This window comes from Polypterus senegalus, chromosome 7, assembly GCF_016835505.1.
Source record: "Polypterus senegalus isolate Bchr_013 chromosome 7, ASM1683550v1, whole genome shotgun sequence".
Taxonomy (NCBI): Eukaryota; Metazoa; Chordata; class Cladistia; order Polypteriformes; family Polypteridae; genus Polypterus; species Polypterus senegalus.
In genome coordinates this window covers 75,357,679-75,429,767 of record NC_053160.1, presented here as the reverse complement: position 1 = coordinate 75,429,767, position 72,089 = coordinate 75,357,679, and the positions used below count along the sequence as shown (strand labels likewise).

Here is a 72,089-nt window from a genome sequence, read left to right as displayed (position 1 = left end):
CCTTCCTCATTCCCTTGCCAACTTGTTCAAGTTAGTCTACGTTTCACCATGTGTTGCAGTGCACCTTGAATCCGCTTAGCTAGCGATGCCTGTTTGTTCAACAGACATTATCATCTACAGATTGTTAAGGAGTAACGTTTGACGTTTTTGAGAGAGAGATCAGAGCTAATAGTGTTTTACAGGGTAGCTGCTGATTGCCAGAGATATCACGAGCATGTTCTTTTCTCCCCACGTGGGGAACACTTTCCCATCAGAGCTGAACACAATCAGATACAGTGCCAACGTCTATTGATTTTTTAAGTTTGTCCTGTTTCATTAAGTCAATGTGTGTGTGTGTATATGTATGAATGTTCCATCAACACTTCCAACGGTTGGAGCGATTTTCATGACACTTGGTACACCTGTTTCTCATTGATTGACTTAAAATACTGTAGGGTGAAATCAACCCTAACCCACCCCCTTCTGGGTAGGGTGGGAGGTAATCTTGTGGTTATGTATGCATGTTATCCAGTTGACACTCAGAATGACCACCAGAGGGCGAACTGGAGGTGACTGCCAGCGTTCTTTATGTTTAAGCACCACCGCACCCCTGTTGCTTTTGAAATTAAATAGAGTTGGCTGGTTCTGTGTGTCAACTAAATGATAACATACATATAAGAATGCAAAACAAACACATTAGTGAGTCTTCATTGTTAATTTATTTTGATTTTTAAAGTTGTGTTTTTTTTTAAATTACATTTTTCTCAAACAATTACAAAAAAAAACAAAACTTTATTTTCCTCCTGGGCGCCAGATATTTCAGCTAGTATAATACATATTAGGCAAAAATGTAAACATCAAAAAATCTGTGCTAAATAAGACTTACATCTTGTGTCATATTCCTGTCCAACCACATTCTGAAGTAGAAAGTCAACTTCATCCTTCCCTTGAAACAGTGGATCCGAGATGGGACAATAGGTTTCATTGTCAGCACACTCAGTTTTTGTTACCTGATTACTTGCTGAATTTTCTACTGAAGGTGTGTCATCATTTTCTTTTCTGTCACTTTCCAAAATAATCTTCTCCAGCTCTTCAGTATTTTCACTAATTTGCTCTTCTTCATTGTTTTTATTGCAAGCACTCACAACAATTTTCTGCTGGATTTCTTGAAGATCGTGGTTCTCATTCTTCTTCCCAGTGAAAGTGCAAGTGTCATGAGAAGGAGGGGCTGCATTGAAGGATTCTTCTTCTTGACTTGGCTCTTCTGTTTCAACTACATTTAATATCGATGACAATGGATGTGCGTCATAAATTCTTGTAAAGCTGTCATTTTGAAATAATATTCTCTGCTCTAAGTCTCCAACAATAACTGTTACCACAGAGCTTCTTCTATTTGGTATGCATGGATCAGGGGTGGTGGTCTCATGGACATGTATGTGAGCATTTTGTTCAGATTGCTCATGTCCGTTTAGCTGTTCAGATAATGAAGAACTGCTATGGACTTTCTCATCAAAATGATTATGGAAAGCTGACGAAGGTGAAATCTGACCATGCCAATCTGTGTTTGTGATGCTCCTTTCCAAGGATATCTCATTGGCATCTTCATCATTTAGGATGTGCTCATCAAACCCACTCTCCATAAACTCAAGATGTTGCAAACACTCAAGTTGATGGCTTTCTGGACAAGAAGATTCATTAACTACTGTCACATCTCCATCATTCTGTGAGCTTAATGTTATGTTAAATGATTCATTTGCTTTACAGGCTTCATCACATTGTGCATTGTTGGTGTTGTCCACTGATTGTGAAGTGCAGAAGGCATGATTGCTTTCAACCAGAGTGTTTGCAAAGGGATCATGCTCAGTGCAATTCTCTAAAGCATTACACATACACTCACACTGCTCCTCATTATAGTCTTCCTTTGGATCACTTGAAGGGATCTTTAAAAAAAAAGAAGGAACAGTGTCAGATGAAAAAGATTCTCTATAAGGTAGGAGTTCCCTGCTAATTTTTGAAGGAATGTCTGCGGAGTTAGGAAATGTTTGTCTTCTTTGACTTCTTTTCTCTAAATATAAGGCGGGATTAGATATGGTTTCCATCGTTACTATACTGTTATTGCGTAGTCGGGTCCTGCCATTGTGCTTGCTTATAAAATCTTTTGTGAAATTTTTTCTGCTAACTGGAACTTTATGGTCCATAAGTATTGGATCATAAAAATCACATTCTGATGAATATTCAGTGATGCTCATTGCGGTACTATTAATTTCACTTTGCAAAGATGAATACCGTCTAGTTTCAGTAAAGTGCATCCTGCTGTCAGAAAGCGCTGGTTCGTACACATTTTCAGTACTCTTGTCATCTTTAATTTGACACATGCTTATCTCACGAGTGACATTTTGTACACATTTATCAGCAAAATCATCTGGAGGTGGAATGTCACCCAAATCAATATGCATTGTGCTTTCCCGTAACACATTGGTCACCTGCATATTGGACTGTGATAATGAGGAGAAACTATCAGACACATCAGTGACAGGGTAATCGACATCGCTGTAGCGTCGCCTTAGTCTTTGGTTACAAACATTGCATGCTTCATCTTTTGTTAAGTCTTCACAGCAGCTTTTGTAACAGTCTTTGTCCTCTTCAAACTTACTCAACATTTCACAATGTTCTTTGCATTTTTCATGAATGTTATTACCACCTGACTGGAAGAAATGTCTCTTCTGTCCTTTATGTCTCTGGTTTAAGTCGGCAGATTGCCTATTTATGTTTAACAAGTTATGATTTTCTGGGTTTTCATTGTCAGGGAAGGATGGTTGATCCCATTTTTTGTATAAGGGATAAAAAGTCTCTTTTCTTACACCTTCCTGGGTTTTGAATGTAAATGTAGCTTGGATAGTTGGGTCACTCACATTCTGTAGCCCCTTGATTTCTACTTTCATGCCAGAAACCGAACATTTGACTATAGGTGCATTAACTGAAATTGTCATCTCTACTGGTTCATTATCTGTGTGCTGCTGATAGTGCCTGACTATTATTTTTCCTAGAGCTGACATTTCTTGATCATTTATATTCATGGTTGCGGTGATGTTCATTCCTTTGTCACTTCTGTCGGCAGGCGGTGGGTTTTTATCTTTGTTCCTGGTCCGGCATTCGGATTCAATTGTGTCTTGACTGCTTCTTTTACTTCCATTATGAAAGGGATGCTCATTCTTTCCAATTTCATTAGACTTTAGAGGGTCTTCTCTGTGTGATATGTCTGCAGTGCCTTTTTCAGATGAATTGGTGTCATTTTCATATTCAGAGGTTTTATTAATGGCATCGTTATTGTGGCATTGAAACGCAAACGTAGAGTGGCTCCCTGAAAGAAACAGAAGGATATCAAATGAAGCCTCCAAATCATTTACTAAAACCACCAAAGTAATTATTTTCAACAGAATAGGCACATTAATTAGAAAATGTGGTTGTGCCTTCCCTTTTAGGCTTTTAACCTAGTCTTAATGTGAAGCTAAACTTTTGTCATTATACTACTGAATTTTAAAATTGCTAATCTTAACATACAAGCTTTTATCCTTTTCTTTTTGATGTATTGTTTCTTGCAGTTTTTTTCTCTTTGCTGCAAATCAATGATGTATCAAGTTTATTATCACTGTACATGTTATTCATTGTTAATCCTGCTTTACAATTTTGATCATCAAGGCCATCATTATTAAAGGTATAACCTGAAATAAAGACCGACATACTGGTTAAAGTGAAGCAAAATTCAGTTAAATTTATTCCTGAATGGTACTTTTTCATTTACAAGCACAATGCCCTATATGCAGTTACATTTAAAATACAAAATACAAGTGTAATTTTAAAAAACACTCCATTGTGTTGGAAAACAATTTTTAAAAACATAAAAATTCCTCCAGAAATTCTAATTACCAACACATCCGATATAAAGTTAACCACAGAGTTTATCATTACCTTAGAAAACTGACCTTTAAGTATTTTGACACTCTTGATATCTTTCTGCTGTGAAACATTCTGACCTGTCATTGTTTACACATGTCTTAAACAACTATTATCATACACTGATAATTTCTGTATTATCTATATCTATTATTTATTTATTATATTACATATCTATTGACTATATTTATGTAATTAGATTGCAAATACCATACATTGCATCAATGTTCATATTGCTTACTACACGTCAATATTGCTGCTACTTCTTTGTCTTGTCTTTGCACAATGTCTTGTCTTATTTGTGTTTTACTTTAAAATTTTAATTTTTATTCTATTTTTAATTTATTATTTGCACTTCATGTTGTTACACTGTGGACCCTGAGCTTCGCAATTTCGTCTATCTCTATACTTGTATATGGTTGAGATGACAATAAAGTTTGCTTTGATATCTTTGATTGATGGGTTTAGCGCCTGTTCCACTCAGTCACCAGTGTTCCCTTAATGCACCGGGCACTTCACTTCACACATTCTGGGAATGTCTAACTGTTGCTGTTCTTTGGGCTTGAGTTGCTTTTGCACTCTCCTCCATTATATCTGTCTCTATTCCTTGCTTTCCTATTACACTACTCCTTTTAGATTTCTTTACTCTTTCTCTCTCTGTTCATAACTAGTGCATTGTTTCAATAGTTACAGTGGCAGCTACTGTTCTTATAGCTTCCCAATGGCAGAACCCTGACCTTGTTACTTTGTCTGTCTAGGGGATCCTCTGTTTACAACCTTGTTCTGTTCGAACTGTCAGCCACATGGATCAATGATGTACCAGCTCAAACTATCAGCAAGTGGAAAGGCAATATTTCCATGATTATGTCATAGATAACAATGACCCCATAATTCAACCTGATTTGAAAAATTTTGAATATTTCTTGCTCAGCCGGATTTTTAGGTCTCTGGGACTTCAGTGACCAGTGTGTTATACTAATTTAAATTTTACTCTGTTCTCTTTTGTATTGCTCCAAGGTGGAGTGGTGTGGGCACATGGGGGAGAGGGTGGGCTCAAATTTATATATAAAATATTTTTTACATTATTATTCTCTTCCAATTTTTTGAGATCACATAAAAAATTGTTTAAAAAGTCTGCCTGAATTATTATTTATATTACATTCTAAAGTCATCATAAAGGTTTACTTCATACTGGATACACTCCATTGAGTAGGAAAGCAGTATTTCAGTTTGAAGTGTAATAAGCCTAGGGATGGGAATTGATAAGATTTTCACGATTCCGATTCCATTTTCGATTCTGTTGAACAATTCTATCCTTTATCGATTCTCTTATCGATTCTTATTTTTAAAAAAGGAGAACACATATCTTATCTTTGAACAAGATAGAAATTTAGGAGTAGTATGACCTTACAAACCCAACAGTGAGATCTTAAGAGATCCACACCCTACAGCTCCTCAATGGGGTGCCACGGGATCCCCAGAAAAAAATTTGTAAATGTAAAATAATAATAAAATAAATATTCTTCTGTAGCAATAACAAAGTATAACATAAATTATTCTGTGGCAATTACACAAGAATGTCCAGTAACATTTACACTCTCCTTTTTAAAAGTATATGAGCTGAGCACTCAAAAATAAAACTACATCAGCCAGCAACAAATACAATCAACTCAAGTCCAATGGAACTGTGCACTGTGCGATTCTGCAACCATCAACTATGGAGAATTAACAATTCTTTTGCAGAAATATAAGTATACTGTATCTGCTTTTTTCAGGAAGGATACGTGATCTTTCTGGACTTATGGTCTCTCCAGCTGTGGAGAACACCCTCTCAGACGGGGTGGAGGATGCCTGCACACACTCTGTGAAAGGAGAAGATACCGGTAGACTGCAGCGAGAACTGCCAGCATCTGAGCCAGCCAGACTCTGTCTGTCTCTCTCGTCATGGTCATCTAAATGCAATGCACAGTAATAGCAGGTTTTGCAATAAGGCAAATCGCGCTAACATAATATGCAATGTTAGTTGATTAGTTACCTGCCGTATTAACGAGAGAGAACGTGTAAACATTACCGCTGCTGCTGAGTTGAGATTCAGTAGTCAGGAGCGGATCAAAAACACAACATTCATTTAAGGTTATCGGGTGTTTTGTGAGGAAATGCTTTTGCATATTTATAGTGTTTCCTCCCTTTGATGAAATATCTACTTTGCAAGTATTGCAAGTTGCCCTGTTGTCATCCTTTCTCGTAAAGTATAACCAAACTTTTGAGCATTTGTGCCGCTTAGGCGCCATGTTTCCTGCTGGGTAAATGACGCTACGCAACGTGGTGACGTCATTCAAGGCAACTGGAATCGATAGGGGAATCGTTTGCAAAAATGGCAAAAAATTCCAAGGAATTGAAACAGTGGGAACCGGTTCTCAACAAGAACCAGTTTTCGATTCCCATCCCTAAATAAGCCACATTCCCACATCACATCGCTTGTTTTCCAGCCTCAGATTCAGGACTGGATGTTAATGGTTTGTTCCACTACCTAATATTTAATCTTTTTGTAAGATTTTTACATAATCTTCACTCATTGTGACCAATAACCACCAGCATCTTCTGGGTTTCCGCTGCAGTGACGTTTAATCATATATACTATACCTCTAAACAGAACACTTTAGTCACTACAGATCAGGGCTGTCTTACCAGCATCATAGGCCCCCGGGCAAAGTAGGGTGCTGGGACACCTGTTTTGATAACAAAACAGAAACATACATAAGTATCAGAAACATCGTGGACCCCTATGCTGCTGAGGTCCTTGGCCAGTGCCCATACGTTAAGAGGACCCTGCCACTGATGCCAGAACTGTTTTGTTATACTCAAGGTTTTGATCTGTAATTCTTCTTCTTGTTTATCACAAAAAATGTCCTCAAACAAAAATCAGACTGCAATAGATGCAAACATGTTAAGGACTTTATATAAAAACAGTACAAATATACAAGAACGCAGTGAATAAAAACAATTTATACAAATATACACACAACTTTAAAAACACACATGACACACTATTGAAATGATTGTTTCTTAAACGTTTTTGTGCGACATAAAAATGGTAATGCAAGATAATGTCATGATAAAGGAAATATGCTGACTGAAGTCATGGCTGGATGTGCAAGCATGGTGATGTAGGTTGTGTGCCCCAAGGATCTTCTCACAAAGGGGACAGCATATACACAAAAAATGCCTAATAACATGAAAAGTGCAAGTTTTCAGTAACAGTACTGAATTCAGAGTAACCCGTTTTCCAGCACTCACCCCTACCCCATAAACCTATCCAATCAAATCTAAATAAAAAGCTTTCAAAAAAGAAATGAGTGGGTAGAACACGGTCAGAGCACATGTGTCATGGGTCACATTTTTTGAGATTGTACATTTGATGTGTTACTGCAGTGATTTCCAACCTTTTATCTTAGGCAGAACATTTTTTTTGTAACCAAAAAAATCCCCAGGCAATCCAATATTCTACTAACCACATCAATGTCATACATATGCTCAACTGTCCGGAAGGGCAGGACTACCAGCAGCTCAGAGATTGGCTTAGTGAGCTCTTTGGACACGTCTCCTAGCTGTTTGGTCCCTTTGTCTGCTCCTCTCTGCCTCACTCCACTGACCTGGGGTCAGAGGCACCTCATATGCCTACTATTATGAGACAGGCAGACACCTAAGCAGATGGACTCTAGCAACCAGAAGTGTCTGAAATGCTCTCTAAGTGCTTTGTCTGCACAAAATGGTGATAACAGTGCTGCTTTTATGTCAGCTTCTCCAGGTAGTCCTGTCCTTCTTGGACAGGTTTCAACCACCAGAGGAGTGTGTCCCTCCACTATTAGTCCCATGGCACACCAGCTCATTTAGTTTGTTACATTCATTTTTTAATACACTAATGAAGAAAAAAAGAAATGGGCATTTGACATAATATAAAATATAAGAGTTTCGCTTTGCTACTTCAATGTCTGTAACTGATTCATCATTGACATTTGTAATGTTCATAATGTGTGAGTACATGCGTGTCCCTAGTGGGTGTAATGAGGTGAGGGTGCCTTTTAAGGTTCATCACCCTGTGGCCATTGGGGGTCTTTATTCTGCCTTGAATGAATTTGACAACAGGGTCTGAAAGAAAAGAAAGGATACTGCTCACCAATCTGCTCTTTCCTCACTGGTGGCTACTTCAGATGTTACTGAAAAATGAAAACGTCTGTACACACTATTCTTGACATTAGTTGTGGGCGACTTGCATTGACCACTTCATCCTGAAAAAGTCCATTTGTCCCAGTATCCTGGAAATGCCCCCCATACGTTCAATAAGAAAACAATGTTACAGAATCTTTGCCAATTTACCAAATATGAATTTCATTCTAGAGGGAAATGAAAAACAAAAACCACACTAACAGAAGAAAACCATGCAGTCTATGAACCAAAGGACTCCTAATCAGCATTTAAACATCTGACCTAACTGATGTGCGGCAGGAAATGCCACACCCATTGCCGTATGTGTTTCACAGGGTATGATAAAACCTCATCTTATTCTAATCTTAACAGTGAATTTCTCTTTGAGAGTTTTAATTTCAATAGCTGATTTATTTTAATTATAAAAAATCTGATAATTGATTATTTTCCTCTATTTATGTGTTGTGACCTGAATTTTATATATTGTAGCTATGTGCACTGACCCAGAATTCTGAAAGAGTTACCATAATCAGAAGTGAGCAGGAGGAGTGCGTTTATTATAGGAAGCTATTAAAAGTGACTTAAGTATCAATACAATTACATTCAGGCTTAGGATGTAATCTTAAATGGTAATTCCCCAAATCATTCAAAGTAAGACACCAACTGCCTTTCTATTATATTGCTTAATTGAAAGTAAGCAATTGGCTATATAAAAAAAATCATTCATTAAAATAAAACAAAATACCAAATTATTTTTATGTCTCCTAGAAGAGCATCAAAACTGACTCCTTTTTAGAGGCCAGGAACAACCCCATTATTCCTATCAGATACTCTTCTTCATTGTTTCATTCAATGTGTTGTTTCACGTTTGTTGTAATCTATAATCTAACACATTTTTTTTTTTTTCCCTAAACTGCTTTTTTTTTTAATATTGTTAGATGATTTCCTAATACAGTACATTTTAAAAGAACTTGAAGTCCTTAAAGGAATATTTCACCCAAAACTGATATATTTTATGTTTCTTAACTCATATTGTTCTCTTGTTTTCATGCAGAATGGAGAGGAAAAGGTTTATGAAACAATAGAAGCTGATAGTGACCAATACTGTATAACGGAAAACAATATGAAAAATGCCCATGAAAAAAAGAAAAAAAAATCTCAAAACATGTACCTCTCTTCCTCATTCATTGGTCAAGAGTCTTGTCTTCAATTCAAAAAGTCATTTCCATGAGGCTTTAGGTTTTCTGTTTTTGATGCATGCGGATAATTCCGAGAAATATATTTAAAACAATTTTTTAACAAAATAAGCATGTGTTGTGCATGTTTTGAGCATACACCTGGACAACCGACGCGTGGACTATGCAGAATGTGGATCGGGAGACTTTTTTCCCTTTTCCCATGGATGTTTTTCACATTGCTTACCACTGAACAGCATTGGTCACTATTGGCTTCTGTTATATCATAAACTTTTTTTTTCTCTGTCCTGTGTGAAAAGATGAGATTAAACATTTTTCTCTGTGTTCATTATAAAGAAAATATCATTTTTGAATAGAATAGTCCTTTAATAACCAACCCCTTTAACAACCAATTAACTAGTTATTGACCATCTAAAACAATTATTTGCACACCTTCCCAGTCTTCAAAAAACAATGCGTTAAAGTGACTGATAAAAAAAAATGAAAATCTTGGTTTGCTGAACTGTAAATTTTACAATCACATTTCAATCGATTGAGAGGAAAGAAAAATGCACTCACATTTGGTGCTGCTGGAGCTTTTTCTCCTGCTGTGTCGTCTTTTTCTTCTACTCATTCTTGTTTATTTTTAATAGTCTTGTTGATTTTCAATCTGTGCTTAAAGAAAGACATATTTAAGTGTCAAATAAAAATGATTAGTTTATGCTTTTAGTTTTTGAATATACATTTCCTGAAATGTATTCTGACCATGCTTATATTATACTTTTTATACTTAACAATTTAATGGCACAAACAATAGGGTCCATGTGTAACAAAAATGTACAAAAAATACATACCACCACTTTCAGACCGCCTTTACTATTACAAGCTCATTGAGAACTCAAACCTAGGCAAGAATTCACCTTGGATGGAATGCCAATCCATGAAGTGAGACATTCACAAGGGGCAGACTTAGAGCTGTGAATTAGCCTGCAGTAACATGAGTGTCTTTTGGATGTGGATAGAAAACCAACATGAACATTAAGAGTTTTCTTTTTCTTTACTTTATACATATCTAGAATAGGAAACATCACAGGGAGAGTATGTTAGAGAATTGGAAGTCTATAGGTATCTACAACCTTACTGGTTAATGTCAGAACGAAAAATATGTCAGGGCATTTACACTGTTATGGTACAAGTGTTATGATCTGGTTTTGGTATTTTCTTCTGACTTTAATGTCACTTCTTTTCCATATTTCTTTTTACGGCTAAGCATTTTGTTATCTACTGAGTTCATTACTTCTGTTAGTTTTTTGGGATTCTGATGTTTTAAGGGTTGTAAAATATTTTGCCACTTTGTTGAGAATTCGGGCAATCCTGGTGTCCAACATGGTGTGAACAAAGTGGTTGAGTGGAGCGATAATAATGCTTTTAAGATTAACATTAAAAAAAAGAAGAGATTGTATTTGGATCACCATCTGACACTCACAAAGTGTTTATTGTTATCCATAATGAAAAAATGAAGCAGGTATGCTCATATAAATATTTGGATGTAATGAGAACCTGTTACCCAGGAAAGATCACATCGAATTTGTCTGCAAAAAGACAAAGCAAAGGATTTATTTATTTGCGGCAAGTAGACAGATTTGTTTGTTAATTTTTACTTATTTGATTATGAGTGTTATACAGCATTGTAACACTATACGGTTGTCCTGGCTCAGCAGGAAACAAATATTTGAGACAAACTGGGAGAAATTTGCAAAGTGACCAAAACCCAGATGTGAGGCAAAAAAGTGAAAAATCAGGCAAGACATGAAGATTAATTAGCAAAGAGAGAATCTTTTGTGATTTAAGGATTAATCCACAGATCAGATAAAGTTTGGTGCATCAATGACTTTTTATCCCATTGTGTGGAACAGCTTGCAGTCACAGCCCCAGAGACTACATCTCTAGAAATGGAGGTATAATGGTAGAAGTGTTCGTCAATTACCATAATGTCAACACTGCTCCACCAGAGAAGTACGGTATATGTTCAAAAACTGTTGGCCAACCCCTTGAGAAACTGTATGAATGAGCCTTTTCATTGTAACATTTTAAGCCTGGTAAATAACATTCTCTCTGATCCTAACCATTTCCTGAACAGTGAATATAACTTGTTACCATCAAATCAAACATATGGAGTTTCATGATTTAGTAGGGATGGACTGAGGAACTCCTTTGTGCAACAGTCAATCCTTAAACTAAATATGGAACTTAACTCCAGTTCAAATGTACATTAAATATTGTGTCTTGTGATTGTAAATGTCATGTAAATGTATTTTTTGTGTTAATTTGAGTTATTTGGGCAAAAAATTATTATTATCACAATGCAATTTTTTTTTTTTGCCTGGATGCCACCTATTGTGGTGTTTTGTTGTAGCGGTTGCTGTGCATGACATTAAGAATCATGCTATGCATGTCATGTGGAATCAAGGGTATAAAGGTCAGTTCCATACACTTTCTGGTATCTGAGATTAGATAACAATTTTTTCTGTTGCTCCCCCGAGTCTACTAAAGCTGCAACAACTTTATTATTGACACAAACTTCTATTGTAAGTAATTTCTTGAAGGCCATTTGTCTGCCTAGACTCGTTTTCCCAATACTGACGGAGTAATTTTTTTTCTTTAGACTCCCCACACAAACTTAATTCTCCCATATGTACTTTTCCATCTTTGCTTAGGAACACTATTATATCATACATATTGTTGTACACATCTGATGCTCAGTCTTTTGAATTTGTAGATCTTTAACCTTCCCCTGTAACTCCTTTATATTCTTGTGAACATGTCTCATCTCGCAGTCACTCATATTTTTTTGTTTTTGAGATTTTATGCTTGCCTGTGCAAGACAAGATTGCATGACTAGAAGCTGAAACATTATCAAAAACTAAGCCTAGATTCTTTAATGAAAAGTCTGTCATATCTTTCTCCGAAGTTGAGCGTTGTAAACAAAAATCAAAGTCAGAGAACAAAGTAACTATTCTCTTAAACCAGAAAGTGAAACAAAAAAGCGCATATCAAAGAGGAAATTTTGTTATCAAATCGAAGATTCCAGGAAGTGTATGGATCTAACTTTCATACCCTTGATCCAACATGACATGTGTACCATGACCCCATACACCAGCTATAGCAACCACTACAACAAAACTGCATAAAATGGCACCATCCATGAAAAAACAAAATGGGAGAAATTAACAGAAATTAACTCACTGGATACACGAACCTAACAAAACAAAAATAAATATCAAAAAGAAGTGAAAATAAAACTAGAGAAATTAATTAAGGAAGCAGATCATGAAAACATTTACCCTAGAATTATTAATTTGAGCTGTTCTCAGAGCTCATTGGCACGCCAACACCGGTGAGGTAACAGGCAGTGAATCTCCACAAAAGCTGTTCTTACAACAAAGAGTCATAGTTTAAGAGGGCACTTTTATTAGGGTGATAGAGGGCTGTGGTGAGTACGGATTTTTGTTTTAATCAATCCTTGACATTAACTGGACTACTTGCCAGTTTGTATTTTTATTGTGCCAATTCAGAAATGCACGACAGGGCTGATATACATTTCAAAGGAATTTAACAAGTTTGATTCACCTGTACTTTTATGTTTTTTTCATCATTTGCTGAGTAATGACTGCAAAAGCAGAAATAACAGTGAAGTAGCTGCTCCTGTCATTTGCACCTTTGTGTGCTCTTTTTTAACAACGCTGTTTGAAAATTGTCATACTGCCTTCTTGTAAAACTCCTCATGTGATTAACATGCCTTTTCCCGCTCACATTTTAAAGTTAGAAAAACAATTCAATGCAAAACTTTTATTTTTTTAATACAGCTCAATAAACAGGCATTTGTTTTTCATTTTCTTCTTCATCTTTAAATTGTATCCAAATAATTACAAATAATGAAAACTGAAAAAGAGAGAACATTGGCACTAAATACTAAACAGAAGCAGCACTTTCAATAACATTTCCACTTGTGAAATCATTTACAAATAAATAGCACAGAAAATCTCACAATCTATTAAATTCAGTCTTTTTTGATTCCCATAAAAGACAAGTATTATTGTTATTCTTTAATGAGATAATAAAGTCCATTGTAGTGCATGTTTAATTAAGGTAGGAGATTCAATTTAACAATGTCTTGGTTAAGTAGGAGATTCAATTTAACAATGTCTTGGTTAGAACAAAGACTCATACACACAGTGGCTCTCCATGAAGTTTAGTAGCCTGGGTACACCAATGATGTGGGACTGTGGACATTTTGTTCCTAGAAAGTAGACAGTTGTCATTATCCACAACAGAAAAACTGACACGGGTATGGTCAAGATGCATGTGTGAGAAAGAAATTTTATAAACAGGGGAAATACCAAAAGATGGAACTGACAATGCTGTCCTTAGTGAAATTCTGAGTTAGGTGATGAAAATGACAAATTTGTGGCTCAGATCTTTGTGTAGCACACAGGTTTATGAAACACTTCATTGCATCCTTGGGAAACATGATGTGTAAAATGAACTAGTACATATTACCTAAATACTTGACCTCTTTAGCATTTAATATTAGGGGAAGGGCTGTGCACACAACGAAAGTAGTGGCCAATTCATTAATGTAGATATTAAACTGAATTAGACACTGACTCCAATACTGTTATACTCACTAATAGTATTGATGGTTAAAATTCACCAAAACGCAGTGAATATTTGACAGTAACCTTGTTCTAGAAATTCACCGTGCAGCTGAGTTAGGTCAACATTTTTTTCCAAGCACCTCAGGTTGCTTTGGGAGGCCAGTGTGACATCACAAAGCGCTAGCAGATTGTTGTTCACATGGCCATAGCTGGGTCCCAAGCGCAAGAGCCCATCCCTTTCCACCATACTCATCTCTTTCACTTGTGATGATTTCAACCTCCAGGGTTCTTCGACTGCTGTATGTGGTCGTTAATGAAGTTATATAGTTTAATATGGGTCCCAAAGCCATAAAGGTTGAGAAACACTTCAAAATTTCCATCCCGCTTGCATTTAAAAAAATAAACAAAAAATTTGCAGTATTATGAATGCTGCCACAATATAAATAACATTGATCACTGTGTGCCAGTACCAAATGGCTAATTTGTGTGCAACAACTCAAATCAAGCCTTGAAGGTGCCCTCTTCCTCCTCTCATTAGAAAACACAGGGCACGCTGTGAAATAATAAAAACAAAAGATGTATTACTATTTACAGGGAGCTTCTTTCTTCTTAATGGAAGAAGAAATTGTGAGAAAAGCAAAAAAGATGTTTCCGCTGTGTCCCTAACAGTGACTTCAAACAAACTATTCACTCCCTTACCAAACTCTGCTAGTTTGTTCCCGTTTTTTTTGTTTTTGTTTGTGGTATTTGTTCTGTCTGTCTCTTTTGCTGTTTGAGGCATATTAGTGCAGTGATTAGCACCGCTGTCTCACAGCTCAGGTCACATTTTTGGACACAATAATCGGTCAAGCATAGTTGTCAGACTTTTCTCTTCCCCTCAGAGACACTTAAAAAAACATTGCACCATTATAACTCACTCAAAACATCCTTCTTCCCCATTGACTTCAATGCAGTTCACTGAGTTTTCGAACACTACCATGATTTCTCCAAACTCGAAGCAACGTGAATTCCAAGGGGTTCATTCATCACTACTCACCAACTCAGTCTCAAACACGTGCTTCTTTGGTTTTTGATTTTATACTGATCTTTTATACATAATCATTTAGTAGTGTTATAGACTTTACCCCCCGCCATCACCTTCACGAAATGTGAGCAATAGCTCTGCAAAAGTGTATTAAAAACTTTTTATGTGTGTTAACAAAAAAATGCAAAAGGACCTACTGTAAATTGTTATATCTGTCTTTCTGTTTGTGTATCTGTCTTGTTGGTCTGTCCACATGAAATAGCTTGAATCCCAGTTGATCAATTTTACGCTAGAGACCTTTCTCTTCTCTCTCTTCACCCATCTCATGAGACCAAAGTGAGGTTCTGTTCTAGAAATCCAAACTATCAGCACACCCAGTTCAGAATTCAACAAAGACTTTACCAGCATTTGATGGTCCTCACTGCTGATATGTTCCCTTGGTTTACCTGGCACTTTTCTGCACATGTTCTGGCACTGTTCTCCTATCTTTTCCTTTTGGACACACATTTGTCGTCAACTGTCTTCTTTTCTTTCTTCTAGTATTCCTGTATTGCCTCAATTCTTTTTTCTGTTAGACCTTTCCATGCTTCCGCTTCAAACCCCTGAACACAGCATGGATTAATAGTGTGTACAGTAAAGTAATTGAAACCTGTTCTGCTGGTGCTCAATTGTGTAAGTTTGCTACTCCTTGACTCTTCTTTGATTTTTATTGCTTTCTTTTTTTATTTATGTCTCTTGGCTCAGGTTGGGTGAGAGAGGATGGGAGAAGGAGGTTTGGATTATTTTGTATTGCATGGTTGTTTTTTGTTTATATCCTGTCATTTTGTCTTTATTTAATAAAACGTTGATCACAACTAAATATTCTGTTGACATTTGATACACGTATTCTTCAAAGATGTTTATCAGAAAAATGTAAAATTCATTTAGATATCTCAAATTGAGGGGGGAGTACAATTTTTTTAAATTTCTAAAACTCCCATTTTTAAAAAACATTAATAAATTTTCAAAATTGTATGTCTTTGAAAACATGAAATATTCTGTGCAACCTCAGTTTCTGTTCAACTTACTCTTTCAAATTTACTTTGAGAGATATTATTTCAAGTTGTGCCTTTTCATCTTTTACAAGTGCAATTGATGCTTCTGATGACGAAACAAATCATCAGTGCAAGTTATTGAAACCCCTGAGGGCAACTTTAACTCTTCATCGGGTACTTCCTTAAAAAAAACAACTTTAAAATATGGACTACAATTAGATAAAGACCTTACGCAGTCAAAAACTAATACTAGTACATCAATCAATCTAATTTTTATTTCCTTGAGTTGAAATTTGGTGTCTATGAAAGAAATTTCAGTCAACTCAAGTCTATTTGGGTTCAGTTTTTCAGTATACAATATTGTTAAATGATATTAAAGGCATGTATTATGTGTACTCTACTAATGCATCTAATTAAATTCTATCATCACTGCTGTTTTGGAATAAAATTATTTAATAAACTTAAATGTGCTATTTCTATCTTTGATAAAAAAAATAAACAAGCTTAAAATGGTCCAACTTTCATAACAGTCAACAAAGACCTCAAATACAAACAAATGCTATGCAAGTATAAATGTTCTAAATTATTACAATTTAAAAAGGAAGCAAATATTTTAAAGTGGTATTTTATTAGTGTTTAAGAAATATTTAGTGTAAGAATGTGTGAGTCATTCTGAACACTGGCATCTTCAACCAGTCAATTTTGGATCTAATAGCAACTTCCATTTGTACACACAGAAAGGAGGACCTACTATATTCAAATGGCAAGGCCTTTACTGTAAATGTAAACCTGTGGTACATCTGGACAGGTCAAGGGTTAGCACTACTGCTTTACAGCTTCACTTTGGGATTTGAAGCTTGTAAAGGCAGCATCAAGTGTTAGACAGGAACAAAACTAATGGGGGCTTCTGGTTTGTCACACACTCTCACATACAAACCCAAATGATTATTTTCCTAAGAAACCATAATTTTCCTGAACAACAGTATAATACACCATCTAACAATGAAGAAACAGAATGTATTTCATTGTTTGTTTAAATGTTATTTTTCATACTTGGTGATCTTTAAGTCCTGCTGGATGTAAACTTGGCACAGAAAAGCTTATACTGTGCACCTCTGAAACATTACAAAACTTGTTGTAACAAAGGAAAAACTACCAGTGGTTAACATAACTCTTCAGTTTCAAATTTGTAACTGTTAACAAAACTATGTTAAAAAATGATATCCACAAAACCTGGATATAGAGAGAAAATAACAGTGAACAGAATACAATAATGAAACCCATCTTGGCTGAAGGAGATAGTCTCAAAAAGCCATTAGAAGGCTTACTCAATATCAAAATGGTTACTAAAGAGATGAACTTGATGAATAAATGGATAAAGTTTACCATTTCTATTTAACCTAAATGTAATTACAAAAGCTAGAGGTACAACTTCCATGAAACTTTTATTTTTAGAAACACCTGGGGCCTCATGTATAAATGGTGTGTATGCACAAAAATGTTGCATACACCCATTTCGACGTTCACATTGTGATGTAGAAAAAGCCACGCACGTTTTCGCGGCAGCACACCCTCCCTTGCGTATGCACGTTTCTGCTTGGTTTGGCAAACTGGAGGTACCCAGCATCAAAGCAGTGCTACTGTTCCTGTGGGGTTTCCCTTTTTTTTGTGGATTCACATCTATGACACAGCTTTATCAAATACATTAAAATTAACTGCATATTGTTTAAATTTAAGGCACCTGATTGTAATCAACCTGTAACAATATAATGGGGGGGATGTCCAAGCTATTCTGCTTTAATGTTGTTACTCTCAGTGCACCACTCAAGAGTATTTTAACCCATTGTATTTGAATGTGGAATTACAGCACGACAGCAGCTGATCAGAAAGCTCTATGGTGGGTTGTGTTGAAAGCATACACATCATCAGGATACAGCTTCCAGTCCTGGAGGACATTTATATCACACGCTGCCTCAGGAAAGCCACCAGCATCTGCATGAATTCCATTCAGTCATGCGCACACTCTATTTGAACTTCTCCCATCCAGTAAATGGTTCAGAGCCTTTCCTATATGGACCTCGAGGCTCAGAAACAGCTTCATCCCAAGAACTATTGACACACTCAATCAGTCCATCAAGTGCTCCCTGTAGAACTGTTTGCACTTATAACTTCAATTACCTCACTGTAAACTTGCACTGCAGCTGTAATATTGCACTACCTGAGGCACTTCATGAACCATTTGCACTATTTCCACAATATGTACATGTATATTGTACTTATGCTTTAATACTGTATATTTTTCATTGTATTTTATTTTATTATTATTATTACTATTATTATTTTACCATTTAATAGGAAAATAACTTTATTGAGGATTTCCATATTAAATTTCATTATACCATATGATGACAATAAAGGAATTCAATTCAATTCAATAGAAGACAGCCCATATTTACAGATGATGATCCCTGGCTTCTAAGTCAATTTAGATTTCTAAGAGCTATCCTCTTTGAGCTCTGTGCTGTTAGAATACTATAATGTATACTTAATATCATAAGATGAAATGCATTAAAGTATATGATGGCTAGATTGATGGAATAATTAAACATGTATTACGAAGATTTTTCAATATTCTTTAAAAGTTCTGGAGAATCGGCTTTCTAAGCTTATAGTTGGTTTGGCATTTATTACAGAGCTTATATTGTGGCGATTGATTATGTGGAGAAAGAATAAGGAAGGACAGGAATTGAGGCTGGTATATTTGACAGAGACAGTACTGCTGCAACAAATTATTTAATCGAAGGTCGTGCACATCCTAGTAAGCATCTTGCAAGAGGCAGAGACAATCCCTGGATGGGGCGCCACCGTGCTCCCATGTTTAAAACATGCTTTAATGCATTTGATTATGAAAATGATATCAAGTATACATCTTAGTATTCTAAAATTTTCAGAGAGCTGTAATATCATGAATGTAATGTATTCTGCGTGGAGAAGAGTGCCTGTGTGTTCCTGTCTAAGAAAGAGAAGCAAATAGTGATTCACAAACATAGAACACATAGAATATGAAACATTTAACATGCTACTTTAGTTACAATGGGATTTGAGAAACTGTAGTAAATTAAACATCAATTTCAAGATGAAGTTAACAATATTCGACTTTAATGAAAAAATAAACTACAAGATTAAAGTGGAAATTTTGAGATTAAAGTCGACATTTCAACCTTTTTTTCTTCACTTTGTCCATATTTTTTTTTCTTTTCTCTGTACCCTAATACACTTCCATATGACACACAGACGGTGCACTCAGATGTTCTCCGCCACTCTGTATCACTCGATAAACTTACTTTTGTTGTTTATACCACTACTTAAGCCAACAAATAGTACATATTTCTTTGCCTCCACTTCACATTCACTGAAACTCTTCTTTTTTCCCCGTGCTGTTGCCATTGTCTTTTCACCAAACGCTGAACCTAAGGGGCTCTTTATATTGATTTGTATATTCAAAGGGTTGTCATTCTGGGAGGAGTCAGGGTGGAACGGCAGGTGCGTGCACGTGTGTAACATTTCATGCTGACTGGGATTTATGGAGCAGAAGTGTGTGGAAGTTGGCTTATGCACGGTTTTGTGCATCTGAAGCAGCCCAACAAGCTTGTCCACCCTTTTCACCTAGATTATCCAAAATTGCATCAGTTTGAAATATAAGGGTCCCTACAGTCCTGCACTCCACCACACTACTTGACAATTTATTCAGCATGTCTGTGGTTCTTTATGTGAAGAAAAATTTTTTAACATATGTGTGGAATATGGTCATATATAAATGGTGTAAATTACATATATATAAGATTTATTTAGTTAATGTATTAACAAATAAAGAAGTAACACAGAACTTTGCAACTGGAACATAGTAGTCAACAGATGCTCTTTTAGCTGAGCACTCAAACACTGCTGTTTGGGGTCACAGGGCATAAATTTACTACCACAAAAGTTATTTCCTTCCATCTCAGACTCTCACTACTTCTATATTATTCTCACTCCCCATTACATCTTCTTTATTCCCACTTTTCTCCTTCTACCACACTTCTTTCTTCTGCTAGCTCCCTTTCCTAGCCTTCTCTCCTCTCTACAGTAATTAACCAACCACGAGACCTCTACTAAAATGTCTGATGCAGCCAGCTAAACTCCAGTTGTTATCCTATGCCAAATCCCTAAAAGTTTAACTTCAAGACGTCACAGTATAAATGGATGATGACTTATCTACAGTATATGGAACTGGATGATGTGAGCACTAAAAATGGCTTGGAGCCTATGCATCAGGATAAACTATCACACTGTAATAAACAATAGTTAAATTACAGGTCAGAAAATCAAAAACAAACAAACCAAAAAAACAAACAAATAAATAAATAAATACACACAATTTACATAAAGCATTTTTTATAATATAAATCATATTCTGGGATTATTTATTAACATCACCTATCCTTAAAACAGAGCGGTAAAATATCGCACATCTACTACACTGTACATCTTTTCTTTTCATGTTTGTCTCAGTCAAAAATATTTGCCCATGGTAAATCAATTCATCTAATTGATTTCATGTCATAATATTGTAAAGTCATCGAAGTATTAATAATATACTCTGTTTTAAGCATATAGGCTAATGCATACATATTATAAAATGCCAAAACCTACAGTGACAATGATGCATTTAATAATGTTGTAACAGTAAAATGAAGTTAAAATCATATTAAAAGAAAGATTAAAGCAGAAAGAAACACCATTTACCTTTAGCAATACCAGAGGCTCCTGTTCCATTAACCAGCAGAGGACTAGGACACTTGACAATAAGGCTTATGTGACTATCTGTTACAGTGAAGACACAGCACTGTTTAGCTGACTTTGTCTGCTCCACTTCTTAATGTTGCTATTTTTAATCTAAATCTCTGAAGCTGATTATTAGATCTAATCCTGCCTAGCACTACTGCTGTACTACCTGAAGCTAAAAAGAAATGTTAGATTTTTATTCAGACGTCTATTTAGAGCTAAACATTTCAATACAAAAAAAAAGAATTATTAAACCACATAACTGAGGGAGGTGCAGTCTCAGAAAAATGCTCAGAATAAGATTTAAATTAGACATGATTTCAGTCAAAGATGTGGGGCACAGCAGAAAATGTTACAACGTGATAGCTTTATCACATTGAGATACAAAAAATCATTTGATTCATTTGGGATTATGTGCAAAATATATGTTTATATTTGGTTTATATCTGACCAGTTTACTTCATCTTAAAGTAGTACAAGTACTACGTCTTGAATTTACCAAAGTTGTTTCTTGTCCTAGTGTGTGGATATAAACTCAGGGAACTTCAGTTTCTGTATTACATCTTGCCTGGAGAAGGGGCCTGAGTTGCCTCGACAGCTTGCATATTGTATCTTTTTAGTTAGCCAATAAAAGGTGTCATTTTGCTTGGCTTTTCTCTACATATCATTGTCAACAAATTCTAATCAAGATAGATTAAATACTTCAGTCTCAAATTTCTAGTTTAAAACTGTTTTAATTCTATTAGTCTATTAGTAGTTGTCTTCTACGTTTGATACTAGATGCCTTGACTCCTGAGATGTAGCTTCTGTAGTCAGATCTCCACTGCAAGACCACAAAATCAATTTCACGATTAAGGACCAGCTAGTTTAAAAATCAGGCCCGCTCTGCTTGTGCTGTCAGTAGCAGAAAGAAATATTAAATACTAGGGGGCTTCGCCCCCTGCTTGCTTTGCTCGCCAATCCCTGTGTTTGGTTAATCGGATATACAATTTTTTTTTTTTTCTTTGGAATTGTTTCAATTTTATTATTTGCACTTTTACTTAAAAGCTCATTAAAAACAATATTTTTTGGAGACACATTGTGACAACGCAACGTATAACTGCCCATGAGTGAATATTGTTTCTTTCTCTAATAAATAATCTGACTTTTTCTAATGTTTGTCCCTGTGATTTATTAATTGTCATAGCAAAAGCTATTCTTACAGTAAACTGTAAACATTTTAATACGAATGGCATATCACGATCTCCTTTGATGTGTAATGATATTCTCAGAATATATACATTACCTTTCTTTTTGCCTGTTAAAATTTGCATCGCTTCTCCGTGATCATCAATATACACTTGACCGAATAATATATTCTTTGAAATTTAACTTGTCGTTGCTTTAACTGTTCCGGGACCACAGATTCTCATAGCATATGGTCTATTATTGTGTAAATCCACATTTTGTGCATTGAATGATGCGAATGAGAAATGACTTTGTTGTCCACTCTTTGCCTTTTATTTCTGACCTCGATTTGTCCTGCTCTTTTTTCAATTACACCTGGTTCTGATGATCTTTTTTTTGATACTGTACTGACTGACATGATAAAGTGTCACAAAAGTTTTACTTGAACAATCGCTGACTTCATAACCCCAAACACAACTTTTGTAGCACCCTCTCCAATCCCTCATCCCCCGCATCTCACCACCCCCCCCTTACCGCATCGATCAATACCTTGCTATCAGTCTTCCGTGCTGTACTCTGCCCTCCCTCAATCGGACTGAACAGCCACTTAAAACCAAAAAGGCCTCAACCTGGCTGGGACGCTACAATACTTTCTAATTTTACAGCTTTTATATTCTGTACCTTTCTCTGCATGTGTATCATGCCATTGTTAGTTTGAGCCTTTTGAATTCTACTGCTTTCATAATCTCTTATCTGCCTTTTTTTTTCTCCAATGCCTTTGGGTCTCTGTTTTCCATATTGTCCTTATACACTTTATATGTGTTGAGAGCACATGATCTGTGAGCACTACGTGCTTTTATTGCAACTGACTGTTTTTTGATGGGTGTGCTCTTATATGATATCTTTTGTAAGTAGGGTGTGTCTTTCAAGAATCTTATGTTCCACATCTCTGCAAGACGGCCCTGAGACAAACTCTTGGCACCAAGTCTCATGTTTATGGTCCCCGCGAGACACTCCGTGGCAAGTCTCTTTCGTCTCACGGGTCTTTTAAATGTCTACTGAGAACTTCCGAGAAGATCATGTATCGTCGCCTTGCTTTTGCTTTCCAGGATTTCTTTTTATAATAGAGAGATATGTGCACTAAGATAAGCCTATGATGTACTGCCTGCTGTTCTCAGCCATTTTATTTTACTACATGTTTTACTGTATACAAAGAGGAAACTTTAGACAGGGCTCTCTGTTAACAATCTTGTTGGGTCAGGGTTAAATTTTGAGTTGACAGATGTTTTTCTGTCATAACTGTTAAACTATTCTCATTTTTTTTACATTGATTTGTGGTCTACTATGTTTTGCTTCCAAATAAAAGGAATTATTAACAAAAAATGAAATCCTTGCCTTTTGCTGTTTGGAACTCAGCTATTGAAGTTTTACAATCAAGATCATTATTATTGTGAATTTCCTATTGGGATTAATAAAGTATCTATCTATCTGTTAAAGCCAAATTGAGAGTAAATTATAAATTAATCTGTTCTTATTATTAGACGATTCTTATCTATCTATTGTGAATAAAAGAGATGATCACAGCCACTCAATATACATGGAGATTTGGAAAAAGAAAAAGCAAAAAAATCCTCATCATGTCTTTAAAGACAGAACTGATTTATTGATAACAAAATGGCATTTTTATAGTCGAGTGGAGGAAGTGACATCATCGGGCTCAGAACCTAAAATCTGGAATAGCCTGCCAATAGGAATTCGCCAGGCTGATACAGTAGAGCACTTTAAAACACTGCTGAAAACACATTACTTTAACATGGCCTTTTTATAACTTCATTTTAATCGTAATTTAACTTAATCCTGATACTCTGTATGTTCAATTCATCATAACAACTATTCATGGTGGCTCTAAAATCCGTACTGACCCCTACTCTCTTTTCTGTTTCTTTTCCGGTTTCTTTGTGGTGGTGGCCTGCGCCACCTCCACCTACTCAAAGCTTCATGATGCTCCAACAATGATGGACGGATTAAAAGGAAGAAGTCTACGTGACCATCATCATCATCAAGCCCTTCCGTGAGAACCCTAAATCCAAAGAGGACTGTTTCATTTATGTTAGGTAGAATGCCCAGAGGGGACTGGGCGGTATCATGGTCTGGAATCCCTACAGATTTTATTTTTTCTCCAGCCGTCTGGAGTTTTTTGTTTTTCTGTCCCCCCTGGCCATTGAACCTTACTCTTATTCGATGTTAATGTTGATTTATTTTTTATAATTATGTCTTTCATTTTTCTATTCTTTAATATGTAAAGCACTTTGAGCTACTGTTTGTATGAAAATGTGCTATATAAATAAATGTTGTTGAAATGTTGAGAACCAGAAGTGATGTCATTGGGCCTCCAGAACTGGAAGTGATGTTGACAAGACCAGGCTGGATTTCCCTCGGGTGGTCTGCAGGAGACAGAAAGGGTTAGTGCACACTGCCACTCCCTGGTTTAGCATGGGGTTACCATCTTTCGAGTCCTTTATCTGCCTAACATGCACTTGTGTGTAACGCTATCTATCCGTCTATCTATTTTACAAAAGCTTTCACATTCATCAGTAATCACCCATTATTGAACAGGCAGGTAAAGTGACACTTATTTAAGCAGACAAGCAATGTAGTTGTAGTGGGTTTGCACTGGGCTTTATATCCAAAAGGTTGTTAGTTTGATTGTCATCTTTGACCCACTTGTGTGAAACTGATTTAACCTGCATGTGAATCCCTTATTGTAAGATTGTCAACTACAGTATATAATGATAATTTACAAAGGCTACCACACTTGAATGGCAACATATAACATGGCAGTCTAGAACTCCCTTTATCCAACTCAGGGTGGTAATGGGGCACAGCCTACTCGAGCAGCACTGGACACATGTCTGACAGAAACCTCTGACTCCACTCACACACTAATTAACCTAAAAATGTCTTTCAGATGAAAAATCCACTTAGACACACGAAGAATATGTTAACTGTATGCAGAAATTGAATGCCTGTAAGATCCGAACCCACTGCATGATGTACCACCCAGTAACGATAGTGCATCTAAAAAAATCAGAATACATTCTGTAAACAGAAATTTACAAGCATAATTATTTTTGGGGTCATAATGTATTTTACCTACAAAGGTAATCTATACAGTTTTGATAAAGACAATAACATTTGTTTATATTCTAACCCACTTCCTCAGGGTTACTGTCAACAAGAGCCAGTACCCATCTCAGCAACATTCTGTCACCAGGCTCTCTCACACGCAACACTGGACAGGAGGAGACATCAATAAAACTAATATAAGCATCTTTGGTTTGAGTTGAAAAACCTGATTATTGTGTGTCAACTTTATATAATCACAAATTATAAAAATGAAAGTTAAATTATAAGAAGTTATTACAGTTTGTGATTTCTGCATTTATTTTGTCTTTAAAAGTTTGGAAAATAAACATCATTTCACCTATAAATCAATATTTAATTCATTCATTCATTGTATAGACCTTGCTAGACTATAATTAGTTTGTGATTAAACCAAAATAAATGATATGAAATATAAACATAAAATAAGTGAAAAGCATATATAAAACAGGATGGTTGCGGACTACAATTTTCTTTGCCAGTCTTGTAGTTTAAACAATACACACTTGCACAGTCCAAAGATGCTATGAGTATGCGGTTGAAATCACAAAAATCTAAATTTATTCCTAAATGCTTAAGTCGTATACTTTGAAAACATATTTTCATTGCTCAGTAAAATGGTGGATACAGCTTTATATAATGCCACCTCAAAATATCAGGGTGGACTGAATATGCTTAAGCTTAAAGTAACATGGTGTCTAGACAAGAGTGACAAGGCTGATTCCAGGACTGAGAGGTTTGAGCTATGAAGAAAGAAGGAACTGAACCTTTAACGTTTAAACAAATGAAGATTAAGAGATGACATTAATTGAAATTTTTTAAACTATGAAACAAATTACTGCAGTGGATCCTGGTTATTACTTCAAATTAAGTTACTCAATAACAACATGGGAACAGAGATGGAAACTTCTTAAATGAACATTTTTCACAAACGCTAGGAAGTTTTTCTTAATGTAGAGAAGCACAGATGCATGGAACAAATTACCAAGTAATGCGGTGAGGAGCAGGACTTTAGGTACCTTCACATCTCAACCGGATGTTATTTTGAAAAATTTAACAGCTAGGACTGGCAATCTATTAGGATAAATGGCCTGCTCTACTTAAAATTGTTCTGATGCCATTATCTATTCATTCTTCATTAAATGCACTTAATCCAGTTTAAGGTTACTAGAAGAAGATTGCAAAGAAAGAGCTAGCCATGGATTGAGCATCAGTTCTTGGCAGGAATCACTCATGTATACACCCACACGGAACTAATTTAGAGTTGCTAGTTAGCGTACATCTATTTCAGACGTGACAACACAACCAGAGCTCATGGAGATTAACATGCGCAAACAATGTGCACACTCTACACATACACTGACCATATCAGAATATCCCTAAATGTATAGGCAAATGCATTAACCATAGTGCACTATGCTATCCTAAAGATAATACAAATTCCACTGTTTATTTTAAAGCTATATAATGAGTATAATCTATTGGTCTGGCTTTTCTCAACTTGCATGGGTCATTGTCAAATTTGCAGATCTAGTTTACTTCATTGTTAATACAGGTGGGGCATTCTAATTTCTTATTTAAGGCAGATGCACTCAATCAACCACCTAGTTAAACTTCAATTTATATGCTGCTTTTGCACAAAGCACAATCACCACAAGCAACCTTTTTCCATTACAAGTATGAATAAGTAGCTGGATACTTACAAGTAACATCAAGCTCATCTGGACAGCCACAAGACACTCTCATATACATACCCTTACTCTCAGACGGGCATCTTTGACTGCCAATTGCCATTACAAGTAAATCTTTGAGACTTTGAAAACAGCCTTGTAGACACCGAGATAATGACCAAACTGGAACCCAAGTCCCAGGGGCTGTGAGCAAATAATGATGAAGTTTAAGCCATCTCTCCAAATTCATGTTAAGCTATTAAAATCAATGACTGGTTGCATTCATGGGGCTCATTTAATCATAAATTAATATTTACTTTCTCATATTTGTCATTCAACCTGTGGTGGGCTGGCACCCTGCCCAGAGTTTGTTTCCTGCCTTGCACCCTGTGTTGGCTGGGATTGGCTCCAGCTGACCCCTGTGAGCCTGTACTTTGGATATAGTGATTTGGATAATGGATGGATATTTTTCATTCAGTGATGCTGCTAAAATAAACATTTTACACTGAAGCATAGCAACCAGACTTTAAAACATGGCAGAGCAATACCTTATTCCATTCCATAAAAACACTTTAGCACCTTCTTGAATGAGAACACTCTAATAAAAGTAATGACTGGACACAATCTGTCACTGTAAGCTCTTGACACACGTGACACAGTAAAGTAAGGAGAACAACAGGGCAGGCAGCACAGGACTAAGCCACTTACAAAATTGACTCTCCGCAGAAGGCTTCATTGGGGTTATATTACAGCACAGCAACTTTAGTTACTGCAAAGTAACATAAAACATATATTTTTATATATAAACTTTACTTAAAAGTTCTGTTTTTTTTAAATAATATTGCTAAATTGTTGATTTCCCTGAAAAAAGATTGTTCCCTCCGTGATGTACTCTTTTCCTAGTTAGATTTACTTTACAATATATACCCTTCCATTGACCAATCACTTCTATACGCATTTTGTCAAATTCACAACCAGACTGTAAATCAATTCAGGCATTTTCATCTTTCATTGCGGTAGCCCCTAAACAAAAGGTAGGTGGGTGGCAAAAATCCAAGAACGGAACAGTAATATTTTATATTCACAAAAATAATGCTCATATTACAAATTTAATTTACCAATGTCAAACTTGTCAAATAATGGAGGTGCCATAGTTAATATACTGTACACTGTACATCCATTCACACCAGCCTATCCTGGTAGCACAAACATGAGCCAATACTGTGTAATGCAGTGTATTGCACTAACACATCTAATCAATTTACTCAACATGTATCTTTTCAAAGGCTGAGAGGAAATAAACACAAAAACCAGTGGCAGAACTGGGAAACAAACCATCATCCCAGCTAAATAATGTGTGACAGTGGCACTAGATGATGTTAAAAAGGGACACTGGAATCTGACAGTGGTGAAGTAATTCAGAGGAGGAGAATAAAAAGACCCATATGAAAAGTCTTCCCAGCCTGAGTCTAACAGCTGATCTGTTGGGTTTGTTCCAGCTATTTTCCATGATGGGGCTGTACTGGGTTGGAGTGCTTTGTTCAGGTATTTTTATGCTCAGCTTGGATCATTATGACTTGTGGCTGCTTTCTTTTACTACTGTAGGGACAGCAACTACTAAACAGAAATGTGTCTCAACAACACAGTATGTAGTATGTGAAATAAAGTAATGAAAAACAGACAACAAGAATGTGCCTGTAAGGCTACAGCGTGCCAATTAGTTGTTATATTTCTGTTATGCAAAAAGAGAAAGCTCAGTGCCTGCTGTGTAACAAGTGAGGATGTCAACAGTCAGGGATGGCAGTATTGTCTTCCTGATTTTTGTAGTAGGTAGTCATCACAAAATAAACATACTTCTATATAAGCCAAAGCAAAGTATTCAACCAAGTACAGAAAACAATGCAAAACCAGACAGTTATCACAGCAGAACTCCAATGTAAAAGATGTACGGATGGAAATACTTTCTAATATAACTCTAGGGTTAGGGTTAGTTGCTGTAATTTTGTTTACAAAATAGACTTTAAAATATTTTAGGGCAGTTTAATCATACATGCAGTTCCTCACATACAGTATCTTTGCCTAAATTATGAATTACACCTTTGCCTAAATTATGAATCACACAGGACTGGATAAATTGTTGTATTTTTCCTTTACATAACAGAAAAAAAAACAAAAAATAAAATATGTTACATTCAAAATGTGATTTTCATCAAAACGGTTAAATGTGCTTTATTGACAAATTTTAACATTATTTTTTCCGGCTGGTCTTTAGGTTAAATATGACATAGTATCAATGCTTACATCTGTAACAAGCACCTAAATCCCACCACTGATTACATGTTTGACTCAAGAAGTCAAACACTCGATTACATTTTAGTCCCACAGCCCCTTCCCCTACTTTGACCCACATACAAATCGAATCCAACCAATTAAACATAAAGTGATATACATTATATAGTGAGACACACTCAAGTTTTAAATTTTAATTAACAAAGCCCCATACTGCAGTGAACCCTCCCAAACACACACACACACAGCCTTTACCTATACAACAATATGCAACACAATTAGACACAACTATAAGAGATATAAATGTGTATAAATAAAAGTCATAATGAAAGATTGCACTATCCCATGAATGTAGAGAATATCAGAGGAGGGCAGCTAAGTAACAAGTAAACCTGTAAATGTCATGAATACTGTGACACCTTTTTCATCAGCCTGGTCAAAATTAATAGACCCAGCTGAAGGTGTAAAAAAGACTGAAAATGAAAGGAGCACCAAATAAGGAAATCTACTGCAAAACTGCCCATTAACTGGTGCCAATTTATTTCTTTTCTTCATTCAAAAAAAATGGTTTAAGGCTTACTTCCTGGACTAAACAAAAAGTCCTCTTTTGCTTGATTGGTCAGTAAGCCAATTTGGAAAATTTCCTTGAAGTAATACTTTTTTAAAAAAAAAACTATGTATGTTATGTAGAGACATGGAAATTGCTACACAATGATACAAGTACAGTCCCTGACAAAAGTCTTGTCGCTTGTGTACAAATTGACCTGAAGTGCCACTAAAATAGATTTCTAATCAAGATTTTGTTACAAGAAATGGGTCATTTTAATCCCATCAGCTTTTGTAATAATGTTTCGGTGCAAAACGAAACTGACAAAAAGTATTCTAATATTCACAGCTTGGTAAAGCCCATTGAGTCAATTTTTGGCAAGACATAAGTGTTGTCGCCTTGTCATATGAGCTTCACCTGTGACTAATAATGGATCAATTAGGTCTCAGGTGTGTATAAAAAGAACCCCAGTACACTAGACCTTCACACCAACTGCAACTAGACCTCTGCAAACATGCCTAAGATTCATCCTGAGACTAAAGTGTTGATTATCAAGAGGCTGAAGACCAAATCCACTGCTGATGTGGCAAACACCTTCAATGTGTCTCAGCGTCAAGTTCAAAAGATAAAAAAAAGATTTGAAGAGACTGGAGATGTTTTTGACAAGCCCAGGTCAGGAAGACCCCGTAAGACAACTGCTCAAGAGGACCGTTTGTTGGCTCGAAAATCCAAGGCCAGCCCATTTTCCACTGCAGCAGAGCTCCACGAGACCTGGTCACCTGAAGTCCCTGTGTCAACCAGAACAGTTTGTTGGATTCTGTCTCGAAATGGCCTCCATGGTCGAATCAGTGCCCATAAGCCAGCACTAAACAAAAGACAATTGAAAAACCGTGTGGTATTTGCCAAGGCCCACAGCCTGCTAAAAGAATGGACGCTGGAAAAGTGGCAGAAGGTGGATTTTTCAGATGAATCTTCTGTTGAATTACATCACAGTCACCACAAATATTGCAGGAGACCTACTGGAACCCGCATGGAGCCGAGATTTACCTAGAAAACAGTGAAGTTTGGTGGAGGCAAAATCATGGTCTGGGGTTACATCCAGTATGGGGGTATGCGAGGGATCTGCAAGGTGGAAGGCAACATCAATAGTCTAAAATACCAAGAAATCTTGGCTACCTCTTATATTCCCAACCATAAAAATGGCCAAATTCTGCAGCAGGATGGTGCTCCATCGCATACTTCCATCTCCACATCAAAGTTCCTTAAAGCGAAGAAGATCAAGATGCTCCAGGATTGGCCAGCCCAGTCACCAGACATGAACATCATTGAGCATATGTGGGGTAGGATGAAAGAGGAAGTATGGAAGACGAAACCAAAGAATATTGATGAACTCTGGGAGGCATACAAGACTGTTTTCATTGCTATTCCTGATGACTTCATCAATAAATTGTATGAATCCTTGCCAAACCGCATGGATGCTGTCCTTCAAGCTCATGGAAGTCATACAAGATATTAAATTTGGATCTCACAGCACCACTACTGACATATTTTTGGATTTACAGTAAAGTTGTTCATTTTCTGTATAGGCGACAAAACTTTTGTCTTGCCCAAATTTGACCTTTCTGTCTTGATTAAATGATACCTCTTTTTTCAGTGAAACTAAATTATTTCAGTGCATTAAACATCATTTGGGAGGGCTTTAGCTTTTCATATGAGCTATTTCTAACACCAGTTCATTAATTAAAAATCAGGTTAATAGCAGGAGTTTCTACAAAATAGAGAAGCGACAAGACTTTTGTCAGGGACTGTATAGTAATCTGATTAGTAAAATAAAATGTTATTAGCAGTACTTATAATTATTACTACAATGAAATAATTGTATTCACAATATAAATTTTCTTTCAAATCATTAAAGATATTTCTAAATGTTACATGAATATTTCATTGAAATTATGAAATAAATTAACAAATTAAGAGTATATTTGATTTATATAACAATCAATCCACATTCAGGTGTGATCAGTTTGAGTTCTGATGGCAAAGTTCATAAATTAGAATGCTTGCTTATCCAGTGTTTTATGAGTTGATATGCAATAGCTTGTTGAGGTGGTACAAAGAAGGAACTGTGGCTGTTGCTGAGAACTTCTGCAACCTGCAAAATGCAATGTGAGTTGTTACTGAATAAAAATATTCTTGTATAGCTGCAATAATATATAACAAACCTCTAAAAACTGAGCTAACCAACAGTTTTTTTTAACTTTTATGGAACTATTTAAAGCATGTAACATTCCATACAATCAAGTCAAACTTAACAAAACTAAATTCAATTCAAACAATAGTAAAAAACTGATAGCAGAGGAGCACTACATATATACCTAATCTAAATGTCAGCTAAATTTATTAAAGTAAAAAAATGAGATATAATGATCAAGTATTATTTCCAACCTTATATACAGTATATATACACACACCTTAAATGACAGTGTAGCAGAACATATTTTGTATAAATTGCGTTATGGCTGTAAATGTTTACAAATACAGGATCAGAACACTCAAAAATAACTCTAATATATTCCAAAGTATGTAAATGTTCTACGCATTAACACATGTACAGTATGTTTGTATTTAATGTGCCTTTATATGCTTAATAATTATTTATTTTTTTATTTTTTTGCTTTTGGTGCATCTGCAGAGCATGCAATGCTTATGACTTGTGAACTGACTCTCTTTCACAAAAATGTCATTTTCTGTGTATGGAAAGTGACATGATCAAAGAGAAAAGTGGAACTAGGACACTTCACATACCTGTAATGCAAACATCAAACCCATACAAAATCACTCCTGATTACTTAAATACATTAAGCACACTCATTATCTTAGTTCGCTGTCTGCCTTTCTGGTTCTTGTTTGTAAAAGCTGTGGGGTCAGTGTCCATCCATATTTTATATAAGTTTCGGGATGGTGTGTCTATTTGTGTTTTACAAAAGGAGTTACTAAATGTTGCATTGTGATGTTCCTTTAGTATTCCCTCCGCATGTTTTATTTGGCAAACATTTTCATTAACATCGACTTAAAAATTCTGCTTCTTGCTAATACATGACAAAAATTTAAAGCAAATCACAAGAAGCTTAGGTTATAATTAAAAAAAAAAATCAGCTTCTGGAAAGTAGATCAAGTAGATCAGTATTGTGCAGAGCAACCTAATTCGATGAGTTTGTAGAGAGGATAACATTCAACTGAATGGGATTCTTTTTATCCTTTTACAGATGGAGCAAAAATATAACACATATAACGTTATTACTTATTTATCTTTTTTGCCTTTGTTTTACCAATTAGGTGTCAAGCCAGCAGCCTCCAAAGGACACGTGTTTGGTGAGGTAGCTTTCTTGACAATGAAAATGCTGATTTTAAAGTTGTAATAATACTAAAAGGGAAATCAAATTATGGCACTTATTTCCCATCATTTTAATGACAACCAATATCAGGTTTTGTTTGCCACGATTAATGCTTAACGATTTTAATATAAAAACAACAGGAAATAAGGGATCTCGAGTTTAAGAGCGAAAAGGATGAGGATCACGAACAAGACAATACATTGGACAAGTTTTTAAAATCTGTTGTTAGTACACCTGTTAAAAAATGCAATGTTTTATAAATGGCAAAAGACAATAACAACTAAAAATTATACAAATGCTGATGTAAAATTAGAAGTATTGAAGCATACTGCATCTGGAGTAACACAATGTTGCAATTAGTGTAAGGTATTAAAAAAATCATTTGTCAGTAGTTGCCTTCGAATAAAAATTACTTCATATAAATTCAAATTAAATTTGAATAGTGATGTTCATTCTGACCACACTAAACTGGAGTGGAGTTTACTTACTTGCTGTCTTGAGAACCAATGGGCTTCCTCAATTTCTGTTTTATCAACTTTAATTTCTGTGGAAACAGCTATTGCTAGACAGCCAATCATAAGAGAGGAAGGCATTGGCCATGGCTGACAGGCAATGTATTGAACATGGCCAACTTTTATACCACTCTCTTCTTCAACTTCCCTCCTTACTGCATCCTCAATGGTTTCTCCTTAAAAAAAGATAAACTACTAATAATGTAATAACAAACACTAAGAAATGACTAATACCTTCTAACATTTGATTTGAAAAAGTAAGCAAAATTATGAAGTAAAACAAAACTAAAAAGAAATGTGTTATTACAAAAAATATGAAAATGTAATTAAGATTGAACTGTTTTTATTATTTATTATCTAGTTATATGTTTCAAGGTCATGAGAAGATAAATAATATCCCAGCAGTAATAGGTTCCTTGTTTCGTTATGTTAAATATTCTTCAGCAAGGGTAAAAACAGTCAGAAGAGGGTGATGCAAATAACAAGGGTCCACAAACAGGAAGTGATAAACTGTGTGCCAATCAAATTAATTAAACTGAACAAAAATAAAATTAAATCTTAACAAGTAAATTTTGCAATATGAATTCCCATTATTTTTTAAACTATATTTCTCAAAACACAAATAAAATATAACTTGAATTTCAAACTGTCACTTTCACTCATCAAAGCTGATAGAGTGGGCCGTAGCGAGCATTGCTTTTGATTGGTGATTTGTCCACAGGATGGATATATGCACTTTGCTTGATTTGGAATCCCGTGGCTGCGTTGTGACTGCACACATTAGATACAAGTACATGAAAAAGTTGCCCAGAATGAATGTGCAAAGTAGCTACTTTAATTCTGTAAACTGCTAATTCAACATTGGAAACCAGGATCTGAGTTGTCCGCTGTAAATATGGATTTAATGGCCGAAGGTTTAAGTCCGGGGTACCTACAATTCAAAAATTAAAACAGAGCACTCACTAGAGCCAGCCCTTTCAACTTTGAAGAGTGAAAGTGGCAGTTTTAAATTCAAGCTATATTTCATATTGTGTTTGGAGGAATACCACACACAAAACTAATTAAATAAATAAATAAGCAACAAATAACATATTCCGCAGACATATTTGTTTATGTACACTCACATTTCATGCTATTTTTCTTTATTTACTGTCACATTTCATAGTAAGTTTATGTGCATATTTATTTATTTGTTCAATTTTAACATTCCTCCAAACAGCTGTAATATATTTATTTAAATACTACACATACCTGGCTCAATAAACCCTGCAAGACAAGAAAACATCTTAGAAGGAAACCTTTTTTGCCGTCCCAAAAGACACTGATTTCCATCAGGATGAATGACCAACATTATTACTACTGGATCTAAAATAAATATTGTAAAAATCACAAATGCATTCTAAAGTAAACTGAATTCTAATGAAACCATTACTTCACAGAATTATTTTTTCAAGTTTCTTCTTTTAAGGTTATTCAAGGTAATATTTGCACAAGTATATAAGTACAAGTACGGGTATTTTATGACCGATTTTTTGGATTTCAAAACCCAACTTACTGTATATGTGAGTATATATGGTATATAAATGTTTTTAATACTAAAAGCAATATTTAAAACTATTAATGTGAGGAAAACAGAAAGATTGCTCTAAACTGTACAGATAAAAAATTTTAAACAATGTTTTTAAAAAATATTTTTCTTTTATGATACAGTATATTTATTGCAGAACACTGCCACAATCCCACAACAAACTTTCAAATTAGTAATCAGAAATCAGAACAAGTAGGTCTTACCAACACGAGGATAAGATGTATTATGAATTCCCTGCAAACTAGGGCAGTCTGTTTTCAAGCAAGTCCTCTTATATCCAGCTTCTTCAATTTTAGTTCCACTTCCACATGTGGGGCAGAATCTATATCTAGTATGCCATGCAAAAACTGACCGTGCCTGTGCAACAATACCTTTGAAAAACATAATTCTTAATTTACCAACTGCTACAGTATAGCACTTATTATTTAACATGTATAGTTAATATGTCATACAGTATGTCAGACATTACAAAAAAAATTCCAAAAGAGTGAAAATACTAAACTATTTACACATGCAAAAACAATAAAGATAAAAAAAATACTCTTTGCATAATTAATCATTTACTGCACTGTTTAATTCCATTATGAAAAACATCGAAAAGGTCACTTTGTGCATGCAATCCTTCTATGTAAAAGCGGTCGGGATTGTCCTTTCGTCCCGTGAGTGCTACGCAGGTGCCGAGTTTCACACACCCCCGTTCATTTTGCAATGCACGATGGGATTTGTAGTTTCATTTTTCCAGGTAAAAGATAATTTTCTACTCCAGACTGTGCGATTTCTTCTTCTTTCTTACTATATAAAAGCGGTCGGGATTGTCCTTCCGTCCCGTGAGTGGAAAGCATAGCGGTATTCCACTTATCACAGACTTACTACTTGCAGCTTGCACGGCGACATGATGTGAGCAGAGTTCTGGTGCTCCCATCGTTCCCTTGCTTTTGTGCGCGATGCCCTGGAAAAATAGACAAAATTATGTCTCTGGAAATAATTAATATTGATGGAGTACAAATGCCACACCACGTAGTAAATATCAGGGGGGTTCAAAAGGGTGACCTCAATATAGAAAAAAAGTTTAAATTTCATCACAAAAATAACAGAAACTGAGTATTAAAGTAATACCGCTCAAATGCAATATAACCAAATTAATGAGTTTGTATAAAATATCAAATTGATCTACATATTAAATTGCCTTAAGAAGTGGTCAACTTAAAAGTCAGTCGCCTTGAAAAGCAGGTCAGCCTAGTGTATATTAAGTTTAGTGCTATATTTTGTTGACATTGAATGCAACACTGTAAAAGTTGCAGTGACCTCATAACCACTAGTCTGCAATTTCATTAAAACTTGTTTATTGCCCAAAGGTAGCATACTAGAGAGGAAAGCTGAAAAGCTTAATTGGTAGTGTTCTAGCTCTCTTTCATAAAGGCAATTAACACAAGAGCCCATTAAGATAAAAGTTGTAAAGTGAAACAAAAAAGAGATTTGCTGGGAAAAGAGAATAGCCAACAGGATAAGAAGGGCTAGTTGAGAGAACAGTATTAGTTCCTTGTCCAATCTTAGTATTAAAGGTATGTGGTAAGACAAGGAACCACCTAGAAAACATAGACGCACGCCATAAATGGCGTTTTAGATTAGATAAACATTATTCATAGAAAAAAAAACAAAGATACAGATTCACAGGACAAATAATTGCAAAATGAACTTAAAGAGTATAAACATTTCAATTAGGGGTCAGAAAACATCCTCAATAGAGTGCCTCATGGAAGGGATGGAAAGAATTCTTCATGATAATATCTGATTTTGCCACCATCCTTTTTTCCACAACAGCTTCCAGTGTGTCCTGGGATAGCCCTGTGATGGAGCAGGCTCTACTTATAAGTTTCATTAAGTATTGTGCATCTTTTAACTTCACAACATAAAACAATACACTGGCTACTACAGAGTGATACAACATGTGCAGCAGCCTGCTGCACACTTCAAAAGACTGAAGTCTCCTCAGGAAGTACAGTCTGCTCTGGCCCTTCTTGTGCAGTGTCATTGTGTTGTCAGACCAGTCCAATTTTCTGTTTATGTGAAACCCCAGGTACTTGTATCTCCACAGAACATCCACGTTCTCCCCCTTAATGGTGACTGGACTCAGAGGCTTTATAGCACATCGAAAGTCCACCACCAACTCTTTTGTTTTGCTAATGTCGAGCTGCAGGTGGTTCTTCCTGCACCACAAGACAAAGTCCTACACAAACTTCCTGTACTCTGACTCATCTACATTAGTACTGCAGCAATGATGGAGGAGTTATCTGAATGTCATGGTACTGTACATGTTAACAACCTGGGAATAAAACACTGGTTAACTCCACCAACCGTTCTACATACTGTATAATCTGAAGTGATGTAATATTTCCTGAATGTGAATTTTCTGTTAATTATGTCATGTTCTAACTAATCAAATCTATGGAAGCGTATTAGGGCCACGGGTGAAAAAAAAATACGGACACAGTGAAGAAAAAAAAAATCTAAATGTCGAGATTAAAGTCGACATGTTGACTTTATTCTTGACATTTCCACTTTATTCTCGCCATTTATGTCGAGATTAAAGTCGACATTTATACTTTATTCTATTGTTTATTTTGTCAGTAGAATGTCGCAAACTAAACATCTTAAAATGAATGTTCAATTTACTAGATTTTCTCAAAACCCTTCATTAATTAATGTAGCACATTAAATGCTTTATATTAAGTGTTCCCCGACCCAGTTTTTAATCTCTATGCGCTTCTTCAACTGACTTCCTCTTGCACTGTGAGGCGCAGACAGCCATCGCCGCACATTGACTTCATGATGTTCCTGCTCTAAGAACATTCAGAATACTAAGAGAAATACTTGATATCTTCTTCACGATGAAATGCATTAAAGCATGTATTAAACATGGGTGGCGGGGGGCACGGTGGCGTGGCTATAGAGCTGCTCCCTTGCATTAAGGGGTTCCCAGTTGTATGTTCTGTGTAGTGAACTTTATGGCAAGTGTGACGAGGCTCCAAAAAACTGGATATATAAATGGGTATCGCACAGGTTTAACTGCAATATCGTGTAAATGTTGGGTTCGTGATGTGGTGGTCGGAGACACGAACGCAAAATTCAATGGATGTTCTTTTGAGCGGGCTTTCTTTATTACATGCGCGCTGTCTCTATCTGACGTACTAAACTTCCAGTTCCAATCCTTGTTTTTTCTTTCTGTACATAACCAATCACCACACGATAAACGTCTTTGTGAAATTAAAACAAGTTATAAACCTAGACCCCAGAGTTTTCAAAACTTAAAATGTACAGAACTTAAAATGTATTAAAGCATATGGGGGCACGGTGGCGTGGTGGTTGCACTGCTGCTTCACAGCAAGGGGGTCCCGGGTGTTCCCTGCCTTGAGTTTGCATGTTTTTCTGGTGGGTCTACTCGGCGTGTTTCAGTTTCCTTTCAAAGACATGTAGGATGTGGGGTTTTGTTATGTATTATTGACCCTGCTACTTTATATGTTGCACGTATTCACCCTGCGATGTGTTGGCATCTCATTCAGGATTTACTCCTGCCTCGCACAAGATGCTTGCTGGGATGGGCGCAACCCTGAATGGATGGCATAATTAAACATGTATAATGAAGATTTTTTTTTAATTTCTGAAAACTCCATCCCAGCAAGCACCGTGCCCCCACATGCTTTAATAATTTAAAGTTCTGAAAACTCCGAGGTCTAAGTTTATAACTTGTTTTAATTTCACAAAGACGTTTATCTTGTGGTGATTAGTTATGTGCAGAAAGAAAAAGCAAGGATAGAAACTGGAGGTTTAGTATGTCGGATAGAGACAGCACGCATGCAATAAAGAAAGCCCGCTCAGAAGAACATCCATTTAATCCTGTGTTCGTGTCTCCGACCCACCAAGCCCAATATTTACACAATATTTAAGTTAAACCTGTGCGATACCCATTCATATATCCAGTTTTTGGGACTTTGCACTACACTGAACATACAACTGGGGACCCCTTAATGCAAGGGAGCAGCTCTATAGCCACGCCACCGTGCCCCCCGCCACCCATGTTTAATACATGCTTTAATGCATTTCATCGTGAAGAAGATATCAAGTATTTCTCTTAGTATTCTGAATGTTCTTAGAGCAGGAACATATTGAAGTCATTGTGCGGCGATCGCTGTCTGCGCCTCACAGTGCAAGAGGAAGTCAGTTGAAGAAGCGCATAGAGATTAAAAACTGGGTCGGGGAACACTTAATATAAAGCATTTAATGTGCTACATTAATTAATGAAGGGTTTTGAGAAAATCTAGTAAATTGAACATTCATTTTAAGATGTTTAGTTTGCGACATTCTACTGACAAAATAAACAATAGAATAAAGTGTAAATGTCGACTTTAATCTCGACATAAATGGCGAGAATAAAGTGGAAATGTCGAGAATAAAGTCAACATGTCAACTTTAATCTCGACGTAAATGGCGAAAATAAAGTGGAAATGTCGAGAATAAAGTCATGTCGATTTTAATCTCGACGTAAATGTCGAGAATAAAGTCAGCATGTCGACTTTAATCTCAACATTTAGATTTTTTTTTCTTCACTGTGTCCGTATTTTTTTTTTTTCACCGTGGCCCTAATATGCTTCCGTACAAATCACCATTCAAAATAAGAAAAACATTTACTAACCTGCTTCCTCTTCAGCCAGCTGCAGAAGTCCAGGCATTGCTGACACAACAAAGTAGCACTCTCCAAATTTAGATCTGAACTTTTCTATTGATACATCACTGCTATTTAGAGCAAACCACACAATCTGTTCATCAAAAATATTATTTCCCTTCAGATATTCTTGTGGAGGTTTTTCAGCCCCAAGAAAAATCAAAACTGCTTCTGGATTTGCCAGAAGTTCTTTAACATCCTCTATCCCAAACCTACAAAGCTTAATGAGATGTTTCTCTGGATCATGTTCATCTGCAACTGGGGTGACTAATGGACTTAAATCAGAAAATACTATGTACACAGTTGAACTGTGAAATTGTTTGGATTTAAGCCATTCTGAGTCTGTCCTCTTTTGACTCATTTTGTCCAAAAATGTTCTGGAGAAATAGCAGACAAGATCTTCAGAAGTACTTGAAGGAGAAGAAGAGCTGTGCATTTTGGAATTGGCCAGCAAATTTTCTATATGAGTATGTCCCCAAAATTTAGCAATATCAAGGGCTGTCTGTCCAGCTTCATTGGCTAAAGACTTGTTACACCTGGAAAAAAAAAAGAACTAGCATGTGTATAGATAACTACAGGAAATCCCTTTAAAAAGACTGATTTTTTAAACATTTCTATATACTTAATAAACTAAATTATATTTTGAATTTATTTCTTGACTTATCCTGTCTGAAAACTTTCTCATACATAAAGTGTGTACCTTCTCAAATGTCCATTACAGGAAAGAAATACATTCATATCAATATCATTTACACTAGATGAGGTGAGTCAAGTATGTAAATACTTGAGAGCCATAGTAACGTTAGTGGCATGGAATCCAGGATGAAGTGACTAAAAAATGTGAAATGTTCAAACTTTCAAATCAGTTAACTAAGTCCCTGAACACACTTGAATGTTACATCATGTATACATTTTCTAACTTGTCTGAATCTGCCCCAACTATATTGAGGCAAGGTTGGACCATCTTCTGGATGGGGCATCAGGTCAAACTGATCTAACACTCACTCATACTTTTTAGGTTTAGATTTGCCAATTAACCCACTATGCTTAGGTCTCTTAGAGGAAATTAAGATAACATGACAGACAAAAAAACAACATGGACACATGCAAATGCCACACTAACAGTTCCTGGTCCTACGAGACAGCAGTCAAACCATTGTACATTAACCCTTCTGTAAAATGATCTCGTAATTTCTTATAATTTAAAGATATTCACACACACACATATACAGTATATATATACAGTATATATATATATACCTTATATATTATATACAACATATGTGAAATTAATAATCTCATGCCCCCAGCAACCCTTCAGTGATTACACATGCCTGATGATCAGTGGATAAAGGAATTTAAAATAAAGGAAAATAACTGGTTACTAAAAATAAAGCTATTTTATTGATTTAAACAAATTACATGTTAGGTGCTTTGATTAAAAATAATACAGATTGCAGGTATTATAATGTATCTAAAATTAAAATATTCCAGCCTAATGACTAATTAAAAAAAGCTGTCAAAAACAATAGGTTGCCACTACCACTCACTGTGACCATGCATGAGTCACTTAGCCTAGTATTGTTATACTATATGATTGCATACCCATATGCTTCAGCAAAATATATTTTATATCACGTATATTTGTACTGTACACTTTGTGATTTGATCATTAAAAGGATTAAAAGTGCTATATAAAATAGAATCTAATTTCTTCCACACATTAATGGAAAATACACCGAAACTACTGAAAACAAACAAGTAAAGAAAAATAGGATCAAGAAAAAATACACCTTACCCTTTTTCTAACAGATATTCGACTATGTTGCAATGCCCGTTCCGTGCACCATGCATTAATGCAGTCCAACCGTTTTCCCTATGTTCATTTATCAAAAAATCATGTTGATAGACCAGGGCTGCTAATTTGTTCAGATCTCCCCTGGCAGCAGCATCAAGAAACTGAGCTATTTGAATATCTGTTGCCATTGCTTTTTTCCAGGAGTAAAACTGAAAAACTGCTACATAAAAAAGCAAAACATATACAATTACAAACATATTACATAGGTACAACCCTGCATAATTTATATAACTGAAAAGCTATTTTAATCACAAAATTTACAGGGATATGTGCAAATACACAAAAATTAATTTTGTTATAATTCTGAATTGCTAGATCTATCCTAGCAAAAATGCATGGTGGGAAACAAACCAGGAAGTGGCTGTCTTGTACTAATCACAAGGTACGTTCATTCACACACAATCCTGCACTTACAGATACCAGGCCAATTAAGTTTGCAGTTATCCAAATATGCAAGTCTCGGATACTACCTACCAAAGGTACTTGCATCAAAACCAGAAGTGCAATAAACTGAATATATCCATATACACATACACAGACCACCACATATAAGACAATAATCACATCCAGCATCCCAAGTCTGAGCACTTTGCCTAGTTGCCTGTGTGAAATTTGTGTTTTCTCCCTGTGTCTGGCTTTCCAATGACATGCATTTTAATTTAACTGAAAATTATAAACTGTGTAAAAGTGTGTCCCCTGTGGCAAACTGTCCAGTGCTAATTCCTGCCTAATAAGCAGGTTTCCAAATGTTTTGTCCCATCCATTTTCCAACCTGCTGAATCTGAACACAGGGTCACGGGAGCCAATCCCAGCCAACACAGGGCACAAGGCTGGAACCAACCCTGGGCTGGGTGCCAACCCACCACAGGACACACACAAACACACTAGGGCCAATTTAGAATCGCCTATCCACCTAACTGTGGGAGGAAACCCACGCAGACACGGGGAGAACATGCAAGCTCCACGCTGGGAGGACCCGGGAAGCGAACCCAGGTCTCCTAACTGCGAGGCTGCAGCGCTACCACCGTGCCGCCCATTATTAAACAAGTACGGTACTTTAGAATACCTATTAAAGTAATTACATCATAACCTCATTTCATCTGTTAAACATTAAATCAGTCGCATGGATTGGGTCGAGTTAGTCATCAATTATACTAAATACACACGCATTTATGATATGGAAGGAAACCTACACACGTAGAAATGGGGAGACAATACAACCTCCACGCTGGCAGTGCCCGGGCAACAGCAATAAACCTTTACATCATCGTATTAATTAAGCGGGTAAAAAATTTCTACTGCATAAATCATAAGCAAAAACATGACGATTGTCACTAGATACGTGAATTTCGTAAAGAACGAAATCAGCACGTAACACTATCACATATACGAAGACACAAAGAGCGACAGAGTGACGAACACTTTAACGCGTGTAATGATTTGAAAATGCTGTATTCGATTTACTGCAAGAATTAAATGGAAAATCGACCATTTTGCAACGGCAGCCTCCCATCGTGCACTTTTTAGTAAAAGATCGCGTTAGACGCACCTTGACAGCTGTCACGTTTCATACACACGTGTGCTGGTGCGTCACACAAGAAGAATAAAAACGGCAGACACTTTACACCTCGGCTTAAACTACTGACCCTTTTGCAAAGTAAATTCTCACGCGTTACACTTTCGAAACGCATTTGATGCCTTGCATTTTTTTTCTTAGCTTCTGTTAATCTGTAGTCTTCCAAAAGATATAAAGTGACGTTCACTAATACACAATGCGGCGAAAATTTTGAAAAATAAAATGTGACATAAGCATTTGAAGTAACTAATTAAGGATACTGTACTATTTACTGAGGTATCAGCTTAGTCCACAGTTTCAAAATTCAACATTGAGAGCGAGGCCGGACGTTATGACAAAGTGCGTTTCTCTAAGCAGTATGGGAATTGGTGTTTTCTGTCCTCTCGCAAAGTCAGTACTCAATCGGCGCTGAACCAACGCGTTTTTTACGTTTCAGTTCCCTAATTGGAAGGTTGAGTAATGTCTGTGTATGACTGCAGCTTAAAACGGTAACAGTATCAGTGGGTAAAGATGTGTACCGTACGTTCAGAGGAGGTGCACCAGAACGTGGACGCTTTATCCCTGTCCAATAGAAAATGCCATTGGATCGATTAAACATGTTACAGGACATGAAGTGGTGAAAGTCTGAACAAGTGCCGAAAGACTGGAGGTGATGAATTTGTGTAAATGATGCAGGGTAGGAGAGGACAGGTTCATCCGTTACAATATGGGTTAGAGCAGATCGTGAAGAAATTGCAGATGTTTCTTTAGTGCCCACACTTTTTCGGCTTGCGAGCTACTTTTAAAATGATCTACCTACATTAAAAATGCGATATATATATATATATATATATATATATATATATATATATATATATCATTCGAAGTCTGAATCACAATCTGATTGTATGGGTGGTTACCTCCCAGGTAACGCGTGTAGATGGTCTGCAAGTCGGCAAACATCCGCCACGGGTGCCCTCTCAGTTGCGAGAAGAAGATCACGGAATGTTACATAGTTAACTCTCGAATAATGCAAAGAGTACGCGACACGTGTTTCGCCCACATCGGGGATCGCACCTCGGACGTCAGACAAACGCACTCCGATTGTGACATTGTGAGAAAAAAATCCTCTTCCAATTCCACATTCAGCCAATACCCTCCTCAAACATTTTTTTTAAATCCCTTCTTTAGTCGATATAAATTGGAAGGGTAACTAGATCACAGCCGGAGTTTTGCAGTAGCTCGCGCGTTTGATCTGCGTGAGGGATGACCAGTGTGTTAGAAGAAGATCTCAGACTGGCCGCCCTGTATGTCAATCAAGTTGCAAATGCCATAGGGAGGATATATGATAGACTAACGTTTAAAAAAAAAATTAATACAACGCGATCTATCTGCACTACCTGTGCGATCTACCGATCGATCGCCATTGACGCATTGGGCACCCCTGCTTTAGAGTCTCTTGTGGGCCCAACACAGTGCTTCTCAATTATTTTCTGTCATGCCCCCCCTAGGAAGAAGAAAACATCTCGCGCCCCCCGCGCGACTATAAATAGTATCATTTGTCTATAAAATTGTTATAAGTACACCTCTGCATAACACTGTATCCTTATTAACATATAAGAGAATAAAAAAAGAAAGAAATATGGACCAATTTACAACAAAGAATAGCTTTGTTAAATGTAACAGAAAAGATTTAAAGTGCATTCTAAATTAAAAAAAAATGTAAAATAAAAATAAAAAAGCATGTTCCCCGAGGTCAAACGCGCCCCCCTTGACGGAGTCCCTGGGGGGCGCGCCCCACTATTTGAGAAGCACTGGAGGAGTTGGAGCTCAAGAGATCATGGATGCGGGAGAAGTAAATAAGTGCCATTTACCTGTTGAACACCAGTGTGTTACAATATTGTGTCAAAGATGCAGTGTCTGTCCCTTTGTCAGGCTGCTATATACTGTATGTATAGGTAATATAGTTGTGGGTGTGAGGATTTTACAAGTGTCTCTTCTGTGTATTTCGCATTACCAGACTGAGAGTGTCCCACCCCCTCACCACTGTGTCTTGTCAGTGTTTAAATGGTTTACAGCATGCGGGAAAACAACCGTTTTATTTGAGTGGTTGCAGCTGACTTTTGGTCTTTTTCTGTAAATAAATACTGGTTTGCATTCATTCTCACCGTCTCCAAATTCAAGATTTTTTTTGGTTACCCTGGTGACAGAAGGAGTGAAAGTGCGATAGAGGACAAGTATGTTGGAGCCCAAAAGAAATTGCATGTTAATTTGAAGATACTTAAAGCCAACTGTATTCTTTCAAGAAGCTTGTCAGTAGATCATACTGTACAACCAGTGACAAGAAAGCTCTGTGAAGAATTAAATTGCTTTTCATGGGAAGAGAGCACACTCCATCTGGCATTTGCATCGAGAAGACCACTTAGGTATTTTGTGATATTCCAGCTGATTTATAGACCTTGGAAGAATTGATGATGATAACAGAGGTATAGCAGAGACAAGGGTGTGAAGAGGAGAAGGAAATGAAAAATATTTTACCTGCAGCAGACAATGCCACAGCCACAAACCAGGAGGAGTACAGCTTCATGACAGAAAGCTAAGAGACATGGTGCATACTGTATGTGAGATTGTTGACTGAAAGTCACTGGAATGTGTGTCAGCACTCAACTAGAAGGTGGAGGGACTGCAAATACAGGCCATGATGCGTACAACTCACTCCAGAAGGATGAGAGTGCTGCTGTAGTCCTACACAAAGGAAAAGACTGCTCAACATTTGCTTCTTTACTGCCAGTCAAAACTGCTATTCTTGTAAAATGTATTGCAGCCTGAAATTCCTGAGAAGATGACCATGAACAATTGAAAAGAGGTTGACATAACCACAGATGTACAAGTAGTGACATATATCAGTAAGGATCGGAGGAAAGAATGAACAAACTTATTCCTTGTAAGTTTGTACAGTTCTCTTTGCAATAAATACTTCCTAATGTCTGTGCAAACGTCACACTTACAGTAAGCAGCATCCATCTTTGAAAAGTATTCTTGTTGAAGAACTAATTTTAAAGTAGCAATGAGCATCTGTCCTACTAGTTCCGTCCTGTTACACCATCATTTAAATTCTATTAACATATGATGAAAAGATTCAACTCCTTCAGTCATTCCCCAAATCATATATCCTGCAGTCCTGGAATTAGTTTAGCGGCTTCCCTCTGGACACTATGTAAGTTCATTATGTTCTTTTCTAATATGGGAACCAGAAACTGCTCAAAGTATTTGAAATTTAAACCTCACTTTTCTGTTTAACAGAGCTTAAGCATAACACTTCTTGACTTGCAATTAACACTGCATGCCACTGTATGTAACCTGTCTTCTTAATCACAACTGTACATATTTTAAATTGGTCTGATTTACTATGATTCAAGAGGGTAGAAGCAAAAGAGCCATTCTTCCTCATTCTGAGTGCAAGTCATCTGATTGGCCTTGCCCCAGATGCATAACAACAAGTCCTACTTGTAGCTAATTAGAGTTTCTACTCTTTGAAGTAAGGTACTATTAAACTCACTTCAGGGAATGGCAATTAGAAGTTTATGGTCATTATTGAGCACAATGTGGTGGTTTTGTCGTGGTGGGGTCCTAGGGTTAATCCTACTTTCCCTTTCAGACTTTTTACTATATAGAACTTAACAGAATGCCTAAAATCCCATTCTCTTACCACACTGTCAGAATTCTCTGCTGTTTTAGTTTCAGGTTATAATTCCTCCTTCCTTTTACATCTGTAACCCCACACAATTAGAGTTCCAGAACAGGCAGGAGAGAAAGTTTATTTATTTATTGAAATAGATAATATATACTGTAGAGAATATGCCCAAAATAGCAGAGTACAATAAATGTTGGCTTAATAATACATACAATCTAACAATAAGTAGTTCATTTTCCATCCAATATATATCCAATATATATCCAAAATATGCTTACCGCCAAGTGGCTCTCTGTCTTAGTATGTTCACTTGGTCTCTGGTTCAGCCTGGTCTTTGTTACTGCATGGCATTTGAATGGAGAATGGAATGCCCATGGATGGAACAGTGGAGAGACCTCTCTTCAGGAAGGAAAATGCCAGAGAAGGATCGGCCTGCAAGCCTCCATGTACTGTATTATAACTCTGTAGCCCATGATACACCTACATCAGTGTGGGGTACAACATTCACCAATGAAACAGCTCAAGCACAAGTCAACCTCCAGTTCAGCTATAGGTGCCATTTCAGATCTTCTAGCACAGCTCCAGCTGTTTCAAAACTCCAACTGTAAGAGTCCTGATACAGAGTGGTAACAGCGAGCACATCACAGCCATCTTGCTGCACCTTCACTGCTCCCTGTGTCTTACAGGATTGAATATCAAATTCTGTTATTGACCTGCCCACTAAGGTTCTCTGATTCTGTGCCCCCCACACTAACCTGCACTCTGTGGGTGACATTCAGCTGTATAGCGCCAAGACTGTGGAATGACCTCCCAAAATTAATGACATCAGCTGACTCCATTCATTTGTTTTTAACTCATTAGTTTAGGAGGACATTAAACAGACCTGACATTCTGCCCCTTCTTTCAGTTTACCCCCTTTATCTGTCCAGGTACTCAGGGTTTGAATTTTTATCATAATTTATGCTATTTGTTCAAGATTTTTTTGTAGTATTATATGTTGTATTTCAGTCTGTCTGACATGTTAAATGGTTCCCACAGACCCGAAGACAACGTAAATTTTAATGGTGTATTTCACAGAAACGATCCATATTGTTTAGTTTAGTTTGATATGTGACACGACGTTATGGCAGAAACCCTCTAAACTTCACAATGATGTGTATTATTTGGTTTCTGAACAGGTCTTTGACCTGACGTTACTTTCCGTGCTTTGGTGAGACCTGCCAAAATCTTCCAAAAGTAATTTAACGAAGTCAGTCCTTAAACGACGGAGATGTCACTTTTGGGTCTGTGACTGCAGGTCTACAACTGTGGGTCTAAAACTGTGGTGACGTATTGTGCTGTGGCTATGCAGGTGGATAGTATTGCCTGTAGGCCACAATGTACACACACACACACAACACACAAAACATGTATATACATTTTATATATATATATATATATATATATATATATATATATATATATATATATATATATATATATATATATATATATATATAGTAACAACTCTAGGGGGCGTGCCAGCCACCCAACCCGAAAAAGGCAGATGCTAGAGGCACACTAAAAAAAAGCGAAGATGTTTTTATTATTTTTTCTTCACCACGTGGGAAACACCTTCCCCGTTTCCCACAGGCACAACTCAGTCTCACCAACAGAAAAGCACACAATACAATAAATCCTCTTCTCTTTCTCCTCCACTCCTCCTCGGCAAGCTTCGTCTACCTTCCACCTGACTCTCGGTCTCCAAGTACTGTCCACTGGTCCCTTATATAAAGCCCCGGATGTGCTTCAGATGTTGGTTGCCCTACTTCTGGCAGCACTTCCTGTTGTGGCAGAAGAACCACCCACTTGGGCTCAGGAACAGCTGCATAGCCCCCGGATCCCAAACAGGGCTGTATCGAACGCCATCTCCCATGAAGACCTGTGGGAGTCCGAGGTACGGCTGCCACCCAGGGGGGCTGCCATCTAGTGTTTTGTGGGAGGTAGTGTTCTGTCCACACTGGTTCCCCCAGTTCCTCCATAGCATCGGTGTCCTGGCTGGGCCCATTTACACGTGCACTTAGGAGGCAGTCAACAAGCCCTGAGGTGATTGAAACATGGTTTATGGTACTAACGCCTCTCTCTCTTTTTCATCAGATCCAAAGAAGGTCAATAACCCCATTCACTTACCATCACAGCTTCCGGATTAACAAAAAGGCTACCAATGTCACTTCCTCTCTCAACTCCAGATGATGATGTCACTTCCGTCTCCTAATGATGACGTAATTTCTGGTCTCCCAATGATGACGTCACTTCCGTTGCAACCAAGATAAAATCACTTCCGGTCTCCCAATGAGGATTTCACTTCTGTCCAACAGTTCTGACGCCATCTCCTGCCACATGACTTCCGTCAGCCATGTTTTTGTATAAATATCACCATATTCCTGATGTATACTGTCAAATACTTTTGTTTTGATCATTTTCAATCGCTTTTTTTCGTTACGTCTGCTGGACATTATAGGGGGTCATTCCCCAACTGTGTTTTTATTTGTGGTTATCATTTATTTCTACAACAATATATATACTGTACATATATATATATATATATATATATATATATATATATATATATATATATATATATATATATATATATATATATTTTTTTTAGTAAAGCACTTGAGAAATATAAAGTGTTGTAACACCAGATGTGTACCCTGTTTAATCTGAAGATCTTTCACCGAAAAGAAAAAGAATAAAAGTATGGTGTTTCTCAACATATCCATGATGAATGTGTCCTATGCAGACATGAGTCTAACTGTCATTGGTCAGCTGTATTCTGAAAAATGACTCCTTTGACAAACAGTAACAGATTTATTCAGATCTTTGAAGACTAGGAATTTATTCTATTATACTGCATGTGGTGAAAAATCCATTTCCGACAGCCAAAGTGCCACCACAAACACCAAAAAGAGAAAGAAAATGAAAACAACTTGGCAATGACAAATCAAAACAATTAGTACAATTAATTAAAAAAAAATATGACAAAACCTCAGACAGCAGTAAGTAATATTAATTGAAAATCTCAATTTGCCGCCATGAGAAACCCAAAGAATTTCTTTCCCGCCAGGATCCTTCAGATTTTTTTTGTGTTTAACTAGTTGGCAGAACAAACTGGATTAAATGGGTTAGAGAATATTTTGTTATCTTATTAATATAAAGTAGGAAAGGAGCAGAAGTAGTGTTTAGGAGAATTTTCCAGACAATTGCAATTGCTGTTTCAGCTTGATATTTCTTTACAGTGATCCCTCACTTTCGACTTTCGCAGCTTCACTCCATCGCGCATTTTAAATGTAAGCATATCTAGTGTGGAGACTGGCCCAGACACAGACAGACGGACACATTCATTTCACCCACAAAAACGTTTATTTACAAATATATACAGTTGAAAAGTGCACAACAAACTCCCAAAGTCCCCAAAGTCCTGGCCACACAATGCCTTTCTCTTCAGACCGCCTCCTTCTCTCTTCTCCAGCTCAGTCCACTCCACTCCCGACTCTTGCCTCGAATGAAGGGAGGCGGCCCCTTTTATTATCACCCGGATGTGCTCCAGGTGGGTTCCGGCAATCACCCGCTGACACGCCCCTGTGTGGCGGAAGTGCCGGCTGCATCCCTGGAAGCACTCCGGGTGTCCCTGCTCTTCTTCCCCCTAGCACTTCCTGGTGTGGCGGAAGTGCTGAGGTCCAGGGCTCCAAAGGCATGGGGGCGCCCCCTGGCGGTGTCCACGGGCCCCTACAGGGTGGAGCTTCAAAGCTCTGTACCTGTGGCCCCCAAAGCAACCAGGGTGGCAGCCCCCACGTGATCCAAGGTGGGCGCATGCCCTCTTCCGGTCCTTCATGGCGTCCTGGCCGGGTGGTCGCCCCTGGCACCTCTGACACTAGATATATATCACAGATTTTTTGCTGGTTCGCGGATTTCTGCGTACAATGGGTCTTTCAATTTATGGTACATGCTTCCTCAGTTTGTTTTCCCAGTTGATTTAATACAAGGGACGCTATTGGTGGATGGCTGAGAAGCTACCCAATCAGAGAACGTATTACATATTAAATAAAACTCCTCCTGATATACGATATGCTTCCCGCGCGGTGCTTCGCACACTTCAAAGCTCTAACAGCCTTTATTGATTTTTCATTGTTTGCATTTCTCTGTCTCTGTCACTCTCTCTGACATTCTCTTCTCCTGACGGAGGGAGTGTGAGCAGAGGAGCTGTTTGCACAGGGGCTGTTTGCTTAGAAGATACGGATGCTCCTCTAAAAATGCTGAACGGCTACCTTCACATTGATCCCTTCATTGCGGCGCTTTATCGCGGTGCTTGCATACTTAAAAGCGCAACGGCCCTATTGATTTTTGATTGTTTACTTTACTCTCTCTCTCTGACATTCTCCGTTCCTGACACGCACTTTGAAGAGGAAGATATGTTTGCATTCTTTTAATTGTGAGAAAGACCTGTCATCTCTGTCTTGTTATGGAGCACAGTGTAAACTTTTGACTACAGGGTGTTATTTCATGTCTAGAGGGCTGTAATAATGTTAAAAAAATGTATTTAGAAGGTCGTAAACAGGTTTTCAATGCTCTAACTGCGAAACTATTAGATTTATAAATAAAGAATCCTACTTCGTGGAAATTCATTTATCTGTCTGGAGTGGATTAACCGCGATAAACGAGGGTTTACTGTATAACTGGGCGGAGAATATTTATAAACAGTGTGGGAGAGTTTCTAAGGGCTTAAAATATATAAAAATAACCATACAAACATATGGTTTTGTAGAAGGAAAATTTTTATATTAGCATAAGAGGATAGCAAATTAACATAAAGAGCCATAAAAAGTAATTAAAAGCTTCTAAAACATTAGATTAAGCATAAATTAGAATGTTAAGCAAATAATATAGGTCGAGCAAATAGTTAATTAAAAAATCAGTTATATTGCATTATTTTTTAGGCTTACAGTAAAATTTCCAGAGTAAGAAAAGAACAGAAAATTGACGCACAGAAACCAGTTTAGGACAAGATAAGAGTTTGAGAACACCTGTAATTCAAAGCTAGGAAGCGATAAAGATGGCTCTGAAAGGCACATAGAAATACCAGCTGGATTGGTGAATCAGCAGAAAAAAGGTCACACTGACATAATGCATGAAGAGAAAATCTTAGTAAATTCAGGTATTAGCAAAAATATTAGAAGAATATATTAGAAATTAACTTTAGTGTAGAAATTAAGACAAATCAAGCATTGCAAGCAATAATTAAATGAAAGCACATACTATACTTCTTTTTAATTAAAGCTTAAGCTTCAGGTCACTATTATAAAAAAGTTTGGAAGGTTTAAGAAAGGAAATGATGAAAGGAAACCCATATATGGAATTGAAGCCTTGGCCAGTTAGAGAAAATGATAGGAAAGTAAGGAGATAATAAGGGTTCCCATGGAAACTCAAGGTTCGGCCGGACAGGAGTAGAAGGGAGTCAGAGAAGATGGGCAAGAGAGCTCATTCGAGCGAGGTCAGAAAAGATCAGAAATTACATAAGAAAAGCCCAAAGATGGTAAGAGGAAGCCATCCACCCAGTCTTAAACCAATCAAAATAAGCCGAACAGACACCAAGAGGAATAATGGACAGTAAAACCAGGTGCAGAATGAGCTAATCGAACGAGGTAAAAATTATAAGAAATTGTCATAAAAATTTCAATTGCTGTAATGTTCGGGGCTCAATCTCATTCGGCCGAATTGGGTTGAGTCCGTGTGGTTGATTTATTGCAATAAAGCCTTAAAACTCTGTCTGTCTATCTCGAGTCCTAATAGCCTTTATTTTTAGGTAAAAAGCCTTCTGATGATGAATTTTTTGCCACAACTGTTTCTACTTCGCGGATTTTCACCTATCGCGGGGGGTTCTGGAACGCAACCCCCATGATCGAGGAGGGATTACTGTATTCTCAAAGTAAATTATTTTATTTTCACCTCAATTAACTGCTTTCAGCAAAAGTCGATCTTGAATTCTTTACCAGTCGAAGATCAAACAATGATGTATACAGATTCTGAAATGAAAGTGCAAGTGTTTACAAGAATGCCATGATGTTGCTTTAATGACACAGCTCTCGAGTATGGGGCCTTCTGTCTGTAGTGTGCATGTGAGTTTCTGCTGAGGTGTTTGGTTTCCTCCGTTGGCTCAATGGTCTTTTCATTGATCCAGCATGAATGTAGCTACATTGGTTCCCCAATAAACTGCAATCTTATCCATCACTGGTTCCTGCCTTGTCATGTATTTATTTCCAGCAGTCCTGAATGAGATATTATGGGTAAGAAAATTGGTGGACAGAAATATTTTACGTTTTCCTGATTATGATATTAGTTTAACAATAAGGACAATTACCAACAGGTGTTTTTGGAAAGTCATATTTCCCTTCTATGAGCTCACCTAATAGGATTTAAAATAAATAAGATTCCTTTTGTTTTAATAGCATATAATCAACATGGTAAGCACTGTTTTACCGTTATTTCTAAACAGATCAGTAATTCTCAAATTGATGTGAAAAAATCAGAAGCCATCTCAAAATATGATAATCTTTTCAATTTATCCTTTTTGTCAGTATCACTCTGTGCATTCAGCATTTTAAAAGAATGGACTGAGTAACATGAACTAAAAACTTAAACCGCAAGAAAATTCCATTACTGTGGCAAACAAATCCTTATTTTCTAAATATGTATTTATATAACATTTTTTTATACAATGTGCAGAAAAATCCATTAATGTGTTACCCACTGTGCAGAGTGCTCATTTTTTGTCCCCTGGGGTGTAACAGGAGGCTTCATGCTGAGCTGTAGCAGGATAAGTTTTCCTTCACATACTTTCATAACTAAAGCATAATTTTTCAGGAGTAATTCATGGTAAAAATAAAAAATAAAAAAAGTACGCATTTGTTTTGTGTATAGGTATATCTTACAATTAACCACTAATTAAGAAGGTACTGGTGAATATCTAGCCAACTTTTTTCTTTACGTCATCGCTATTAATTTGGCATGTAGTATACTAAATTTGTGATAATTACAAATATATATCAAAATGTTGGTTTATTTTGTGAGAAGGAAAAGCAGGAGCATGGTTAGTGAAAGGACAGGACTTTAATGGGTACTGGTTTCAAGAAAAAATAGTAAATATGTTCTAGTGAATTAAATGTATAATTTTAATAGACGCTGCCTCGCAGTTAGGTGACCCGGGTTCGCTTCCCCGGTCCTCCCTGCGTGGAGTTTGCATGTTCTCCCCGTGTCTGCGTGGGTTTCCTCCGGGCACTCCAGTTTCCTCCCACAGTCCAAAGACATGCTGGTTAGGTGGATTGGCGATTCTAAATTGGCCCTAGTGTGTGCTTGGTGTGTGGGTGTGTTTGTGTGTGTTGTGTGGTGGGTTGGCACCCTGCCCAGGATTGGTTCCTGCCTTGTGCCCTGTGTTGGCTGGGATTGGCTCCAGCAGACCCCCGTGACCCTGTATTCGGATTCAGCGGGTTATAAAATGAATGGATGGATTTTAATAGACAAGCTAGATTATTGTTTTCATAATTTATTCAAGGAATAATACATAAAAGCAATATTAGCTGTTACTTTAACATAATGTCCTTAAAATTGGATAATTTCTTAATTAAAGAACGATTGAAGTACAGACCTTTTGACAGAAAAAATTAAACTGCTTTACCATAATTACAAAATATTAATTGGAATTGATGAATGTGTGAAGCCAAAGGGCACATACGGCTGCCCTAACCCAACATAGACAGGCAGGATACGGGTTTGCCACACAGCACACAGTTTATTTAAATGGGGCAGCTCTTTTACTTTGCTCCCCACTACAGAGCAAAGCACACAAGGCAAAGCGCAAAAGCACCAAAGTACAAATATGCAGTCCAGACCAGAAGCCTTTCCTTCTCCTTCTCATTCCACTCCACTCCAGCTTCAACCACCTCCTCCCAACTCTGGCTCTCCGAATGGAGAGAGGCGGCCCTTTTTATGTTGCTCCTGGGAGTGCTCCAGGTGGTTTATTACCGTTTCCTGGAATCACTCTCAGGTGTGATGGAAGTTCAAGAAAAGACTCTGTAGCTCCCCCTAAGCATCCCCCAAGGAAACCCAACAGGGCTGCACTAAACTGCCAGCGTGCCCTGTGGGAGGGCTGCCCTCCAGCTTCCCAGGGGAGATAGTGCCTTGCAAATGCTGTCTCCCCTTGTCCTTCTATCATGGGGTGTCCCGGCTGGGCAAAGGCCCCGGCCATCTGTCACACCTGATAAACAGCAGTCAAACCTGCAGCACAGGAATAAAGCAAATAAAGGGTTCAATTTAAGGGAATATGAAACCAAGCACATACCTGCTATTAGAGCATTCAGAGTTTTGGCCTTTTATTGATAATTGTTTTTGAGCCTTACTTCACTCTCTTTACATGACTTCCTGTCTCTTCATATTCATCTTTATACAGAGCTTATAGGTTGATAGGGTACTGTTGCATATACAGAGTACAATGAAATTCTGACTTGCATGTGCTAATTCACATGCATCGTTTTGCCATGATTAGTAAGTGCAGCTACCTTACCTTGAAACTTCTGTCTTCCTTACCTGGAATGTCTTAAAACACATCAGTTATACTACTAGGAAGCATGCAGACCTCTGATCCAGTGCTGCTTTTCTTTTTGCTATGCCACTGTGTTGGGCACTGCACATTTCTATTACAGAGTTGCTTAAGCTCTCGACTGAGACTGAGATCAAGCTTCAAAGCTCAGGGGTGAAAAACCCGTAGCATGTTATATAGATAGATAGATAGATAGATAGATAGATAGATAGATAGATAGATAGATAGATAGATAGATAGATAGATAGATAGATAGATAGATAGATAGATAGATAGATAGATAGATAGATAGATAGATAGATAGATAGATAGATAGACTGCAAATGGAAAATTACAATTCTATATTCTCTTCATAAAGAAAATGAAATCCAGACACCTGCGGCCTCATGCATAAGGCCATGCATAGAATTCACACTAATACATAGTGTATGGACAAAAGTCGAAATGTGTGTACGCACAAAAAAATCTAGAAGCAGAAAACCTAACCTAAGCCAGCTTCCACACACTTTCATTAATAAATCCCGGTCTGCATGAAATATAACGCTTGTGTGCGGGCCTGCCGCCCCTCCCAGTCTCTTCCCAGAATTATGCCTCTTTGAATATGCAAGTTAATGTAAATATTCCTTTAAATTCAGCGTTCTGTGAAAAGCCAATGGCAAAAGCATGGGGAAAAAAGAAGAATATCAGCGAATGCCAAGTGGAGGCAAGGAAAAACGTACTATTTGTTGGTTTAAGCAGTTGTATAAACAACAAAAGGAAGTTGATTAAAAGTTCAAGTTCATAAAGTCGCACAGTCCATCCATCCATTATGCAACCCGCTATATCCTAACTACAGGGTCACGGAAGTCTGCTGGAGCCAATCCCAGCCAACACAGGGCGCAAAGCAGGAAAAAAATCCCGGGCAGGGCGCCAGCCCACTGCAGGGCGCACACACACACACACACAGACACTAGGGACAATTTAGAATCGGCAGTGCACCTAACCTGCATGTCTTTGGACTGTGGGAGGAAACCAGAACACCCAGAGGAAACCCACGCAGACAACATGCAAACTCCACGCAGGGAGAACCCAGGAAGCGAACCTGGGTCTACTAACTGCAAAGCAGCAGCAGCGCTGCCACTGTGCCACCATGCCGCCCAAGTTACAGAAATGGTCAGATATGAAAGTTGCCATGAAAAGGCAAGTCGTAGTCCATCATCTGAGTGTCATATGGAAGCTTTTTGGGTACAGAGAAAAAAAAAATAGGGACACAGTGGGGAAAAAAGCTCGGAATGTCAACTTTAATTTCAGAATTTCCACTTTAATCATGCAATTTATTTTGTCATTAAAGCAGAACATTATAAACTTAATCTTAAAATCCTTTAATTTACTAGTTTCTCAAATCCCTTTGTAACTAAAGTAGCACGTTAAATGCTGCGTATTCTGTATGTTCTTCTATGTGTTTGAATCACTACTTGCTTCTTAAGCAGGCTTTCTCTTATGCTGACATGACACAGAATACATTACATTCATGATATTACAGCTCTCTGAACAATGTAAATACTAATATATATACTTGATATCATTTTCATGATGAAATGATTTAAAGCTTGTATTAAACATGGTGCAATGTTAGTGACGAGCTGGCGCCTCATCCAGAGATTGTTCCTACCTCCTGCAAGAAGCTTTCTGCGCAGTGCACGACCCTCGATGAAATAATTTATTGCAGCAGTACTGTCTCTTTCAAATGTACTAACCCGCAATTCCTGTCCTTCCTTTTCTTTCTCCAAGTAACCAATCGCCACACAATCAGCTCTTTAATACATGCCAAGCCATCTGTAAGCTTAGAATGCAGATTCTTTAAAATGTTTAAGGAACATTGAAATATCTTCATAGTACATGTTTAATTATTCCATCCATCTCTCTATCCAGGGTCTTGCCAGTCCCAGCAAGCATACAGTGCAAGGCAGGAACAATCCCTGAACGGGGAGCACTTGATGAACTGATTGAGTGCGTTTATATCTCTTGGGGTGAAACTGTTTCTAAACCGCGAGGTTCGTGCAGGAAAGGCTCTGAAGCATTTGCCAAATGGGAGAAGTTCCAATAGACCGTACACATGGCAGAGGAAGCGTTTACTAGAAGCTGTACCCCGAGAATTCTCTCTGCTCTTGACATGATCTGCAGAAGAGCTTTCCAATCAGCTGCTGTAGAGCTCTGATTCCACACTCAGACACGTTGTGTTAAAATATTCAGTGGTGCAGCTTTAGTATTTGGAATACTTTGGCCATTTCGTGCATCATTACATGGCTACAGGTTGATTAAAATCAGATGCCTTAAACTAAAAAACGATATGGGTTTAATGTCAGTGCATTTGATAAAGTAGCATCAGGGATGTGAATCTAAAAAAAAAGGTAAACCACACAGCAATAGTAGAACTGCTTTGACTGGGTGCCACCAGTTTGCAAAGCCAAGTCGAAAACCTGCGTACACTATGGTTTGAGGTGGTGTAAGAATGTGCGTGGCTTTACGCCAAGTTTAGTTTTTATACATCGTGATGTGAGTGTGGAAACGGGCGTACACAACATTTTTGTTCATACGCACCGCTTATACATGAGGCCCCTGGAGAGGTCAGGAAAGTTCACATGATGGACTAACTTGCCTTTAGTTTTGGTAAACTTTTTTATTATAAAAGGAAGCACAGCTTGGAGTAGAAAACTACCTTTATTAGATGTGTGCCCTTTCAGGAAGTTGGAAATTTATATATATCTAAAATTCTGATGTCTGTCCAACTGTCACTTGATTACCCATAAACTATTGGGATCAGAATCTTGATCTTGGTCTTGATCAAAAGACCTAACACATTCCAGTAAGTCAAAAAATCTGAGGTAGCGGCAAACTCACTAAACTGACCTGCACTTGTTGGCCAAGTGATAGGTAAATAAAGTGAAATGGGGAAAAGAAAAAGAAGACCAGCGACACCTGCTGGCCAATAACATGACAAAAACACCATAATGGGAAAAAGAGGAAGAACAGTGGCATCTGCTAAGTGTCAATTACGGGATATAGAATGTTAGATTGACAAAGATGGAGAAATGCATTTGGCCAGTGGTGAGCTTGTTTTACTAGTGTTTTTCATAATGTATCATTCAGTTTGGGCTTTGAAATTCTATTGGAAACTTCACAAGTAAGTATAACTCTTCTTGTGTAGTATCATCATTTATTTTTAACAAATCATTAATTGATCTGTCCATATGTACTATATATCTGTTCTATTAAACAGATTTATCCAATACAGTGGGTGCAGGGAGGCTTCAACCGATCATTTGACCAAAACTTGACAACTTTTTAAAAGTATATGAATAAGATAACAGGACAAAATAACCTTTAGTTAACAAAGCAAAGTAAATGGACGAAATGGTCTCATCTTGTTTGTCAGACCTCTTATTTTCAATTAATGGCAGGAATGACTGGAAAATTGTAATTAACCCTAAATGGAATATGAGCACCAAGGAACATTGTTGTAATAAATTAATGACCAATGTAACTCTATGTTTCAATGCAAGAAAGACATTCAATGAGACAATGGCATATTTTCTTTTCTTTGGCCTGACACCTGTTAATATGGACTGATTTTTAAAGAGTGTTTAGATTTGCTGAGGCACTTCCTTGAACTTTTATATTCAAAAAGGGTACAGTATAATTTATGAAGGATTGTGCTGTAACCCAACAACTGATGAGTCCTGAACTCATCCCTTCATTTACAGCCTTTTTGTTAACATTAGTAACAGCAGTGGTAGTAATAGTAGTAGTGATAGTATTGCCATTTGTACTGACAAGAATACAGTGTATGTATCTGCATTCTCAAAAAATGGAAGGTCTCAACAATGCATTCATTAGACACTGTTTTAGTTTCAGTAATAGCAGAAGCATCTTTGCTGAAGTTCACATTATAGACTCCATCATTAAATATTTTACTCTGGTGTATTGCTCCTCTATGGCATAGAACTATAATGATGAGATGAGACCAGTTAGATATGTTCACATTTCATACTGAAAAGCAATGAATATTGATATGTGATGGAAGCTTCACATTTTTACACATAATGTGGTAAATATTGAAAAAACTTATCCAGTGATATTTCAGAATTGGTGCAGCTCCCATCTTGAAAAGTATAAAAAAATAAATTCATTCATTCAATCATTTCTTATTTAATTTTCCATCAGTTTCCATAATTCACTTTATCCAGTGTCATAAAGTCCTGGAGCCAATCCTGTATGCAACGCAGGAACTACTTCATATTGATTTTCCAAACCTGCATATTCTGTTAGATGGTCACAAACAAAGTCCATAGCATCAGATTCAAGAGAGAAAACAAAAAAATAGTTGAGATAATTATTTCTTGAGTCTTTAAACAAAGCAAAGATAGATCAAGTGATCTCCACTGGACCACCTACTACACTTCCACAATGTTCTTTTGCATTGTTGATGGATTAGGCTATCTTTTTAGCAGATGAATGATTTAAACTGCTAGGTTTGCATTGAAATAATACAACAAATATTTTAATATGTAGTGAGTTAGTTAGCCATGACTATTGTCATAGTGTTACTGAAATGAAAAATAAACAACTAAACAAATAAAAATTAGAAGAAATACAAACACAGAGACCATCCCAGTAGTACCTACTCATTTATCACCAATGTCATAATTAGATTAGAATTATGCACAGATTTACAGACTGCATTAAAAGGTATATAGCAGAATGAAATTTGTTTAATATTTACACTGGTTTCACTGTCTGTGACATCATTAGACCCTGCTGTCTCTGCTGTCTGCTCTCATCAGTTCATTCATATCACCTTTTCTAAAAAGGCCTCCAGAGGACATCAATTATTTTATGAAGCACACACTGACGTGAATGATAACTTAATTAGCACACTGCAGTGTCTGCTCATCAAAAATGATCTCCCTTTTAGGAGATGAATGAAACTCACAGACACATTATATTAAATACTGAAACATGAACAAAAGCTGCATCATCAAAAAAAATGTGCTTTTAAACATTGAGTTTGCATTTTTTTATCCATGATAATGTCTGCTCCCTGATTTAGTGAATGTGTTAGCCATACAGTAACAAAGCCACATGCTGAAGATCTGTACATTCAAAAAAAAGAACAGGGATCACCCCAGTTTACTTGGGATAACTCTTGCATGGGAAAAAAGAAATGGATGTCTGCCTGTTAATGTACACCATTATGTACATAAACTGGGATTTGTGATCGCCCACAATTTAACTGAAAAAAGAATGCTATATAAATTTTCCCTCACTCAGAACAAAACTTAACCGGAAACTTCCCCTGTGGACTGACAGACAAATCTTACCACCAATCAGCGCTTTCCTTTAGTTTTTCCAAGGTACCTACCCTTTCCATACAATTTTACTTGTCATCACCCTGCTGATTGTGAGCGTGTCATCTCTAATTTTGCACAGCACCACATTTAATTGTGTACGTCACCTTAAGTGTGCATATCACCTTTTTTAATTGTTTGCGCTACCTTGTTTATTTGTGCACATCACCTTTTTTAATTGTGCGGTACCACATTTAATTCTGCGCTTCACCTCGTTTGAATGTCTGTGTCACCGTAGGTTTGTGCATCACCTTGTTTAATTGCATGCATCGCCTTGTTTAATTGTGCGTGTCACATTTACATTTTTTGTCACTTGCCCTTTGGGGCCACCATAGAACACTCAAAGCACCATTCCTCAAATAAAATAGAATTGAAAGGGGTGAACTCTACCGATATAATCATCGACTTGATTATATATTTTAAAGACTTTGGCACCATGTCCTAATTGATTACAATTTAGTTTTTCATAATTAAATAATGTATATCACTAATTTTAGTGAGTGTAAGTTTGCACAAGTAGCTGTTAATGTTTGTTGCAAGCGCATTCTGTGTCCGGTTGTTGACACGCAGTGGTGTGTGAATTGCACTTCACTGTCAGTGACAGCACCAGATGTAGTTTATCTTGATGCTGAGCCTCGTTGCCATGTATTTCCCAAAGCGCCAGCCACAAATGTGTTTCACAGAGTTGCTTGCATTCATTTGCATCCATTCTGTTTGTTCCAGAAATAAAATGTCCTGATAATTTTCGCATCTGGTATGTTGCATGCATGCAGCCATGCACTACCCATAAGGGGATGCTTGCTGCCATGTCTTCGGTTGCCGTGAGAAGGACTCAGAGTTAAATTCTGGGGCAGCCGTAGACCAGACGTCCAATTCATGAGTTGTGTAGCATGTGTCACAGTATAGGCTGTCGATTTAGAGGAAGATCAAGCTTCAAAGGCCAGGGGTGTGTGAATTTTTGCATGATGACAACATTTACAATAAATACTTCTGGAATATAAAAGTAGTCCACAAACAAGAAGCCTTTTCACACTGAATCACGGTCTTGAATTAAATAACCTCCCCTTCCCCTCATTCATTGGCCAAGGGTCCTGTCTTCATTTCTTCAATAACCTCATTATCATTTCCAAACCTCTTCTCATAGAGGTATCTTTGAGTGCTAACAAGAGGTTGGGTAGTCTACCTAAATTTTGCAGTTGCTTCCTGTGTTTTCAATACTTGTGTTTGCTTGTCCATTATTTTGTTGAAATAGGATTTTAGCTGCATTTTATGTGGTCAAACTCTCCTGAAGAAAACCTGCAGCTTTGTTTAGAGTTCGAATGTACAGTTTTTGTGGGTCAATGACTTTGCATAATTTCTACAAAGATGTCTTCTCTGCATCCTAAAAAACAGTCAATAACCGAGCATATAATGTGAATACAAATGTGCACTGCTTTCCACAAGGTTTTATAATTAACGGTGAGGTTTTAATCCATTGTGCTCATAGCTTTGAATATTTTACGGCATCGGTATTGTTGTTTACACTTCCATTGATCCTGGGAGCTCTGCTTCAAGCTTTCTAGTCATAATTTCTTTTGTCTTCTCAGATGAGATCATCAGCATGTTAAAGTAACACACAAAAGACTGTTGCTGATGGCCGGCCAGAACATGGTGCATTGTTAATCTCAGTTTAACCTTTTTTGTAACCCGCAATTCGTGAGGCCCAACAACTAAATGTACTTTTATCAACAATGTTGTCTCTGTATACATTATAAAAAGTAAGAATAATACATGTGAGAGTGTTGACGCTCCAGCCAGGAGACCCCATTTAATGTGCTCTGCTGTTAAAGAATGAACATAACTCTTCTCTTTGCCACATCTTCTGGTTGAGAGACCCTATGGCAGGGGTGCCCACACTTTTTCGGCTTGCAAGCTACTTTTAAAATGACCTGGTCGAAATGATCTACCTACATTAAAAATGCTATATATATACACTCACATAAAGGATTATTAGGAACACCTATTCAATTTCTCATTAATGCAATTATCTAATCAACGAATCACATGGCAGTTGCTTCAATGCATTTAGGGGTGTGGTCCTGGTCGAGACAATCTCCTGAACTCCAAACTGAATGTCAGAATGGGAAAGAAAGGTGATTTAAGCAATTTTGAGCGTGGCATGGTTGTTGGTGCCAGACGGGCTGAGTATTTCACAATCTGCTCAGTTACTGGGATTTTCATGAACAATCATTTCTAGGGTTTACAAAGAATGGTGTGAAAAGGGAAAAACATTCCAGTATGCGGCAGTCCTGTGGGCGAAAATGCCTTGTTGATGCTAGAGGTCAGAGGAGAATGGGCCGACTGATTCAAGCTGATAGAAGAGCAACTTTGACTGAAATAACCACTCGTTACAACCGAGGTATGCAGCAAAGCATTTGTGAAGCCACAACACGCACAACCTTGAGGTGGATGGGCTACAACAGCAGAAGACCCCACCGGGTACCACTCATCTCCACTACAAATAGGAAAAAGAGGCTACAATTTGCACAAGCTCACCAAAATTGGACAGTTGAAGACTGGAAAAATGTTGCCTGGTCTGATGAGTCTCGATTTCTGTTGAGACATTCAAATGGTCAGAATTTGGCGTAAACAGAATGAGAACATGGATCTATCATGCCTTGTTACCACTGTGCAGGCTGGTGGTGGTGGTGTAATGGTGTGGGGGATGTTTTCTTGGCACACTTTAGGCCCCTTAGTGCCAATTGGGCATCGTTTAAATGCCACGGGCTACCGCTCCTCTGATGGCTACTTCCAGCAGGATAATGCACCATGTCACTAAGCTTGAATCATTTCAAATTGGTTTCTTGAACATGACAATGAGTTCACAGTACTAAAATGGCCCCCACAGTCACCAGATCTCAACCCAATAGAGCATCTTTGGGATGTGGTGGAACGGCAGCTTCGTGCCCTGGATGTGCATCCCACAAATCTCCATCAACTGCAAGATGCTATCCTATCAATATGGGCCAACATTTCTAAAGAATGCTTTCAGCACCTTGTTGAATCAATGCCACGTAGAATTAAGGCAGTTCTGAAGGCGAAAGGGGGTCAAACACCGTATTAGTATGGTGTTCCTAATAATCCTTTAGGTGAGTGTATACTGTATATATATACACACACACATACTGAGTATACTTTATACAGAAAATGTGTGTTGTCGTACCTTGCATAACTGAATAACCTTTAATAATCGTCATGTGGGAAAAGGCTGACTCACATAAATAAGTAGAGCCGAATAATGCAGTCAAGGAGCTTTTGAATTCAGCTGAGTGAAAAATGATGGCTGTCCAATTAACTGAGATTTTAGTTCCCTTTCCTTTCTCTTTCTCAGATCGCTTTTTGGAAGGACGTTAATTTCGTGGTTTTTATGAACAGTTCGAAAATGCCTTTCCACATTTTCCATCTTTGGAATAGCAATGATAAATAGAGCAAACACACTTCGATTGTGACATTGTGAGAAAAAAATCCTCTTCCAATTCCACATCCAGCCCATACCCTCCCCAAACAATTTTTTTAAATCCCTTCTTTAGTCGATATAAATTGGAAGGCTAACTAGATCACTTAGATAGCCGGATTTTTGCAGTAGCTCGCGCGTTTGATTGTGCATGCGGGATGATATATGATAGACTAACGTTTAAAAAAATTTTTTTTGAATGCATCGCGATCTACCTGCACTACCTTTGCGATCTACCGTTCGATCGCAATCGACGCATTGGGCACCCCTGCCCTATGGGTTATCCCACGTGGGTTTTTATTCTTCCTGGAGTAAAGGACAGGGACAAAAATAGATGCAGAAATGACGTCCTCTTTGTTTTCCTCCATTTTGTGGAAGGAAACAGCAAGTGAATGAACAAATGTGCAACTGCTCCACCAACACCGGGATTTGCCCTTAAAACAGTCCTTCTAAGAGACTCACCAAACCTACATGTCTGACAACATATTTTACTCACATAAAACTCCTTCTTTTGTAGAAAAAACTCAGTAATTGCAAGTTGTTTAAAATGCTTATCACCACATCACCCCATCTGCTCATTTACTATCAGAAACTGATTGTTTAACAGCAATGCAGTAGCAGAAAGACATTTCAAAATACACAGAGAAGAAGTTTCAGACTGTTCATGTTAATTTTGATGCAAGTCTTTCAAATATTTTTGGCCAACTCTTGTACATCCAAATAAGCTCAGAAAAATCATGCATATGATTTTGCTACTGGAAGGTCAAAATAATATACACATGTTGGACGTCAAAATAGTACACTTGTCTTGGTTTTGTGAGCTGTACTTTAAATATTGCATGTTTCTTCAAGTTGCATTGCCTTTAGTCAAAGATTGCTTTGACCTTTCTAGTACTTTAATGTTATTATTAGTGTTTTTACTCTGTATGGGTAAGCCTTGCCAGGCCTTCTTTTTCAGCTAACAAATAGCAAGAAGGATGCCCTTTGAAAATCAGTTGTGAATGTGTGTTTGTCAAAAGAGAGAATGGAAGAATAATGTGTTTAAGAGACTCCTGGCAACATTGTTTTTAAATATATATTATTATTCTGTTCTGACTAGTGCTAACAAACAAAAAACATTATGTTGCCTTGAAGTGAAATATCTCACCCAGAGTTAGACTGGTGAGAAACTTTCCATTTAAACGTAAATACTTTTAACCATCATTAAATAGTCAAAAAGCATGGCACAAGGGGGATGCTCAAATAAAAAGTGTAGCTGAATAGAATAGAAACAGATAATGACACACTATAAACTAATTAATGAATCTACACTTAAACAAGCCCCATAGTGAGAATAAGTGAAACAACAAGAAAATTGTATGCAAATAAGAAAAATAAAAAGTTAAGAACCATGTAATTTCTAAATCTAAAGTAAGTGGCAAGTCACTGTTATTTCCTTATTATGGTAATTAGGTTGCTGGTTTAATTAACCAAAATACTTCAAGCACAAAAAAGCATCACCATTAACCCAGGGAACACAGAGTATAATGAAGAACAATGAATAATTTTATCACCAATCAAGCCAAAGTGCAGCATTGCTGTAAACTGAAGAAGGTTACACTTGAGAGTAATGTATTTATTTTACAAATATTACCAATCCTATTTTTTTTTAGATAGCACTTGGTACTACTTATTGATATATAATAAGCATGACAGTTTGTATTCCAGCATCATTTACATTAGATTTTCTAGGTTCTCATGAATTTTTAGAATGTAATTTCTGAGACACTTTCCTATTTTTTCCCAATCTACACATAAATGTAGATCTTTTATTTATGTTCTATTTTCACTTTTGGAAAAGTATTTGCATATGCTATGAAGAAAATATGTAAAGATGCTCAAAATTATTAAGAAGACTGACTGACTGACATCACTCATCACTAATTCGCCAACTTCCCATGTAGGTAGAAGGCTGAAATTTGGCAGGCTCATTTCTTACAGGTTACTTACAAAAGTTAAGCAGGTTTCATTTCGAAATTCTATGCGTAATGGTCATAATTGAATCCTACCTATGTACATATACGTCCATAGTCTGCAGCTCAGTCGCCGTGTGAGGCGGTGTTACGTCCCCCATCACCACGCCTCCCACGTAGTTGGCTGCCTGCCTATATTGCGTCCCCCATTACCACGCCTCCCACGTAATTGACTGCCTGCCCATATAAGGCCGTCCATCGCTCCGGTCTCTTCTTTCCCTTCTTTGCTTCGCCACGGTATTCACGTCTCCCTGCTGATAACTGCAGCCTTTTATTTAATCCACAGCTTCTCCGCTGTTTTATTGTTCATTTATTACGATGCAAAGTTATCGATGAAGCCGGTTGTATGCTTACAACGCTTGACAGATGCCGAATGTCACTTCAACACAAGTCCTGGAAATACTAACGTAATTGAAACAAACCATGAAACTCAAACCGATTATGACAGCAGCAATCCAAGCTGTGAGAAAACAGTAAAAAGGAGACATGTCAGACGTTGTGGTACATTTTCTGATGCAACTAGACGGAAACAACTTCGTGATGCTGCCGCCAAATACTCGCAGAAAAATCCACAAGTTAATAGACACGCTGCCGCTAAATACTCGCAGGCAAATCCACAAGTTCATAGCAACGCTGTCGCTAAATACTCGCAGAAAAATCCACAAGTTAATAGACATGCTGTCGCTAAATACTCGCAGGCATTTCCACAAGTTCATAGACACGCTGCTGCTAAATATTCACAGGCAAATCCACAACTTAACACCGGGAATGCCTGTTAAACATCTTAGATTCACGGGTGTTGTAGTGAACACTTCGATGAATGAAACCTGTTATCTTTACAACGGTTGAGAAACACGGAATGTAACTTGAACACAACACGTCCTCCAAATACGAACCTGATTGAAAGAAATAATGATAATCAAATCCTTGATGACAGCAACACTCATAACAGTGACAAAACAATTACATTGACAATCATGTTACGTTATTTTTTAAAATGTTTCCTTTTCTTTTTCATAACTTATTTAACACACTACTTCTCTGCTGCGAAGCGCGGGTATTTTGCAAGTTAATCATAAAACTGACACAAGTATTTCATATCTATAGGATTTAAGGACATTTTATGTTTCCACACTGATACTTCTGAAGTAATTTAATGTTTATTGTATGTTTATTTTCGTTGTCTGGATTTTTTTTTTGTTTGGTTTTATTAGCATTGTCTGGTAATCACATAATTTTAAGACAACTATGATAATTAATGTGTATGTTATAGCAGGCATTGTTATAACGGTGACACACAGAGTGTGATGTTCCTCAGTCATTTTGTAAAGGTGCCAACCATTTGACATTCTGTCAGACGTTTGACTGGTATGTTGGAAACTCTGCTACTGATGTTTTTTTTATTAACAACAAAGAAGAATAAAAATACAAAATTAAAAAATATATATATATTTTTTTTCAGGGCTCTTTTGTTTGTTTTCTTTTTACAATGTTTTCTGTGTGTGTTGTATTTGTTTGCTGTATTTTTATTGGTTTGGCATCTTGTTATCTATCTATCTATCTATCTGAAAAAAACTTTATTTTCTGACAAAATAAACAATGACATTAGGGTTAGGGTAAAATTTTGCCATCTATTCAAAAAAGATTTCAAATTACATTAGGAAAAAACTCAGGACATGTTTAATAGTTGATTGAAAGTGAAACAGCTGTTAAAGAACCAAAAGAAGCAATGTCACAAATGCATCAGCCTCTATTTTCACCGCCGTGGAAGATGTTTTCAAAGAGAACCAAACAAGGAAGAGACTTTTGTTAATCCAAGTCAGATTTCTGTTTTATTCTTAGCCCAGCTAAAATGGTCATCTTCATCTTGAAGATAGAAATAGGGTTGAAAGACATCCAACCAAAGGAGGACATATTCTTTTTTTTTTTGGCCTCATGTCATCCGTTCATCAGGCAATGCAAAAACTAGGAAAATGTCCAACTTTTGCATTGCATACCTGTCCCATTCAGTTAAAGGGGTCTGAGACCTTCCATTCTTAGATATGATTATTGCACTCCACTCCTATCTCTGAGGGGAAAATGTTCTGTTATCATTTTCAAGTATAATCTTTGAGGGATAATGCACCCCCCTCACTATTCTACAGTATATCATTTATAAATATGATCATGCTCCAGACTTTGAGCGGGGATTTGTTCTATATCATTTCTAGATCTCAATTCGATCCCCTGTGTGAAACTTTCAATGCATCCTTCTTTGCCTTCTTATCTTGTCTTCTGTATCCTCCTTTGGCTACTTTGATATCTGGCAACCCTAACTAGGAGCACCTCCTAGGAAAATCTACCCAAAATAGAATGTGGGCCTCAATCAAACAAAATGACAGCACAAAGCAGTTTCACAATTTGATGAAATCAAAGAATAAGTCCATTAATTCATTGGTTACAGGAAGTACTTTATAATTGGCCCTGTTTAGAGTAGAAGCTGAGCTTTATTGTTTTGCTGTATGATACTTTGCAACCTGTATATCCTGCTTTCTCTTTTACTACCCTCCTAAAAAGGTAAAGAGATTTCACAAAAGACAAACTATTGCTCTTTTTAAGCAAAATGTTAGTAGATACCAGAAAAAAATTAAAATTTTTAGGAGGGCAAGTAATGTTAGCTCTTGTTTATTCACCAGATAAATATATGGTTTGCTACAAGAATAATTGTATGGCTAACTGCACTGCTCAAAACACCCAGAATATCTCCATTTTAGCATCCACCAGGTGCTTACTAAGCAGGAAAATATATTAGAACAAATTTAACAACTGCAATAATAATAAAAATAACCAGCTGGCACATCCATAATTAAAACAAGTTAGAAAATATGTCTGTCGCAACCTTTGGGAACATTCATGGACTTAGTTAACTACCTTGAAAGTTGGACCATTTTTAAATTTTTGTTTATTTACTTTATCAAAAACAGATAGCAGTGAATTATTAAATGCATCAGTAGAGTACATAAAATGCATGCTTTAAATGGTATTGTACAATATCATGCATGTAAAAACTGAGTATATTTTGGTATCTGGTTGGTGAAACGTTTTTGGAGACACTCGATTATAACTAAGTAAATAAGTAAATATTGCATTGATTGATGTGCAATTTTTAGTTGTGGAGGGTTTTGGCTAACTGAAGTTCATATTTCTTCAATATATTTTTTTGAAAGAAGTACAATATATAAAATTGAAGTTCACCCACTTCTTGGTGACTCGAATTTCATTTCAGGACTTGTATCAGGGATTTGTTTTGCCATCAGGAGTGTCTGTCAGAGGACAGAGGGGGAAATATACAAGTTAAAATAAAGTCTCTCTCATGGTGAAGTTGAAAGAGTTAATGAAGCCAATAATTAAGTTCTCACAGAATGCTTCTCGGTTTTAAGATAGATGATTTTAAAAATTCAGCTATAATTTGTAAATGTGAGTTTTTGAAATTAATAAAAATACGTGCAGCTCAGTCTATTAGAGATGTCTTAACTAAAATTGATCTTTTCTAAAAGCTTTATTTGTACCCAATATCAACAAGTCAAGTCCAGTAGCTTTATTATCATACCAGCATACAGTGCCATGAAATAACTTTCTCCAGGTTTGCAGTACAACATATACATAAATACAGGACAAATGCAAGACAAGTAAAGAGCCATATTATATTATAAATAGATAAATACATAATAGGAAAATGAACAGGTACTAATAATGTGTGTGTGTGTGTGTGTGTGTGTGTGTGTGTGTGCGCCCTGTGGTGGGCTGGTGCCCTGCCCAGGGTTTGTTTCCTGCCTTGTGCCCTGTGTTGGCTGGGATTGGCTCCAGCAGACCCCCATGACCCTGTAGTTATGATGTAGTGGGTTAGATAATGGATGGATGGATAGTAATAAATGGATAAATAATAACTACAACTAATAATAAAATAGCATTAATAAATGTAACAAATGTATTGTGTATAAAAAAAACTGCAAGGAGCAGATCTGGGCAGGCAGCACAGAACTATGTCTGGACAGCAAAGGTAGGAGCTGTTGCAGAACCCAGCAGAACTGGTTCAGATGTTCTAGTACTGTCTGTCAGATGAAAGTAGGACAAAGAGCCTGTGGGAGCGGCCCTGGGAACGGCCCTGTAAAAATGCTTTAAGCTTTATGGATGCAATGCTTGATAAAGATTAATTCGGAGAGTCTGCAATGTAATCTTTTCTGCTGTATGTACTATCAATTGTAGGGCCATGCAATTAGAGACCCTGTGGTTCCCAAACCAGACAGTGGATGCAGCTGATCAGAATGCTGTTAGTGGTGTCCCTGAAAAATATGGTGAGAAACTGGAGGGTAGGCCTGCCTTCCTTAGATATTAAAGGAAGTGGAGACACTGCTGTACCTTTAAGGCTATGGAGGTGGCGTTAACAGATCAAGTAAGTTCAACTGCCATGTGCACACCAAGGGATTTGATGCTCTTGACCAATTCCACCACAGAGCTTTCTTTAGTAGTGGGTTATGAACAGAACGGGTCCTCCTGAAGTGAGCAATTATCAGATTTATTTTTGCGCAGACAGACTTGATACCAACAATGTGCGCATTCACATTTTATATGAACTGTTATGATTACAGCCTACAAAACTACAGAAAGGACTGAATCTTTTTAAAAAATAGGCCAAATTGCAATTTTGCAACTCTAAGTCTCGGCCTACAATTTATAGAAGACGGAAATCATTAAACACCCTATGACAAAGAAACAAAACTAATAAATATTACTTACATTTATTCAATAAAGAAACTACCCCAAACAAACAAGTACATCAAAAAATAATTCAAAAATAAATATCAAAATGTTCAAACAGAATTCAATACAATACGTAAAATAAAACAAATCTTTTGTAAAAGATTTAGCTCTTTGTACCTTTTTTGCCTGCCAATTTAGTTTGACATCATGTGGTACTTAAATGGCTTACACCATGGCTTCCAAATGAAATGATGATATTATCTGTTACTGTTACTAGAACATTAATGGCAAAACTTTGATTTATTAAGAGATATAAACAGTACACGTTTTAGCTAAGTAAGGACAATAAACTAATTGTATACTTGTATAAAGTTTCTTTTTAAACAGATTTTTGTACCAGTTATAGCTACGTTTTTTTTTTTTTCTATCAAGTATTTCCACTAGAGGGCAGAATAGCACTGTGCAATTTTATGTTGCTATTTGCAGTCAATGATGGGTAGTTTCAGTTTTCGTTATTTGGTACAGTTTTGCTTTGGGTTTATGGTCAGAGCTGAAATTTTAAAAATTCTTTTGTATTTTTTTCATATTGATCTGATTATATGGATAGTTGCAATATTCATACAGTAAATCTAACCTGATCTGATTATATGGTTGATAGCTGTAATATTCAAATGTTAAATCTTACCTATATCCATAACATGAGCAAGATAGTTCATTTCACAATAGTGGAATATAAAATATTTTGTCATACAGTGTATAGGGAGATTTACAAATTGTATGTTTTACTATAAATGATTGCTCATACTAGTTC

The 72,089-nt window shown here is 36.9% G+C and overlaps 2 protein-coding genes across 8 annotated transcripts; both read right to left on the bottom strand.

The window, feature by feature from the left end:
• Nucleotides 1-836: 836 nt before the first annotated feature.
• Nucleotides 837-9,994, bottom strand: LOC120532030. Its single transcript, XM_039757944.1, has 2 exons — nucleotides 9,894-9,994; nucleotides 837-3,340 (listed from the first exon to the last, which is right to left on the bottom strand). Exons 1-2 carry the CDS (start codon nucleotides 9,946-9,948, stop codon nucleotides 837-839), a joined length of 2,559 nt encoding a protein of 852 aa, XP_039613878.1. The 5' UTR covers nucleotides 9,949-9,994.
• Nucleotides 9,995-31,459: 21,465 nt separating this feature from the next.
• On the bottom strand, nucleotides 31,460-43,682 carry nudt12 (nudix (nucleoside diphosphate linked moiety X)-type motif 12). Of its 7 annotated transcripts, none has more exons than XM_039758883.1 (7): nucleotides 43,604-43,682; nucleotides 41,703-41,922; nucleotides 39,875-40,440; nucleotides 35,388-35,555; nucleotides 34,848-34,961; nucleotides 33,573-33,772; nucleotides 31,460-31,841 (listed from the first exon to the last, which is right to left on the bottom strand). In XM_039758883.1, the coding sequence occupies exons 2-7, from the start codon at nucleotides 41,888-41,890 to the stop codon at nucleotides 31,734-31,736; spliced, it is 1,344 nt and encodes a 447-aa protein (XP_039614817.1). In that variant the 5' UTR covers nucleotides 41,891-41,922; nucleotides 43,604-43,682; the 3' UTR covers nucleotides 31,460-31,733. The 7 variants fall into 7 exon arrangements, with proteins under 7 accessions (XP_039614817.1, XP_039614820.1, XP_039614822.1 ...); XM_039758886.1 differs by having other exon boundaries at nucleotides 43,611-43,635; XM_039758888.1 differs by having other exon boundaries at nucleotides 41,703-41,919; nucleotides 43,604-43,615.
• Nucleotides 43,683-72,089: the final 28,407 nt, after the last annotated feature.

Bases quoted from the DNA above. Each gene is read 5' to 3' on its own strand.
- LOC120532030 (XM_039757944.1), bottom strand. From the start codon at position 9,948: ATGAGTAGAAGAAAAAGACGACACAGCAGGAGAAAAAGCTCCAGCAGC. The intron at 3,341-9,893 runs GTGAGTGCATTT...TGTTTCTTTCAG, and splicing joins AAGCTCCAGCAGCACCAAAT to GGAGCCACTCTACGTTTGCG.
- nudt12 (XM_039758882.1), bottom strand. From the start codon at position 43,333: ATGAAACGTGACAGCTGTCAAG. The intron at 41,920-43,311 runs GTGCGTCTAACG...TTTATGTAGCAG, and splicing joins GAAACGTGACAGCTGTCAAG to TTTTTCAGTTTTACTCCTGG. The intron at 35,556-39,874 runs GTTAGTAAATGT...TGTTTTTCAAAG, and splicing joins GCTGGCTGAAGAGGAAGCAG to GTATTGTTGCACAGGCACGG.